General features: G+C 33.1%; 1 protein-coding gene across 3 annotated transcripts; it reads left to right on the top strand.

The window, feature by feature from the left end:
- The first annotated feature begins 14,963 nt into the window (after nucleotides 1–14,963).
- On the top strand, nucleotides 14,964–32,055 carry LOC143244305 (zinc finger matrin-type protein 2). 3 transcript variants are annotated; one of them, XM_076488719.1, is made up of 7 exons: nucleotides 14,964–15,132; nucleotides 17,368–17,553; nucleotides 21,378–21,527; nucleotides 22,630–22,700; nucleotides 24,382–24,455; nucleotides 27,540–27,685; nucleotides 31,722–32,055. In XM_076488719.1, exons 2-7 carry the CDS (start codon nucleotides 17,518–17,520, stop codon nucleotides 31,857–31,859), a joined length of 615 nt encoding a protein of 204 aa, XP_076344834.1. In that variant the 5' UTR covers nucleotides 14,964–15,132; nucleotides 17,368–17,517; the 3' UTR covers nucleotides 31,860–32,055. The 3 variants fall into 3 exon arrangements, with proteins under 3 accessions (XP_076344834.1, XP_076344836.1, XP_076344835.1); XM_076488721.1 differs by having other exon boundaries at nucleotides 27,540–27,701; XM_076488720.1 differs by lacking the exon at nucleotides 17,368–17,553 and having other exon boundaries at nucleotides 14,966–15,132.
- Nucleotides 32,056–61,625: the final 29,570 nt, after the last annotated feature.

Below are 61,625 nucleotides of genomic sequence, written 5' to 3'. Positions count from 1 at the left end.
GCATTCTATATCTATTTGACTAGATATGTTACTAACTAACTAAATTTTGGACTTGTATAATATATACATATATACACAGAGAGAGTCTGCCTGAGGCCGAGAACGTTCTACACACTATGAGATATCAGGATGCAATAATACTCTCAAGAAAAACTTAGGAGGATGTAGTAACATGACACTATAATACAAGTGCCAGTTCACAATAATTGAACCACACAATCTATTGTTCTCAGTTATGTAAACAATCCTGCAATAAACCGTCTCTTGTAAAAATAAGTAAATTTAACACTTTTGCTATACCTAACTTATCTAAATCACAACATTTGCATTAAACTTAAACAGTTATGTGTATCTTTAAAAAAATGCAAGAAGTTAAGAATAACATCTATATACTGATGATTAGGTATTTTTAAGGAGGCTCCAGAAGAGGTCTGTAATCATGAAAAAACAAGTGCAAAAAAAGGGTGATAGTGTAGGGACAATAAACTGTTGGTGAATTGCTTTCATTGTTCAGTTTGGCTTGACAAATAACCATTATTCAAAACTTTTTGATTTTGGAACTGTCTAACTCTTCACACGTACTGTCTTTAACTTTCTCAACTGTATTAAAATGCTTAACAGATCATGCCCTAACCATCCCTGTAACTTACCTACGCTTTTATAGATTTCGTGGGGCCTATGCCACTTATCAAACTACCATCATTTCTATTGTAAATCAGAGATTTTACTAAAAAATAACCATAATTATTTAGTTTATTTGGTAACAGGAGCTTTAATAAATCTTGCTTTAATTTCTTTTGGCTCAAAGTTTTATTGCGTTTTGAAGACAGTGTTGGTTTTGGGGAATGCTTATTGCTAAAGTAAGGCTAGGTTTTGATACTTGAGTAATGAATCTCATTCTAATATAATAACACATATGTAAACTTATTTATAAACATAATCAAAAGTTTTATTGTTGGTGGAACATAACATAGTGTTCAGGTATAACAAGGGAGCTGTTGGTCCATCTTAGCTGTCCCATATTCTAACACAAACTAAAACTATTAAGTAAATTTATTAAAAAAAAAAAATCCAGCCCTTATCATCCATATGTTTATCAAGCTTTCTTTTAATCCTTAAACAGCAGCCATAATCAATTGATGCTGCTAACTACAACATTCTTGTGGCTTGAGGGTTAAACTAACTCAAATTTACTACCTCCACCACATCCAAAGGCCAACCATCCTATTTGAAAAATAAAATTGCCTTAGCTGAAGATGTCTTCTACATTGCCTGAACCTATATTTATGCACCCTAGTTCAATAAATTCTCTGTAAAATATGAAAAATATTGATGCATCAATATTATCAATTCCTTTTGTGATTTTAAACTCTTCAGTCAGATCCCATTTAACTCTTCTTTTATCTAGAGAAAAACGTTTGAGGATCTTAATCTCTCCCACTATGGCAGCTCTTCCATATCAGATACCATTTTAGTAACCTTCCTCTGAATCCTTTTATAATGCTAAAATTTGGGGCTTTATTTCTGTGTTAGGCAGAGCATGCATGGTCTGTCGGGCAACTTTGCACCTAAACAAAGAAAAATTCTTTTTTCCTTGTTTTATATTCTGTCTGAAACTGTTTTGGATGTCATAATTACCCAAAAAATCAAACTTTCATTGTCTGTTTTGTAATTGTGCTCTTAACATCTCTAATTTATATATACATTTTATATTTCATACAGTCTGTTTTATATTTATTTCTTTTGGTATTTTTAATCAGGAAAACATATTGTATAACGTGTAGTCAAGCAGATAATTCAGAGCCTTGCATAGTTTAGAACTATTTTCTTTTTTGCTAGAACAAAGTCATATTGATCTATCTGCTGTGTCTGTTGTGGGGAATCGAATCTGATTCTAGTATTGTAAGTCTAAACTTGCGACTGACCTACTAAGGGATAGTTTAGAATTACTGACCCGAAAGAGGGAAACCCATCAGAAGCACTTACTGTCTATAGAGATATTCTTAATTGAAGAATGTAATTGACTATCATAGTTATAATGTTTTCATGTCTGAAATTGTATAGCATATTGTAGCTAAACCTTGAGCCTTCCAATCTACAGCTTACTAACCACTTGGTCATACTCAGTCCTCTAGCTGACTGTATCTAAAGTGTTCCACCAGTTGGAAATCGTAAAACTGTCTCTTTCTTTGCGAGGGGAGTTAAGTCTTATTTTAAGTCTTCTCTCTTTTTTTTTCCTGCCTTTTTAAACTTTGTTGCCTCACTTCATTGTTAGTAAACATTTGTTTTGTTTTTTTGTTCTTTCACAATTATTACCATTTTCTCTCTTAATGTGTAGTTTACCTCAAACTGAGAAAAAAAATGAATTTTCATAAGTTATTTTCAAGTGGAGTGTTTTTCCTTCTTTTATGACAAATTGTTGTGACAGTCATCTATGGGTTTGTATGTTGAAGATTGTCAGATTTCATCTCTGTTTCATTTTCTTGGCACATCTGTTTTTAATTCTAGCCTGAAAGCTACTAGTTTCTTTTAGTACTCCTTCTATAACCAAAATAATTCTAAAAAACTAAACAAGCAGGAATATAGTTTGAAGGAAGAGAAAACATGATTGCTATCTGCTCTTCCCAACATGGGTGCTTGACAGCAGTTGTTCCTCCTCAACCCTGTGGATGATAATAGTTTGCTACAGTAGTTATAATCACAATTAGAAGCATTGATGGGGAGTTTTTTAGAGTTAAAGCTGTGAAGAAGGTTGACAGAGGCAAGATGGAAATGCAGACAAAAATTTGGAGTATTAAGTTCACTTCATAAGAATTAAATTTAAGTAGACTTTACTGAAATGAATGTTATAGAAATAATTTGGAATGAATTAAAATTGGATGTGAAACCCTTTTTAAGTTTTAGCATGTTAAAAAACTATTTATTCTCTATATTAATGTATATATTTGTGTATTAAATTGTATCGTAGGTCATTAACACCTTATAGCTGTTCTCATTCAACTAACTACATAATTTTTATTTTTATTTTAAATTTCCTTTTTCCCTGTCCATAATGCATTGATCTAGGTTATAAAATATGCCTTTACTCTTCTCTGATTTTCTGTTTCTCATACTCATCGCGACATTCCTACTCATAACCCAGTTTAGAAAGTTGATTTAAATCACTCCGACATTAACAACAGGCACAAATATAAAGATTGAAGTATTTGGCAACAAAATCTATATTATACTGTGTAGATGATATTTCAGATTACAGCTCTTATTCAAACCAAACAGAGTTAAATGTTTGAGAGATACAAAAATAAGAAATATCAATTGCATACACAATATCATGACAGTTAATGTCTTCAACAATGTTAAATAGGTTGGTGAACCCAATATAGCAGCGCATGTATCAGTAGTAGTTTCAACTGACAGAGGAAAGTAAGTCTGCTTTTGTTACTGCTTCAGTTTAATCTGAAGATGACCTAAGAAGGTCAAAGTGTTGTTCTGGGCTTTATTTTAATTAAAGTTTTGATACCCATACCAGCCATCTTGAGAATACATTTTTACTTCAAGCGGGTTTCTCATCATCTTGTATCAGTAGTAGAATGTTAAAATAAAATGCTATTACATAAATTAGAATGAGATTAATGAAAGGACTTACGTTTTTTATAGTGCCATTAACCATGATTTCTCAAGTAAGAGTGTCACATCAGAAGACTAGTTCCATTATTAAAAAATGGGAACCAAAGTTTTCACCATTTTTATGTATATTTCAAGAATGCAAAATGAAAAATAAAGGCCTACTTAATGTGTTCATCACATAAATACACACACCTACACTAATCCTTAAGTGCAGCAGTTAACATAATTTTGAGTAGAGAATATTCTGTTCTCATAGAAAAGTTAAAGCACAGAAAACTTGAACTAAATAAACTTTTGTGAAATTACTTGAATATGCCTGTGTAAAATAATATTGTTTTATTACATTCCTAAAGAGCTACAACAACAATGATTAGATAACACAATTAAAACCTTTCACATATTAAGAACTTCTTGTATCAATCCTTATGTTTAACACTAAATGAAATTTAAAAATTTCATTTTTACCTACCTTTAACAAGAGAGTATGATGCTTTTAATTCTGGTGAATACCAAATACCTTGATGTGGCAACAAAAGAATGTATTTAATGTTACAACACACAACAAGCATTTTAACATAAATAAAAGACATATAAACATACAAAAAACTTTAATAATAACATGTATATATATACATACACACACACACACATATACATATTGTATACATTCAGGCCATTTTTATTTTCTAGCATTTCACTGCAATATGGAAAAGTTTCAGCCTTCTTTGTATACTCTTAAAAAATTTAAATTGACTTTAAACTACTTCTGTTGTTTCCTGATGACATTGTCTGCTTTTCCCACAGGGATATTGCTGCTACTCTAAATGTTGAACAAGAATGCCAATGACAACAGTGTTCTTTGCTGGCAGAACAGGTGATAGCTAGAGGTTATTACTTTCCCTGTGTTGAAAGAGTATAACTAGTTATGTTAGTAGTGGTACTTGTTATGTGAGTTAGTCAGAATAAAGATATTCAGATGAAGAACAACTGTTTGCCAATTCGCCATTGAGTTATTTATTTTCTAGTTTCTTTATTACTTTGTTTCTACTTTGCTCATGGCAATATTGCTGCAACTTCTTCTGGCCAATTAGATGATATTTAGAGGTCACAGCTTTAACAATGTTGCAAGAGAATGAAAAGTAGCTTGATAAATCTCGTGCCCAGTGTAAATCTGTCGTTTCCTATCAGTACTAAACATTTAATTAATATCAGTTCCACATGGTTAACATAGTTAATAAATCAAGCTCAAGAGAAAAACTGATTTATCAAGCTTGTGGATGGTGTCTTTCGAGTTTATATACAGATACAAACACCTCATGTTTGCTTTGAATTGAACACAATAATTTTGTTTTACTTATCATTACGTGGCTAGTATATTTATTATCTTAGTAGAAAGTTAGTCATCTTGTCAAACTCGAATGGTTCACACTATTCCTGATTAAGTCTCCTGTTATAAGTTGGATATATTTAATACTCTTACAAAATCTGCTCCACCTGATAATACCATAGTTGTAGCCAAGATGTTGGGAACTTCCTAAAATTCATTTTTGTTTTACGTTCTTTCTGGAGAGTTAACAGTAGATATAAATGGTTTATTTATTAAGGGAAATTATCATCATAATCTCAGTCCTAGTTGCATTGTAAAAGCATTTAATAAGGAAAGAGGAGTGAAGTATATTAGTTTAAATAGAAATTATATTATCTTAATCTCATATTCCCACGAATAAAATCAAAGTGTGTATTGATCAAAGATGTATTTTTAGCACATCTTTTCAAACTACCCATATTTTAATAGTTCTGTTCAAGGTTACTAATGCCACATATTGCTACAAAGATAAAAATGGGGTTCAGTACTTTCAATGGACATTGTGCAGAAAGCCTAACTCACACCTTTGTGCTCATCAGCAGACAATATTCATAAAGCATTGTGACTTTTTTTTGTTCACAAAAGCATCTACTTTACGAGCATATCATACAAACTAATTAAGCAAAAAATGTTTGTATGTGTTTGTTATAATGGTGAAGTTTCCTTCGTTATAACGTGCTGTCATAAACAGCCTCGTCAGATACACAAAATTCAAGTAAAACAAAGTCTAATTTGGAAAAACTGAAAAGAGGGAAGGCAGCCAGTAAGCAGTTATTTAATTGAGCTGCTTAATAATGTTGACTAATTTTTAACGTACCCAAAGCTGAAAGTGTAGATTACACTGGGGAACACTTTTTCAGTAACTCTGAGTTGCATTGGATATTTTAACTGATTCTGAAGGAGTTTTAGGCGCTGATTTCAAATCTGAAATTAGTTTTTCTCTACAAGCTCTAGTTTGTATGCATTTTGAGGTTAATGAAATTGTACAAATGTGAACTTGCGTAAACCATGTATAAGCATTTTCACGTCCATATATATAGATAGCTTCTAATATTTTGAACAATCTTCTTTTGTTTCAGATCAAACATGGCTTCCAAAAATAGATATCATTGCAGAAACAAGCCTGATGCCTTCTGCTACATATGTGGATGCTACACACTCAATCGTCAGAGACGTAACATATCCTCGTTCGTCAAGCGTGCCTACAAGGCATATTTTGAAGTTCATCTTGGTGATCAAGACAAGCAATGGGCTCCTCATGTTGTGTGCCACAATTGTGAGGAAATGCTTCGAGACTGGACCAAAGGAAAACGCAATGGTCTGCCTTTTGGTGTTCCAATAATTTGGCGCGAACCCACCAACCATGTAACTGACTGTTATTTCTGCATGGTAAACACAACTGGTGTTGGGAAGAAACACCGACATAAGATTACGTATCCGAACATTCCCTCAGCTATTCGGCCTGCTCCGCACTCTGAAGAAGTTCCTGTTCCAGTTTTCAAAGGCTTGCCTTCATTGGACGATAAAGACATTGGACATGATACAAGCGAACAAGACAGTTGTGACAGTGAATTGTCAGAAAAGTGTACACAATCGGAGAACTGTTCTTCAGACACTGAACCTTTCCCCGTCCCCAAATTGATAAGCTATTCCTATAATTTCCTATAATAACGAAAAATTAAAAAATAAATAGAAATGTCAAATTGCATAAAATCTGTAGCTTGCAGACAAAAACCGACTTCAGATTTGAAATCAACATACTCAAATTGACTATAGAAAGGTCTTTTTTTAAATGCAACAAAATGAGTGTTCCACAGTGTTATCAATCATGGTATGAGATGTAAACTTTCTAAACTACAGCCTATCGTACCATAATATCCAGTGTTTCTCAAGTGGATGAATGATTCACCCAAAAAGTTTTGTTTGTTTTATCTTGTATTGATTCTAGTTGTACTTTGATGTTTATTTAAGTCATAATAAAGAATTTTGCATTTTAATTTAGTACCTTCTGTCTTTTGAGCAGGAATGAGCAAGCTGTTTTGAAAAACGTATAGAGGTGAATAACACTGAAAAGGGTTGAGAAGCACTGTGCTATATCACGCTTGTCTCAAATAAACTACTCAGAGCAATATCATTTCTGTGAAACGATTCTGGAAGAACCCTGGAAAGGTTCTTTTGCTTTAGAACTAATGATTGTAGCTGATATCACGAAGACTATCACATTATTTATTAAATTTAGAAGAAAATTTATATATACGTTTAACATGATATAAAAACCAAAAACAATCATGATAAATACTACACACACTACTTATCAACTATGTTCTCGTATTCGGTTAACTCTGGCTATTAAAAAAAACAACAACTTGCAATTGTGCTGCAAGTCAGAATTTGGTATTAAATAGGAAAGCTATTTATAAAAGTCACATAACCTTTTTTGGTATACATTTTGTATCATTAATAATGAACTTCTTTAAAACTAATCTTTAATTTTATGACTGTCAAGACACTTCATTTCATATGAATATTAACAAATCAAAGGGGAAAGAAATTATTTTAAGGTAGGTGTCTTTTACCTTTCTATAAGTTAATGTTCCAATTATAGTGCGTGAAAACAAACTACTGTTCAGGTATGAAAGTATAAACAAAACTTTTAATAATCTAAATAGAACGCTTCTACAACTAGGGAAATATTATTGAAACATAACAACAGAAATCCTAAATAAAACTTTAAAACAACTAGAATACAAATTTTATCACTTACAACAAATACAAAACTAAGTTAATAAACTCGTACCTGTTCGGAATTAGGTATACATTTTAATAAACAATAAAGCACAAATTTAATGTTATTAGTTTTAAAAGATATCAAAAGAGTTAACCAGAAATGAGCCAGAAGCAGAAAAACCTAATTCAAAGGAGAATAACACGATGTTCCAAAATTAAATTAATTCTCAATAACAATAATATTTTGCAAAAACTGGTATAAACCATTTCTAACTGTTGTAAACTAATCCCTTGTTAAGATCGATTAATGCTTTTTATTGAGTGGTTAACCACGAGATCACATCTAATATGACTAATTGTTGCCGTAAATCTACATGATCTTTTAGATTAATATATGTACATCACAGTTAGGGAAATCTTGCGTAAGTTTCTTAATGTATACATACTCAAAATCAATGTGCTGTAGATAGAAATTTAGTTAGCACTTTAATATAACTAAAAATTTATAATTCAACTAAATAATAGAAGGAATGATAAAGAAATAATAAATAAAACATAACAAACTATAAGTAAAATTTACTATCTCACAAAAATGAAAAACATGGACACTATATCTCATCCAATTGACCAGTCTTTCGTGCAGTTAATATTAAGAGTGTGTGCTATGAATAAAGATAGTTCCGTGGAGTTCATGATATTTTTCAAAATTTCTTACAATGGAAAAGAATCACCAGAGCTTCTGGAAGCCATTTTGAGTACATGTATGTGTGGCCTGAAGTTAATGTAATGGATGAGCAACTCTGACTTGTGGTTAATTCACTCAAATCACAATGCGACTCACTACCTTTACAAAAGAGATAATTTGTTTGTTTGTTTTCTAAATTTTGTACAATGCTATACTAGGGCTCTCTGCACTAGCCGTCCCTAATTTAGCAGTGTAAGACTAAAGGGAATGTAGTTAGTCATCATCAACCACAACCAACTTTTGGGCTACTCTTTTACCAATGAATAGCAGGATTGACCGACATTATAACACCCTCACAGCTGAAAATCGAGCATGTTTGGTGTGACCTGGATTAGAACCCACGACCCTCAGATCGCAAGTCAAGAGCCCTAACCACCTGGCCATGCTGGACTGAAAGTAGCTAAAGATAGTTCAGGAGGATTGGCTGGACCACTGCACTGAAGGGAGGGGCCTGTTGTAAACAGTAATTAGTTCCAACAAACTATCTCTGAGATGGAGATTCATTTGATAAGGCTTTGACCTGCAGTTGAAGTTATTAGAAGAAGAATAAGCAGTAAGAAGGGTCATATGAAGATTAAATCAATTTGTAATGTGTAATTATGAAAGACTCAAAAGAGGTTTCCATAACGAATGACTTATGAAATTGGATCTATGAAAGTATTTCAGGTACCTGAATTGATTCTGGAAATGAAATGAAGCCTAGCTTGTATAATCATTACTCAAAGTGATAAAACTGGACTCCATCTGAAACTGATATATCATCCAATTTTCAAAAGTCTGTCTGTTCAAACTTCTTTTTAAGAATGTGAGAAAAGTTTGTCAAGCTTTGGTTTGTAAATTGTTAGACTGAAACACATACTATCAATTGATTACTGTCGAGGTTGTTTTGCTATCGACCATGTTATTTGATAGAAAACCTAAAAGTAGTGGTTTAATACGCGCATAAGACATTCAGGTGTTAGTGACAGTCCGTTAAAATGTCCATATTGGATAAACAAGACTGTTTTATGGAAGCTTTAATATTTAACTTATTTTGTGATTTAATATTCAATTATTATTTAGTTTTCATAACAGGGTTGTGAAGACTGATTGTTTATAAGGTATTAGTTATAAATTTCTTCATGTAACTCTGTATGAGTTATATTAGGTTTTAGTAGTAATATGGTTGACGTTACGTTACTGCTTTTCTCATGAGTGTTGTTACATTATATCCTCACGTAGCTTATGAAACGTTCGAGTCCTCAGTGTTTGTTTGGGAATTTCGCACAAAGCTACTCGAGGGCTATCTGTGCTAGCCGTCCCTAATTTAGCAGTGTAAGACTAGAGGGAAGGCAGCTAGTCATCACCACCCACCGCCAACTCTTGGGCTACTCTTTTACCAACGAATAGTGGGATTGACCGTCACATTATACACCCCCACGGCTGGGAGGGCGAGCATGTTTAGCGCGACGCGGGCGCGAACCCGCGACCCTCGGATTACGAGTCGCACGCCTTACGCGCTTGGCCATGCCAGGCCCAAGTGAGAAAGAAAAGAGAGAGAGAATGCAAATAAAAAATTAGAGAATGAATTGAGAAAGAAGAAACGGAGATATAGGACAGACTAGAAATAGAAAGAATAAGAGCTTAAACTGAGATTGCAAAGCTCACACAATAAAAAGAAGGACTAAAAATGACAATTAAGTTAAGACCAGCTAACTCAAGCTGCCCAAATATGATGAACGTAAAGATGACATAAATGCTTTTTTTCTTTTTTGAGAAATAAATAAGTTTTTCCCAAAGTCAGAACTAGGCAGTTTGTCTCAGTTTACTTCTCAGAACAAAAGGCTTACAAATTTATATGCAAAAACGGCTCGTTTGGGTTGAGAAAATATTTTATATAGAAGAGCGAACAACGTTTCGACCTTCTTCGGTCATCGTCAGGTTCACAAAGAAAGAGGTAACTGACCGGAAGCTGACCACATGTTTGAAAGGGGTTGTGTAACTGTGTGTCGAAATGTAGAGGGCGGTATTAGATGTTTGAATATATAATTTTATTTATTTTATTATATTAATATAGGTATAAAGGCGTTCCTTTATATTGGTTTATTTTGGGTTTAAGTTGTTGTATAAGTAAGGCTTCTTTAATTTTGCGTTTGTTTATGTTTGTTTCTTTATTTAGTATTTGAGTGTTTTCCATGGTTATGTTGTGTTTATTTGACCTGCAGTGTTCGAAAACGTGTAAAGGTGACTTTTTATGTTCTTTGAATCTGGTTTCCATTTTTCTACTTGTTTCTCCAATATAGAAGTCGTGGCAGTTATCACATTGTATTTTATAAATAATGTTGGTGTGGTGTTTGTCAGTGTAGTTTTTACATAGTATAGACCTCAGTTTTGTGCCGGGTTTTTGAATAAATTTGGTATTAACTGGAATGTCATATTTTGTTACTAATTTTTGCCAAATGTTGGTTATTTGTTTGCTGATGTCAGGAATATATGGTATACAGCAGTATATGGCTTCACTTGCAGGCTTCAGTGGTTGATAGCAAGATAGCCTTAGAACTCTATATCCGAGACCCTAACCCAACTATAGAAATTCCCAGTAACCAGTTAGCAACCCTCATAGAATTCACCCCAATAAAGACAAACTTCATGTTCAACAACCAAAACTATATACAAACAAATGGCCTAAGCATGGGCAACCCAGTATCACCAGTTCTAGCCAATATATTTATTACACAAGTTGAAACACAAGCAATTAACACAGCATTACATCCACCACTATACTGGTACAGATATGTAGATGACATGGTTGCGGGATTCAAATCTACAGAACACATACTTATTTTTTTTCAATCACATTAACTCTATACATCCCAACATTAACTTTACATGTGAACAGGAAGAAAGCAATCAAATATCATTTCTTAACCTCAAAATTACAAGAACTGACACACAATTCAAAACAGAAATCCACCGAAAAATCACCCATACTGGACTATACATTCCTTGGGACTCAGCACATGAAACAAAACAAAAACTCAACATACTAAGAAACCAAATAAACACAGCCATAAAACTATGCTCATCAGATAAAATTAACGATGAATTAGACAAAATAAAACAATACTTCATCAACATCAATAAGTTTCCTCCACAAACCGTAGAAAACATTATACGCACACACCTAGACAGAAAGCAAAATCAACCAACTAAAGTAAATACAGCTCACGAATCAAAAAACCACGAAACCATATACTGCTGTATACCATATATTCCTGACATCAGCAAACAAATAACCAACATTTGGCAAAAACTAGTAACAAAATATGACATTCCAGTTAATACCAAATTTATTCAAAAACCCGGCACAAAACTGAGGTCTATACTATGTAAAACTACACTGACAAACACCACACCAACATTATTTATAAAATACAATGTGATAACTGCCACGACTTCTATATTGGAGAAACAAGTAGAAAAATGGAAACCAGATTCAAAGAACATAAAAAGTCACCTTCACACGTTTTCGAACACTGCAAGTCAAATAAACACAACATAACCATAGAAAACACTCAAATACTAAATAAAGAAACAAACATAAACAAACGCAAAATTAAAGAAGCCTTATTTATACAACAACTTAAACCCAAAATAAACCAATATAAAGGAACGCCTTTATACCTATATTAATATAATAAAATAAATAAAATTATATATTCAAACATCTAATACCGCCCTCTACATTTCTACACACAGTTACACAACCCCTTTCAAACTTGTGGTCAGCTTCCGGTCAGTTACCTCTTTCTTTGTGAACCTGACGATGACCGAAGAAGGTCGGAACGTTGTTCGCTCTTCTATGTAAAATATTTTCTCAACCCAAACTTGATTACATTGTGAATTATCCAACCCCTGCAAAGAAGAAAAGTTTGATAAGATTTTTTGGGAATAGCTGGTTATTCCTGGAAATTTTGCCAAAGTTTTGCTGACATCACTGTACTATTAACAAACCTATTGAAGAAAAATAAAACGTTCAAATGGTCTGAAACATGCCAATTTTCTTTTAAAGATGTCAAGTATTTATTGATAGCACCTGACTTTGATTAGCCTTTCACATTAACTGTTGATGTCAGCGATTGTAGTGCTGGTGCCATTATATTACAAACAGACGAAAGAGGTACTAAACACACTGTTTGTTATTTTTCATAAACGTTTAACTGCTACCAAAAGAATTATTCATCGATGGAAAAAGAAACATTGGCTTTAGTGTTAGCTTTAGAATATTTCAATGTGTATGTGTATGTATCTGCATATCAACAACCTATTGTCATAAACTCTGATCACAACCCATTGGCGTATTGAATTAAATAAAGGTAAAAAACAAAAGGCTGTTAAATTGAAAGTTAACAATACAAGAGTATGATTTCAAAAGATGTAGATGTCAGAGGTGTAGATAACATCTGTGCTGATGCACTTTCACGTGTTATGTAATTTTATGATCATTAGGTTATTTATTTTGATTGTATGATGTACTGTCATGATTTTTGAAATTGTTTAATTCTTTAACAATGTATTGTATTTAATGTAGTGTTATCTATGTCTATATATATAACTGATTCACTGTTATACATGCAGTCTAATATCCACGTTTGTTTCAGTAGAAGATGCTAAAGCGTGAGGATCAACAACGTACGATGTATGTAAAATACTAGTGACTGCCAGTATTGTTACCTGATGAACTTTCTGGAACCTCGCCTAAAAGACTATAAATCGACGCGTAAAGAGATAGATATAGAATATTGTTTGGCCGCTACAGTCAAAATACTATAAGCTTTGAAACTATAATAGTGATAAAATCTTATTAGTAAAAAACTATAAATATTTGACCAGAAACATTTATTGATTTCGAGCTTTACGAACTGTTAAACATCAAAGAATTAATTTCAGACGTTATTACTTTTACAAGGTCATTAGATATACTGCTGGCTAAAATCTTAAGGCCAATGAACATAAAGAAAAAATATGCATTTTGCGTTGTTAAACTTATTTCAGTAGAACTTCGAAAGATGAAAATAAGAAAATGGAAAATAAAAATAAAAAACTTTTTAGCATTTAATAGGGAAAATGTGAACACTATGAAATTAGTCTAAATACTAGCTGGTCAAAAGTTTAAGGCCATACTGAAACGAAGCGTTAATCGGTAAACACGTAACGAAATTTAGTCATTTGTGTTCAGGCATTAGTGTTGTCAACATCTCCCACTGACATCTCCTGTGTTACATTGGGTAAAAACATGGCAAAGGCTAAAAAGTTGACAGAGTTTGAACGTGGCAGAATCGTCGAGCTGCAAAAGCACGGTGTCACTCAACGTGCCATCGCTGGTGATATTGGGCGTAGTAAAACTGCTGTTGCAAATTTCTTAAAAGACCTCGAGGGATACGGAACGAGAATTTCAAGTAGTCAGCCCAAGAAAATTTCTCCGGCGTTGAGCAGGAGGATTCGACGGGTTGTCCGGCAAAACACCAGCCGATCGTCGAACCAGATTAAGGCCCTTACGAACAAAGAATGAAGCTCAAGAATAATAAGACGGCATCTACAAGAGAAAGGCTTTAAAAACCGTAAACATCTTCAAAGGCCACGCCTCCTTTCACACCACGAAACAGCTCGGTTAAACTTTGCTGAGAAGCAGTGAACATGGGACATAGAAAAGTGGGAAAAGGTTTTGTTTTCTGATGAGAAAACATTTAATCTGGATGATCCAGATGGCTTCCAACGTTACTGGCACGATAAGGATATACCACTGGAGACATTTTCTATAGAACATAGTGGAGGAGGTTCCATCATTATCTGGGGTGCTTTTTCCTTCCATGGAACAATGGAGTTTCAGGTTATACAGGGGCGTCAAACAGCAGCTGGCTACATTGGCATGTTGGAGAGAGCATCCTTACTGACTGAAGGCTCTCGCTTGTGTGGAAATGACTGGATCTTTCAGCAAGACAACGCTGCAACCCATAATGCCCGCAGGACAAAGGACTTTTTCATGGCAAATAACGTAATTCTTTTGGGCCATCAAGCGTGTTCGCCCGAACTGAACCCCATTGAAAATGTTTTGGGGGTGGATAGCAAGGGAAGTTTATAGAAATGGACGTTTATTCCAAACAGTGCATGATCTTCGTAAAGTCATCTTCACCACTTGGAATACCATTCCAGCCGGCCTTCTGCAAATGCTTGTATCGACCATGTCAAAGCGAATGTTTGAAGTTATTCGCAATGACGGCCGTGCAACTCACTTATGAGACCTCCTGTTAAGCATTTCCTACCCTGTTTATGACTTCTTTTTGGTACGATCTTTAACTTTTGGCCAGCTAGTATCTAGGCTAATTTCATATTGTTCACATTTGCTCTGTTAAATGCTAAAAAAGTTTTTTTTATTTTCCCTTTTTTTATTTTCATATTTCGAAGATGTACTCAAATAAATGGTTGAGTATAACAATGCAAAATGCATATTTTTTCTTCATATTCATTGGCCTTAAAATTTTGGCCAGCAGTGCATATATCTTTGGTCAGTTGGTGCTTCTTGTTTACTACTGGTAGTTAAATGTTTTTTCTTACCATACCTGTCGTAAGGAACTTGTACTTTGTAAATGTGGTACTATACAGGTAGAAGAAGATGGCTTCTTTTAGTGTAAGTGTATTAGGGAATGAATGTTTAATTTTAAAAAAAATCTTATTTTGTATATGAAATAATAACATGGAAAGCTTGTTTCGAAGGAGACAAGGGCGAATCAGAAAAAAAAGTAATATATTTTGATTATCGAAAAGTTAAGCATAATGAGTAAAAGTTTGTTACAGCTTGCACTTTTACGTTAGTTTCATTATTAGGCCTAGTACCTTTTAATACACAAGTTTTATTAGTTATTTAAATATTATTGGTTTTACCTCTAAAAAAATTGTATAATATTGATCTCTAATACCTTGTATTATTATTCATTTAACTTGAGTCAGCCTTTGCTAAATGTAAAATAGCAGCTAAAGCATATGTTGTAAATTATGAAAACAAAAAAATGTAACGACTAATGTTAATAAATTATGTCTCAGAATTTAACCTAACGTAATAAAGTAACAGTAACAAGGTGAAATAATAGTACTAATTTAATACTTATAGACTTATTGTCTACAACTGGTAGAAGAAGACTACATTGTGTGTTTGTAATTAGGTTTATCATTTATGAGTCCCTCGCTGGTACAGCAGTAAGTCTATTGATATATAATGCTAAAATAAAGGGTTTGATTCCCCTTGGTAAACTAGACAGATAGCCTGGCTTTGCTATAATTAAACACCCACAGAGTATAATTTATGTTGTTATGTGACTAGATCAGTGGATGTAGGTACATACAAGATGGTCCAATGTTATCTTTCAAATTTTAAAATTTGATAATTAAATAACTAAGGAAGTAGAACCATGCAATATTCAACATTTTTAGCCCAAATTGGTTTTTATATATTTCTCAGTAGAATTCTTCATGTGTATCATTAGTGGCTTTTAGCACATGTATACAATGTTCAGTTTCATCCACATTTGCTGCAACAAGTTCACAGTTTTAGGGGATGTGTCAAGAGTTATTCTGATCATTAGTTCTATGAGGTTTGTTATAGCTGTGCAATACATGATATTCTTAACCTACCTCCAATGAAAGAATTCCAGTGAAATGATGTCTGGCGAATGCAGAGGCCACAGAACTGGCCCACCTTGCCTCAGTGTATCATCTTGGGAAGCATCTGACTACAAACTTCAGTGAGGTGGAGCACCATCTTGTTAAAAAATTATTTGTGGTTCCATTTCCTCCAGTTGTGTGAGCACAGACTATCCTATTATGTCAATGTACATAATAGTTGTAATAGTGCTCTCAGCAAAAAGAAAAATAAGGACCAAATCCTGTATATATGAGACTACATCACACATTTACCTTTGGGATGTCATGCACAATTTCATGGATGTCATGGAGATTTCCTGAACCCCAAGTGCAGATATTATGATAATTCTCTTTACCTGAGGTATGAAATATAGCCTCGTTACCAAACAGTACACCAGCTAGAGAGGTGTTGTCTTCATCTATGCAATCAAGAAGATTCATTGCAAATGTTTTTCATTTAGGTTTATTATTTAGTTGTAGTGCTGATGGCATACATATAAAGCTGTTTAGGAATGACATGGAGTAGAGATGTTTTTTGCATGTTAAGTTCTCCTGAAGCAGTTTCATTGGCTGTTATGTTTGTTTCTGCTGTGGTGGGTCTTGGGTTATTCTGTCCACTACATTCCACTTTCCCCAATTCCATATTGTTTTTCTTCACTCCCTTGTCCTTATCACTCTCTTACTGTACATGCCATCTATTTCCAATTAATTATTTAATAAGGTATTGAATGTTATTATTCATGCCTTCACTCTTGATTTTTTATCAAACCTCTTTCTGGTCTTCATCTATTATTTATCTCATAGTTTTCTTTTCATCTTATCTTTACAAGTGTTTATTATTGTTTTGATGTCTACTTTACCAACTCTGCTTGAATCCCTTTCCAACACATTTGTTTCTACCCTGATTATTTCTTTTCTAAGACTCAGGATACTCGGGAAGGCTGTCTCTCATTCTCACTTTTTTTTCCCCCTCCATATATCTTGTGTATGGATATTCCACTCTTTACATACTTCTGTAGTCTGTCTAGGCTATTCATTTTTATCTTTTCTATATATCCTGCTTTAGGGGTTTCTAACATCATATTTTCTTTCATTGAGACCCCTCATTTACTAGTGCCATTTGTTTCTCTTCATACTTACCAATTGTATCCTCCAACTCATTTGAATCTTTTATTAAGTATTGCATGTAGTTAATAGTCAACCATTTCTTCTCTTTTCTCACTAGCTTCATCTTCTGACACACTCTCTGGCATCTCTCCATTGACACCTTGAGGATCTCCTCCATGCTGGCATGTGGACTACTCTTCACTCATTCATCTTACATTATTTACAACTTGTGGTTGTTATGTCTCTAGTAGTATACATGTTGTCATGAATGGCTATTCTTCAGTTGACCCTGTGCCTGAAACAGGTGAGAGTATTCTTTTACTTATTTTCTCCTCACTTTCATTGTTTTGTTTTATCATATAAGGTAGACAGTGTTGCCTCCTAGGGTATACTTACTCAAACTCCACAGTGGTAAGTCTGAGAGGACTTGTATGCTAGAAACTGGATTTCACTACCTTTGATGGGCAGAGCCCAAATAACCCATTGTGTTTAACTTTGTACAAGCAAACATACCCAAGGTCTGCTTTGAGTCAAGTTACCCAAAAGCTCTCATATCATCTATCCATCTTGGCTCAGCGAGAACCAACTGTGAGTTGGGGATCTTCCCTAAGATCACTAGTGTTGCAGTAATACTATAAAATGTTAAATAGCCCAATCCAGTGTGTACCCATTTTATGGACTGCCATGGAGAGAGCCAGTAAAAGAGTCAGTAATCTATCTGCTGTTTTAGTTAGCACTTGCTGGTTTTCAAAATATGATTCTGCTTTTACCCATTGCACTGTCTCCTGTAAAGACCTTCATGATGGGTCTACCTTTCAAAAGTGTTCAGGTTATAGGGTTTCTATTTCACTTTGATAGGTGCCTGATGGGGATCTGGCAACATTTTCCTGATCTTTTCTACACAACACCCCCATCTTGAATGAAGCATGTTAAGACCCTTGCTGCTTAACCACTTCTAGCTATTGGGATGGTAGACCATGGAGAATCCTTTATGATTAAGATCTAAGTAGTGGGTGCTAGAACATAAGCCTAGGGGTGTTTTGAGAATGTGATGCAAATAAACCCATTGTATATAGATACTTCACAATCTTAAAGTGGTATTTGGACATGTGTATCAAGCTCATATATCTTTCTACATTTATCATAATTCCTACTCTTGCAGTAGACTGAACCCTCTGTATCTGATGGAGTAGATAATATTTAGTATTTGCCTGTGATGTTTCACCCACACACTTTACTCTCAATGTAAGTATAAACAAAAATTACACAGCTGGCAAAGGACCAGAAGTGTGTCATGGTAGAAGAGCTGGGCACAGTTACTTACCACAAATGCACTTCCGTCACAACTGGTTTTGACCTGTAAAAATCGTAGATCAAGGAGGTATGCACAAAAGGTACAGTTTGAACAAGGTAGTGGCTCAGATGAGAAGAACATAAAGGTACCATTACTGAAAACAAAAAATATACTGTTTTCAAGAGTTCTAACAATTAGTGGTTGCATAATTCATTCTAATGTTGAGGGATATACAACAATGGTATTTTTCATAAGTTGAATACGGCTGTCCTCATGCCATACTGTATCACTGTGTCAAGTTTCAAGCTGATTGATTAGGAAAAACAGATACATGTACATTTTGACATTTATTTATAAAGATACATCTTCTATTACAAATTGATAATTTTTAATGGTTTTATTTTATTATATAAAATCTGAAGACAGTTATTGTTAGTGAAGAAGTAGTTTATTGTGTTTTAGAAATCTTGTGAAAATTTATAGGGAAAACTAATAGTATGGTATTATTTATACTTTTATTTTTTAATTTTTCACTGACATTGTGCATATGATGCATTTTCATATACAAGATTCTAAGATTAGAACTGTATCTTAATCCTAAATTGTTGCACCTAGAAATGTTTATTGTGTGAGTGGAAATGGTTATCTTGGATATGAAGGTAACTGATTAATTGAATGTACCATTCTTTGTTGATAGTGTTTTCAAGATTAATTCAAAGAAATTTCTCTCCAGTGACACTTATACAATCACCATTTGATATAATGAACTTTATTCTAAACTTGTGTACCTAGTGATGAATTGAGGTTGAAGAAAGAGCTTTTGTTACAGTATATTCTTTGGAATTTTTAAAAGCCCAGTTCCATGTTAGAGAAGATGTGTTTTACCATTTGGAATTATACTAGGTGCACCATGGCACTTTTGTAGCTGTTAACCCTTTCATGATGAGTGTGCTATAATATACACAAATGTTTCTACACAGTTTCACGTGTTAAGTGTTTGCACGATAACTTTTGATACAGCATGTGTACCTTCACAAAATTGATAGCCTTTTAGTACAGTTTACAAGTTTTTGTACACAAAAATCAGATTTTTTTAATGAAATATTTTTACTAAAAATTTGTGAAAGTGTTTCAGTACTAATCTCAGTGCAAGTGGTTTCTTGCTATGATTAAGAAAACTGTTCTTTATCCCTAGAATGTCAAATATTATTCATGTAATTTCTAAAACCTTCAAAATACATTTCAGATATTTTTTTTCAGTAAGACATTATATTTTATGTTATATTCTATACTCTAATATGTGAGGTTTGTCACTTGACCAACCGTCATAAAGGAAATAAATATAAATTATGCTTTTTTTCATGCTAGAATGACTGCATATTATAACATGAAAATATAAATGTTTAATCCAAGTAGCTTAAGTCTCAGAACTCTATTTATTTATTATATTAACTTTCCAGTGATGCCGAGCTAACATTATATAACTTGCACTTTTTATATGTATTCAATAATATAAAACTGACCTTTAATCTTCCTTGTTTTGACTGTGTTTTAGTGGACTAGTATTTTGTAATATACAGTCACATTTCAGTTATTATACATTATTTTTGCATATGGGTTATTACTATTTAGAAATAAATTATTAAACATATTTCTTGAAATATAGAACAGTAAATCTTGAAGTAAAGTAAACAATTTTCTTCTTGCTACAACCTTTGAACTCAGTTGCTGCTAGACATAGGTTGCTAGTCCTTTCTAAATTTCACACGTGGAGGATACAATTTATTTTTTTTAGTGTGTGTGTGTATTATGTTTAGAGAATATTAATACTGATAGTGTTAGGTAAATTAAAAGAAAAGCAAAAGGAAGAACTTCGTTAAAAATGGCAAATCCAAACCTCCTGACTAATTATATTAGTTTGTTATAACCAAAAACTAGCTAAAACAAAACTAAAATGTAAAATAAGAAATTCTGTTCTAACTTCAAGAATCCCAGGATACAAGCTGCAATGTGGGGTGTAAAATGAACCCTAGGTTTTGGAGGTGACTGTGTATTGCTGTATATCAGTATATTTGTTTAGATATGAGCCCATGATTAATCTTGTGTTGCTCCTAACCTTTGATGATTTGGATCTTTATGTGGATGTTGTTCCTTCATAAAGATTTTTATTTTTGTGAAATTTAAGTCTAGTGTGGTTGGTTATTATACACCAAAAAAAATTGCATTAGGAAAAACATTGAATTATTGAATGGATTATTGTTTAAACATGTTAAATGAATATAATTTAGAAAAAAAAATTCCTTCAATTTTGCTTTTTTTTCAACATTCTTAAACATTTTAAAGTTTTAATTATGTACTGTGACCAAATTGCATCTCTGTTTGTGACTCTTTTAACATGCCACAGTAAATAGTTTATTCTGGAAACTTAGTAATTTATCATGTAATTTTATTAGGAGTTTTTACTTGATCTTTTTTTAAAAACTATAATTGAAAAAATGCAGTAGGTTAATTTGTTTTCTGCGATAGCTTGTTTTAATTTTGTTTGTTACAAGTGCATAATTCAAACCATGATTTAAAATCTCTGTTATATGTATTATTTACAATGCTGATGTTCAACTTATATTTTCCTTAAATGTTTCTGTAAAAAACAAAATTCAGAATTTTTTTGAACTTTTATTTTTTATATACACACTACTGTCGTAACATGTCTTTTTAATTATATTTGTTGGTATTATGGCTGATACACTTTTGTCCTATTATTTTGTCAAAAGATCTTGTGAATAATTTTAAACTAATGTTTCTGAAATATTTGTATATTTAAATGTATGTTGCAGAGACCAGATGACCATCGTCGCAAGTGGGACCTGAAAGAATTTGAAGATTTGGCACAGAAAAGAATTCAGGAAGAACTAGATGATGATATTGTTGGTTTGGAAAAAACTCCCCCAGTTAAAAGAGAGCTTCTAAAACCAAGAGATTATAAGGTTAGTGAGAAAAAGACATAAAAGTAATAGCATGCTGATTTAAATTAAAGAAAAGAGTTTAATGGAAAAGTTGGAGAATTTTGTATTTTCTGCAGCTCTGTCATCAAGCATGATGGTAAGGAACTAAAGGTTCTTGAATGTGTAGAAGTATACTTTGCATTAAATGCTTTAAAATGGTAAATCCATTTGGTATCTCATTTTCTGCATCTATCAAGTAAATTTATAATCCAGCATATTCATTGTTCTGAGAAATATCCACTAAATCTACATGGACAAGCAAGTAAACAACTTAAAATTGCCTCAATTGCCACAGACGTTTATAATTATTTTATCAAATTAATTGGATTATTTTATAAACAAATTATTTTGCAAATTATTTGAATATCTTTACATGATGTTTACTGTTCTCCATTTTCATTTATAGCAGGTGACTGCCTTGAGCCTTATACTTTAGAATTGAAAAAAACATACAAATTTAAATTGCATACAGTGTTTTTAATCTACTTCTCAAAGGAAGTGGTCCTTCCTTTGTTTGAAATAATATTTGGAGACCTAATTTGAGCCTTAATTAACAAAAAAATGAACTTACTTATATTAGAGGACTGTTTGATTGACATTCTTTTTGCTTGGAGCCAATTCTGGTATTAGATGAAGAAATTATCTGTTTGACATGTGGTAAAAGAAAGTAACAAAATCAAAGTGAAAGTAACTTGTACCATTATGAGGTATATATTTCTTGAATGTGATTGTCTTTACAGAATTTTGGAGTTCAGCATAATTCCAGTGTTTATGTTAAAATAGTTTAAACATATTTGTTGCTTTAAAGTTGATTAATCAATTTAAAATAATTAAAATGCTTGAAATTTGGTTGCCTGTAATTAATTTGATTTGTAATTAAATAGTTATTTGGGGTAATTCTTTGGTAATTATAACACTAATATTCACAATCACTCATCACTTGTTGACAGAAATAAAAAAGTACATTGAAACAATTTACTCATACTATCAGATAAGGAAAATGTTACAATTCTTTATCCATGATGCAACTTTGTTTTATAAAATGTTTAAGTAAAGTAAATAGAATGTTTTATGTATTTAATAGGTTGATCTTGATTCTAAACTTGGAAAGACCACAGTAATCACTAAAACTACTCCACCTTCTCAGTCAGGAGGGTAAGGCCACAATATTTTCTAAGCAGATTTTCACATGTAATTTTTACAATTATACTAGACTAATGATATCTACAATACTTATAGAGCTAGTGTGAGTCATAAAAAAAAACTGTAAAAGTTATAGAAATCCTCAAAATGTGTTCCAAGTATTAGACAGTGAGGTAAATCTTCCTTTTAAAAGAATCAGCAAAGTTAGATACATGTACACAGAGAAGTGCCAATGCAAGTAATATAATATCACAATATTTTGTTAGATATGTATAACTAGTTATTTTGAAATGTACAGTTTTTAATGTTATAAAGTCCTTGTTAAAAGTATGATGTTTAATATTCACATAAATACAAATGTGATGGCAGAGCTTAGAAATTGCAGCATGTTAACTTGTGCCAAACTCAACATTGCAATGGTGATAATAGATTTATTATAAAATACCTGACAAAATAATTTTTTTTAATTCTTTATTCAGTTGAGAAGTAATAGTCATTAATTTATTGTCAGTTGCTTTATATTATGTTGGTATAAAATTAACATATTTTTGTTCTCAGTGCATAAAACTTGAAATTCTCTTTGTTTACTGTGACATCTGCTTCACATTGTTCAGGAACTATACAAGTACCATAAATGTATGTGATTATAATTGTATCACAAGAAAAGAAGTTAACTTTAGAAAATGCCAGTGACAGTTTTATTACTCTTTGGTTAAAGGCTGTTTACCCAATGTAATGGAAGATTCTAAAATCCTCAGAGGTGCTGACCAGTTATGGTGAATGTAATGGCAATACAGAATCCCATCATTGCCATGTGAACTTGAAAATTGGTTGATTATATCTTGCCTTTTAATACTATAGTTGAAACAGTTGTGTGAGGTTAAGGCAAATAAATACTTCCTAGAAGTACTGAGTAAAATGTGAGTATTATAGTATAAAATCTTAAGTTTTCATTATTATTATGTGTTTTTAAATCTTTTTTCAGTTGGGGGTTCCACATAAATCTCATAAACCTCAAAACTTGTGAAACAAACATGTCCACAATACATAATATCATGCAGAATTAGACTGAATTAAAGCTGCATTGGCTGTAATTTGACATTGGGATAATAATTTTGTAAAATTTCATGCTTGGTTGCAATGTTGTTTGGGTGACAGAACTTAAATTAATTTGTGATGATGGGGAACCCACTTGAATTAAAAATATATTCTTAAGAAGGTTGGTATGGGTATTAGCACTTTAATTAAAATAAAGCACAGAACAAGGTTTCAACCTTCTTAGGTCTTGGGAATCAAAACTGGTTGTTAGCATTATAAGTTGTATTTCTTTACTTCATGTTTGTTCGGCTTTGAACCAACCATGGCCTGGCAATTCAGTGGGAGTTGGGGATACGTCATAATTTCAAGATTTTAGGTTTGATTCCCATTGCTACCAAACTTGTTTGCCCTGTCTCTGTTTTGACAAAGCTACTAAGGCTACCTTGCAGTAGTGCTAATTTTGATTCTTGACTAGAGGATAAATAACTGGCTTTGGTTACTTTATTGTATTATCATTATTTATTTTTTCAATGTGAGGGGATTTGCATTGTACTAATCAGAGAGCAAATGTTGCTAATTGTCTGCTATGATATAAGTGTGACTCATGCTGTTTTGTTTTTTGTTTGCTTTGTTAATTTTATTTTTAATTTTTCAGGTATTATTGCAATGTTTGTGATTGTGTTGTGAAAGATTCTATAAACTTCCTAGACCACATCAATGGAAAAAAACGTAAGTATGGTATTTTATTTCTAAACCTTTTTACTTTCATTTGTTTCATTTCAGATGGCTTGATATAGAATTTTTAAAATTAGGTGAAAATATTATAGTATGAGAGACAAGCCAAGAGAACATGTGGAGATAGTTGTTTAAAAAACATAAGTAGTACATTTAAAATGTACTTTAAGAAAGTTTGCAGTGGAAAATAATAATTTAAGTGATTTTAAGTATTGGTATTTTTTGAACTGAGACTGTATGAAGAACATTTTGACAGAATTAGAATAAATTAAAAATTCTTTTGATGTTGAATGTTTCCATCACTCTTTTTTGCTCTTGCTTTCATGGTAGTGTTTACACTACAGTTTTGTCAAGGTAGGCATAACTAACTCCTCTGTGATTTGCCAAAGTTAATTTGGATAAACCATTTCTTGCTGTATTTTTAGTTACTTGCCCAAATAGTTTTGTTTGTTATTATGCATTACAATAATTTCTCTCCAGATGGCATTTAAAAGCTGTTTGTGCTGATTTCTATGGGATTTATTTTAAATTATGTATCATAAACTCTGGAGAAAAGCACACCTGTTGCTAATGTCTTATCAGGTTGTCTAAAATGCATTATGAAAAGATATCTCCTAGATATACCTAGAATAAGACACAAGCCTCACTAACTATGTATAAAATTTACCAGTTAAAAAAGAAGCCTTTTTATATAAAACAAATAATGTCTAAAAGACACTAAGTAAAGCTTTGTCTTTTAAACTAAATGTATACTGAGCCAGGTACTTTGTGTCTAAGATTTTGTGTAAATGCATTTAACATTCATTGAATACAGAAGTAACTGCTGTTTATTGTGTATTTATGATCACTGTGGAAAACAAATAGGTGAAGTACATTTACAGAGTTTCATATTGTATACCTGTTTAGGTTTTGTTTTTGCAAATTGCCCAGTTACTTTTGCCTTAGGCTTGTGAAGCGGTAATAATAATATGAACAAATGGGCAAATTTTGATTTTATCTACAATTATTAAATCACCTACTTTGTTTATTATCAGTATTTGGGTGGTCTTAACTATTGAAGAGGAAGGTCTTGAGTGTTGTTTCAAGAATAAGTCTGCTTTTTAAGGTAGTTTTTGCCAGAATATTTTATTACAGATTTAAGCAAATTTCTCTGTGAGGCCTATGATGAATCACTATCATGGTGGTTTGTAATTAGCTATAGTTCAAAAATGTACAAACTTATGTGACAACAGTGTGACTGAATGAAATTCATCATGTTAGATCTACATGACATGGGAAGTACATGTAGCTGGTACTTAAGACATAATCATATTGTCTTTTGTCATTTGTTTACTGGAATGAATTTTTGGTAAGGTATTTGATGCCTTTCTGTGAAAGGAATGCATTCCATTAGGTGTATAGCATAGAAAATAGCCTTGTGAAGTTTAACATCTGTATGCTAAAATGTTATGGGTGCTAATTTGTCTTATCTAAGTCTGAGCACCTGCATTATTAGTTAGAAAACCATTCCACATTGTGGCAGTTTACAACAGTCTACAGTGATTGACCTGATATTTCAACAGCTTTTCATGTGAATGAACTTCCAGGTGCTTTGAGCTCTGTGGTTCACTCTAAAGGAGTAACTAATTCTAAGAAGAGTTTGTGTGAGCTTACTATGAATACATATATAGCACTGTGTAAAAGTTTAGAACACTGTCAAAAATCATATTTCAGGTTTCTTTCAAAGAACAGTGGAAGGTAATTCACAGATGAAACATCAATATTATATCAATCTTCATATTTAATACAACATAAACAGCAAACAGTTAATATTTTGTATGCGTCACTTTTGCTTTAATAATTGCAGACAGTCTTTCAGGCATTGTTGCAACATATTTAATTAAAGTATTCTTTGGGATTTTACTACAGATGTATCTAATACATTCCCATAAACTTTCTTTGGAAGTAACTTTTGATTTGTCAAGTTTTTAATTTGTTAAATTCCAGATTTGCTCAACTGGGTTGAGATTGGAGAAAGGTTTTTAATTGCTTCATGATCAGATGTTTCATTTTTGTTGTGTCTTCTTGACACTGGATCTGATCACTTTCTGTTATTTGATACATAGTTATTTATCACATGCTTGAGATCGGTGATAGTCTTCTTTTGTCCAGAAGGCTATCTGAAAGTAAATACTTAACATCAGTATCATGTGTTTAGGTGTTCTGCTTCTTTTCTTACTCTTAAGTTTACTTGTCTCAGTCTCGTGATCTAGAATGTACTTCACAGTGTTTGGGAAGCATTTCAAGTCTATAGCAATTTCTCAAAATGTCCAACCATCATAGTGTAAAGCTTTAATGTGAACTCTGCTGTACTGACAGTTATCTATGCTTTTTGGACCATGGCATGACATAAAACTTAATATGTAGTGATAAACATTGTTTTTATCAAGGTTTATTTGTGGAGTGCTTTTAAATTGATCTAGCATATATCAGTATCATATGCTAGTCTTTTTCTGTATTGTTAAGACTAAATTTGATCAGTATGCTCATTCAAGCAAAACCCTTATAACATGCCATTGGTACAAGTATTTGGGAATTTTAAAGAATAAGTATTCTCACTGTGGCTCATTCAGTTATTAATAGGGATCAGTGAAGCATTACCATAGTGTTTAAATTTACATTCTCTAATGACATGGAAAAATAGCTCCATAAAATGGAATGAGTGACAAAAATATTCTCGTCCTTAAACCTTTATGTAGTACTATATGTATATAGCTTGTACTGAATGACCAGCATTTGCATTTGAATTCCATGATTGGTAACTTATTTGTATAACAGTGAAATGAATAAGGACTAACATCATTCTGTCACATGATTTTATTGTTGCCATAGCTATAATGTTATAAACTTTAATTATTCTTAATTGTATTGTGAAATGTAACATTTGTATATATTATTATATGATTAGAGAGTTAATTACTTTTCACATAGTAATTTCAGGATTAATAGTATAGAAACAATATTTTAAGTATATTTTCCTTTAGGAAAAATCATACAATCTTGTCATAAATAGTAATGTTTTTTCTTTATCTTCTCTAGACCAGAGGAACTTGGGAATGTCCATGCGTGTTGAAAGATCTTCGTTAGATCAAGTAAAAAAGAGATTTGAATTGAACAAAAAGAAAATGGAAGAAAAGTCAAAAGATTATGACTTGGAACAAAGGATTCAAGAACTTAGGGAAGAGGTAAAAAAACATGTTTGTAAGAAAACTTTTCATAATAGTATACATTTATTTACTATATTGTACAACTGTACACTCACCTCTGTTGCTTTGCATTTGATTTTAGTTGTAATTTCTTCAAAGGGATGAACAGGTGGCATTTTGGGAAAATATCAAGTCCTTAAACCCTTATAGTTTTGGCTCCACTTTTATTATGATAATCAATGAAACTGTATATCTGGCCTGCTTTTCTTATTTAGTTACATTTGACAAAAGGATCCTTACTTCATTTTAATACTCTTGTTTGTTTACTTTTTAATGTTATACCTGTATAAAGTATGTACTTTACCTTTAGAAACAGTCCCATCAATGTGTAGTGCCATTCATTGGGTTGAAAAGATATTTAAGTATGTGCATGTTTACCATTTATATTATACCTGTATATTATATATATGGATTTTTTTTGTAACACTAAAAGTCAATACCCATAGACTTGTCAAACCACTGATGTGATCAGGTTGGTAGGTAGTAGATGAAAAAGTTGCTGTTTTTGAAATTTTTCAGTTATCATACTGGATATATTAGTGGCATTTTTAGTGTATTATTAGTATATTTCATATAATATATTGTAACCGATACTTTGAATGGTGAGTTTTTTGCTTTAGAATTTGATAGGGTGGTGTGTTTGCATCTGAATTATTTGGAATTCTTATCATCCCTACTATTAAGTACTACTGTACACAGAATGAGCAAACTAATTGACTTGTTTTAAGATCTAGAGCAGCACATTCTTTGTCCAGTTTTTTGTGTTTTTTCTCTGTTTTCATGAAACTTAGTGATTGGAAGATTAAGCTGTAAACCATGGTACTATCACAGATATGTTAGTGGTTTTGAGCATTTATCCCAGTTTTACCTCAACTATATAATTATAAGCTTATTAAAATAATAATGAATTTGCCTCTGAAATTTTCTACAAAAAACAAACTAGAAAACATAAAATTTACAGTAAGAAATGGTATAAGTAATATTATACAACTTTATAAGCAAAACAATGCTGCATAATTCAGACATAGCAGGTTAAACCACTTTCCTTCAGTAGTACAACTATATCCTGATGCACAAACTCTTTTATATGAAAAAAATCAGTTGTGAATCTTATTTACAAAGCTTATCTATATATTTAATTAACATTATAATAAAGAAGTTAATTTCATGAGCACTATGCATACTATAATTGAACTTACTACACATATTTTAGCAAAAATCTGCAAGCTTTTAGTAAATACTTCAGTCCTGTTGTACATACACACAAAATAAATCATTTCTTTTTAACAGTGAGAAATATTTTTGTTGAAAAAAAAACAACAACAAAAAACTGCCCAATATGGTTTTTCTGAATTTGAACTGAAATTTTGTTAATTTTTATTGGTTAAAAAGAAGACATTTCTCACACTTGTTTAGTGTTGAGAATCCACAAAATGCTTTGAAATGATAAGGTGACTGAAATCTGTCAGCACATCAGGAGCTTAACAATCAACCACAAGAAGTATGGAAGTCTCCAGATGACACATAGTATTCAAAAACCATTTAGAATCACCTTGATAGATTATTGTGCAACAAGCAGTACAATATTATGCCTGTAGTTTCTTTCAAAGTATACCTCTCTGCTGCTCCTACTGCTGACTATTGTGATGATTCAGCCTTTCCTACTGAATTGCAGGTGAAATTCTTTGTATCTCAGTTGAAAGCTGAGCATAAAGTTACAACATAAGCATTAAAAAGTTAGCAGTTGCTTGAGCATTAAAAGGTTAGCAGTTGCTTAATTAATGATGCTGAAAATGTGGTTTTATTTATATATATTCCAAATTTATTTCCAGCAGGTAGACCTTAATACTGACTAGTTTGAAGATTTGAGGATGTAGTATTTCATTGACGAAATTATAAATTAATAAACAAAAACTTGTGTTAAAGTTGTCTTAAAAAGATATGTCCAAAATGACCTTCTTTGGGAACTCCTATATTTAACTGACTTTTAATATTCAACAGATTGTAGTGTAAAGATGCCTCTTGGGTCCTGAGGAGCATATTAATAAAGTATTTCTCCTAAAGCTATTTCTGTGAGTTTCTGAAGTCCTATTAAATCAGCCTGACTGGAAGATTATGTTTATGCTAAGAATAAAAAAAATTTTAAAAATACTTATTTTCATTGTAAAGTTTGAAATGTCATTTGCTTTGCATAACCTATAGAATCCCTTAAATGAATATTGCATCTCTATCTTCTATATCTCGACACTAACTCCAGAGAAATCATTGAAATGAAATGAAAAATTGAAAATTTTGAAATAAAATAATAACATTTTACCTCTTCATTTTTTCCAAGTACTTAACAGTTTGTTTTATTATTGCTGTATTTTGTACATTGAAGCAGTAATCATTGTTTTTAAAATAACATATTACAATGGGAACCCAGTAACTGTTTCCCGTAGAGCTAATATAAACAAGCATGTGTTGTTGTGTCATATTTCACACCAGTACTGAGCTAGTTTAATTTTTTGTCATTTTTTAACTAAATTTTAGTTAAGCTAAGCTGAAAAGTTTATTTATTTTAGTTACTTTTATCAAAAAAATGTAATAATAAAGATATGCATTAAGAAAAACAACAAGGATTTCTCATACTCACTGGGTGTTTGAATTGTGTGCACCCAAGTACAAGTATTTGATATTCTCTATTTTGGGTGTCAAAAAAGAAAATTTATGTAGCTTTCAAATATGCATCTAATAACAACAAAAATCAAACACTATAATAGAAAGTCCTAAAACTTCTTGAATTTATTTGGCCCTCTGAATAAGGTATAAGTAATTTTAAATTATGTGAACCTTGTCAAATCAACAATAATCAAGCAGTTGTCTTTCAACAGAAGGATAATAGGTGGCAAACTGAATGTAGAATTACAAGACTTACTTGGAGTTAAATATTCTTTTCATTGGTAATTAATGTCCCTACCTGTGTTAACTAGATTAGTGAACAAACTCTGGTGGATTTGGTAAATTTATTAATATCTTAAATCAGGAGATAGATTGTTCGAGTGTTATAGTTTTGCTCATAATTATTTTTGAAGTTAGAAAATACTGAAGTGGGAAACAGGGAATCGGAAGCATTCTCTCACACAAACAATTTTTCAAGCCATGTTTATTGACATATATTAATGATAAACTTGTTTACCTACAATCCTAATTTAACAGTTAACTGTTCGTATGGAGAGGGTTAATAATTAACTTAGCTTGCAGCTTAATTGAACTAAATCATATGTGAACTCATTATTTAAAGTTTAAAACAAAATAAAATTATCAGTTCTGACATCATAAATTTAACATGATTACCCTCACCTGAGAATGGTTTCACTAACCCTGCTTTGTTTGAAAACCTGTGTAGTTTGGAAGTTTTAGTGTTTATGGATATTTGAATGTGGATGGAATAACATAACCATTAACTTTCAGTATTTTTTCTTTGAACAAGTAACGTAGTTTGATTCGAGTTCTCAGTAATTTTTTTTCTTGCTCAGGAAGAATGCTATTTCTTACTTTCTGAAATGTTGGTATTCTAGGCAAAGTTTCATATTTGAATTCTATATTTTAGTGATAAAGTATGTATTTACCTTTTAATAAACTCTTTGTTACACTTCTCCTATGGTTCTCTGTATAAAGAGACTTCTGCACCTACCTCTATGGAGGAGACATATTGACTTGAAATTACACAAAGTAGAATGATATCTTATAAATTGTGAACTAGTTTATTAATAAATGATGGAATAACTATAACATTTATCCTTGAAAGAGGTTCAACTAAGTTTTCATTTATTCTAAATCAATTCTAACATGAAAGAGAGGAGACAACTAGTAAGAACAACATTCTAAGGAAGTTATATTGATTCATGGATATCTTAAAAGTATTAAATCTTGAATAATAATTTATGCAGTGATAGCATAATCCTGTGCACCTAAATAAATAAATGGAAATATAAAACTTGTGTATTGCTATTAGTCTTGAATTGCATTTCAGGAAGAGAGACTGAAAGAATATAGGAAAGAAAAGAGAAGAGACAGAAAACGTAAAATTCAGGAATCAGGTGAACAAGATGTTGATCCTGATGTAGCAGCCATGATGGGTTTCTCTGGATTTGGATCATTAAAAAAATAACTTTTTTCTTGTAATCAAATAACTTTTAAAATTATTAAACTATTTGTAATATGTGTTAAGTTCTTGAACAATAAAGATGCTGATGTCATAACAAATATTCACAAAACATAAGTTGAATTTTAAGAGGTTCATAATGAGTAGTTATGTAAAGTTAATGTCAATAAATTTTCTAAAGTAAAAGAAGAAATTATAAAAATTGCCTGCATGTGACTTTGTGTTGTTAAACAAGCTGAAATATGGCTTTACTCTGTATGTTGTCATGAGTTTTTAGTAACAAATTACGGATCAAGTGAAGTTTCTATATGTAAATACACACAAATTAAATACGCACATTTTCCAAATATAGTAGGTACAAAAGTACTGAGAAATCCTCACTTAAATAAACTTTTTTTTTAATATCCAAGTGTTTTAAAAGGAATTGGTATTTTTATCTTGGATTTTCAGTGCTTATTTTATGATCCTGAATGCTTTTGATCTCGAAAAACAGACACTGTTGAAACATGGGAAGTCTGTGTGTGTGTGTGTGTGTGTGTGCGATCCTAATAGGTTCCACAGTTTTAAATTAAGGAAGGGTGATAGAGAGATTGTAACCTTATTATTTTAGTTCTTGAAGAAATGGGTATTTTCATGTTATATTGTGCTAATAACCATAATCTTTAAATTAATTTTGTACTACCGTAGGTATTTCATCCTGTATTTGATTGACACACAACTATGTACATGTAAGAAGTTTTCTACAATAATCTTGCAGTTAACAAATCCCAACAATTTATTGAGAAATGTAGATTTGACAGTTTTTTAAAGGTACAAAGATAATTAAAAGAAGCCAGTGTTTTCACAACTGAACAGAACCAGTTGCTAAAAGGGGCTTGGCATGCTCTAGTGATTAGCATACCCATACTGTGAGTCAGAGAATTTACAGTTCGCAACATACTGCTGCAAAAAATATGCTTGCACTTTGGGGCTGTTGGTGCATTATAAGAGTGACAGTTAAATCTTATGTTAAACCAAACAAAGGTAGTTTAAGAGTTGGCATTAGGTGCTTTGGACTAGCAGCATGTTCTCTGGTCTAATAGTTCAAAGCTATAAAAATTATACATATATCCCTTATGTAACTTTGTACAATGTTCTGAAACAAATCATGAATTTAAAAGTTTATCTTAGAATGTGTATAATTTCAGTTATGCTTATTCTTACTATGTTGTATGATATAATGGGTGAAAATTTTGCTTGTTGGATAAAAATGAATTTCAAAGAGGTACTTGCTTGTAAACTACTGAAAGCCTTCCCTTGTTGATTTTCTCTAATATTGTTAAGAATCATGTAACATAAATTATATACATAAAAATGGCTGGTATGGGTAGAGAAAGCAATATGTAGAGGAGTGAATGTTTCGATCTTGTTTGAAGAGAAGCAAACAAGGTTGAAACATTCGCTTCTCTACATAGTGCTTTCTCTATTCATACCAGCCATTTTTACATATATAATTTTCTCTACAAGTGGGTTTTCTCATCATCACACATGTAACATAAAGTTCTGAATAAATTTGATGCAAAACAGCATTTTTCCACATACACAGTTTTCCATTCTCACACCTTTCATATGAATCATTGTGCATGCTTCAAGAGTAATTACATAAGCTGTGCTTTCCTGCCATAAGTAGGACTTTTAATTTGAAGTTACCAGGGTGCACATGTATCCTTGAAATTGAAAATGGAATTTAAAGGGCTTGAAAGTGTTTGAAAATGGACTTTTTCAAGTACTTTTGAAAAAAGTTATTTGTGGGAAATATATGTATGTATCTAACTTTAATGCACATTGCAGAGTGGAGTACAATAAATAGTCTTTTCTCTCTTGGTCCACATTTATATGTTAAACATTATACATATAGGAATTTATAAAATTTCAGTGTAATCCTATTGATTTTGATGTAGATTTTAGCTTCCAAAAGTGTTTGGTAAACATTCTAAGAGTGAATAAAAGGTCCGTGAAAAGTACTTTAAGCAATTCACTATGAACCATGCGTGACTTATGATGGAAGACAATTTATCTAGTTCTGAGGAGCTGGGTGGGTATGTTTTTGAGGTGTAAGTACCTCTGACAAATTTATTTTAGTCTTAAAAATGTATATCATATGTACTTACTTCTGAAATACTGAAATCCAGAAAATAACCACACTGAAGAAACTTTTGGAACTTCAGAGAGTTACGTTTAGGCCAAAGATGAAGGTTGTAAGACAGGAAAAAAACAACATACATGACACCAGTGATGTGGTCAAGCAGTGTCAGAGTAGTATTGAGAACCAAAAATATTTGAAGAACTGGATTTATAGGAGGATGAATGGTGTAGACTAAATATATTTAAAGACTGGACCTAACAATAAACAGAAGGTAAAATTATTCTCAGCAAGGTACCCCTTTGCTCTGGACACATTTTAATTCATACAAAGATTCTGACTTTCACTGTTCTTTCAATTAGGAAGATCATGATCCATCTTATGATAGGAACTGGAATATTATATTTGGAAAGTTTATATCTGAGGCCATTGTGCAAAATACTGTTAAATACTTTGTAATATCAAGAAAACGGGCTATTGTTGCATGATTTTTGTTGATTAATCTGTCAAGGTGGTTGGTAGTGTGATGCATTTTATATATGAGATAGTAAACGATTTCATCAGACATAAAACAATAACTTGGATGTATTTTTTTTCTAATAACTTTCCTATACAATATATTAGACTCACTGGACTGTAATTTACTGGATTATTAGGATCCCTGTATTTTAGGGGGATTTTACTAATAATAACTGATTACCAAGAGGGCCTGTATTTAAGGAATAGATTAAACAAGGCACAAAGATGCTTAAGAAGTTGTTCTGATGAGTTTTTAATATTAATTTTTATACTGTCTACCTGTGGATGAGTTTTAACTTTTTTAATATTAACTTTAATTTTAGCTGGAAGTATGGGTTTGCTTCTACTCACGTCAGTGGGTGTCTTGGTAAGGTTATAACTTGATGGAAAATTAGGTTTATAAAAGATGATTGTTCTTGTCAGTATAAGTGTGTATTCTATGGTAATGGCCTTGAGAGAAGTTTGTTGAATCGGGCAATGTGAAAACAGTTTTATAATATTCGCTAAACAAAGTGACTGTTTCTTGATCTGTTAGAGGCAGATGTTATTGTATGTAATAAGTATTGTGGATTTTTGACGTAAAATTGTTGAAAATTGTATTAAATTTGGCTCATAACAGGGAAGGGTTTTGTCTATTACACTATGTAACACAATTTTTACTTTTTCTTGTTCCTAGGCAAAAAATGTTTTTTCACAATTGCTTATGCCTAAAGTAAATGGAGAAAACCTATTTTTCTCTTTGAACTTTGCTTTTGTGATCTGGGAGTGTATAACAAAAACATGATGGGAGACTATATTTGGGGGCTGATATTTGAAAGTGATTGACATTATGGTCGCAAATCTCGAAAAACTACTCGCTTCTAAACATTTTTGTTCACTTCTGTATAACTTTAGTATAAATACATGTAAATCTTGATTCATATGTGTTTTATTCAGACCTTATATAAATGAAAATGTGCAAATTTACCCGTTTTTACATAGAAAATAGGTTAATTTCTAAATTTCGTTATCCAGGTTACAGAAGCAAAGTTAGAAGGGAATAATGGCCATTTTCTGTACTTTTACAACAGAAGCAATTAAGAAATAATGCATACTATCCAGGAACAAAATTTGTGTTACATCGTGTTATTGTCAGTTAACTGACGGAATTGTTGCCACTTCTTATTTTGTTGTTTCTTTATTTCAGTGATTGTCTTAATATCTGCAGATGCGTCTTTTTAGAATTAGTGTTGTAGTATGAGCTTCCAATGACTAATGTCTAGCTTTTATTGTGTGTAGACAGTGTTTTGTAATGCAAGTTATAACATTTGAAATATCTGCTGCATATTTATCTCATTATGCACTGTTTTGAGCTGAATATTTAGGTGTAGGAAGTATCATGTATATATTCTGTTTTAAAGTATTCTCAAAGTTTTTGAGCAGTTATATATTTTTGGAAGTGGGGTCAAGTTGCTGTTGTGTGGATTACTATATAAATCAAAAGATGTGTAGTCTTGATCGCTGCCTATGATTTCGTGGAAAAGAAAGTTGTGTGTAACGGATTTACTGTTATACATTTTATTTTAATACCTACGTTTGTTTCAATTCAGTGCGTGTAACGTATATTGTTAAATGTGTATTGTGCAAGTCTCGCCTGTTCTCTAAATTTGTAAAAGATTATTGAGAGTAAGAATCAACCATCTATGGTTTATGAAAGCACTCGCATATTTTCAAATATTGTTGAACTTTCTAGAACCTCGTCTTAAAAGTTTGTAAGTAGATGCATCAAGAGACGAAATATTGTTTGGTCGCGACAATCAGTATATTATAAGCCTTGGAAGCTATAATTGTGAACCGGAAAACTATCAAATTTGACCAGGAATGATCATAGATTTTGAACATTACAAACCGTTCAACTTCGGTGAATTAACTTTGGAATTTAGCATTTCTACGAAGCTATAGCGTAACTTAAACAGAAAGAACTAGAGTGTGAAGAATAGATCTAGCTTGCATTCTTGTCACATGAAATTATCAGTATTTAATTAATTTGCACCTCATTGACCTAGACCCTCCATAAAATATTCAGTTGCAGACCAGACAGAAGACTGAATATTGTTTGTAAACTTTTTCTGTATGAATAATTATTTTTAATAACTGTATGCCCCCCCCCAGTACAGCTGTAGGCCAGGGGGTTAAGGCACCCGACTCGTAATATGAGAATTGCGGGTTGTATTCTCCGTCACATGAAGCATGCGCGCCCTTTCAGCCGTGGGGGCGTTATAATGTCACGGTCAATCCACTATTCGTTGGTAAAAAAAGTATCCCAAGAGTTGGCGATGGGTGGTGGTAACTAGTTGCCTTCCCTCTAGCCTTACATTGCTAAGTTAGGGACGGCTAGGGCAGATAACTCTCAAGTAGCTTTGCTTGAAACTCAAAACAAACCAAACTTGTTCTTGTCTTTACTGTTTGCACTCCTGCCATTGAGGTAGAGACTCCCTCATTGACTTGAAACGACTGATATAGCGGTGGTGAGAAGAAAACCAATGAAATGGTTATCTCATCTGTACCACAGCAAGCAGTGTGGTAACCATGATTAAAATACTAGAATGGGTGCTCATTATGTATGTGGCAGTAGGCACTGTCTGGGAATTTGTCCTACCTTCCCAAGACTTTGTCAATCCTTAAGAATCAAAGCTTCAGAAAGATTTTCTTAGGCTTAAGAAAGTAGAGCACCCATTGGAGGTATAACACTGTCTGCCATCATGCCTGGGTGTTGAAAATACTGCCTATGATGACACTTTTGACCAAAAGACTTCATTTTTGTCTGTTGCTGTTACTTCCGTTAAAAATGCCGAGCAATCTGTAGCCTTGACTCCTCCAGCACTGATGTAGTCGGTATCCAGCAATGGAGGTATTTTGTACATGGATATAGCGATGTTGGGACCCTCAATACACAAAGTGAATATATGGGCACGAGTAATTTCAAAGCCAATTCAATAAAAAATGCAGCATCTTCCCTCATGGCAGATGCATCGGCAAAAACTTATCTTCAACCGTGGGGTCAGCAATAGTAAATATTAAGCTAGCTTTCAAAGTCCTAGGTATGGCAATATATATCAGTTCCCTTAGAAAGATGATCTGTTCATGATACTGAAATGCAAAATTAGGTAAATTTGAATCGATCAAAGTTCTGGTATATTTTTAGATTAAGGGAAGAGAGGTGGTCATAATGCACAGATATGGCCATGAATTTTGATTTCAGGCATTGGTCAAAGAACATTTCAATGGGCCTCAGTCACATGTACTTGTACACTACAACACTCATGGAACACTGATCCTTAAAGTTCTCCGATTCTCTAGGCTTTTGTAGATCTCTGACTAGCTAGATGTAGCAGTGCTGAATTCTGTTGTCCACACTTAATTTGTAAATCAACCGACTAATCTTCCAGAGTATGAGATACAGACCAGTCCAGCCACGTAAGTTGCATCTGCATTATCGGTATATAGTATAAACATACCCAGTCTTCATATTGGAATATCCTATCTTATGGCATCTTCTCACAGCACTTCTGCTTTTGAGTGGCTTTTTCCAGTTGTTGTAAGACAACAACTCATGACCATCAACAATTATAGATTTTAAACACCTCAAGTATTCCTTTAAATATTCTGGTATTTCTTCACATGGAGGAAGACCGTACATAACTTCAATGCACAACATTGGTGTGAATACTGTGCTGTGTGAAATGTACAGAGCATGTTCAAAAAATACTGTATACCTTTGATCAGTAGTTCTGTACACCATAATTTTGTAATGACAGGTACTAACAAACTTTCTAAATATCTGTCAACTCATAAGGCTGGGAGTGATAAGGTGAAATGGATGTTTTCACAACACTTAACAATTCACACAATTAACAGAAAACTAACTTTTAAAATTGCCTCCCTGATACACGTGGATTTATGCCAGTGCTCTGGACCATGTTACCTATTACTCTATTAATACATCAGCAGTGACTATGCCTATGTATTAACCAATAGACTATCCATCAAAGTCACTTTGTGAAGCAGTCGATAATGGCAACTATGAACCTATGACTTCTTTCAGCCTCCAGACTATCACCTGCAGATAAAATCAAAATACTCTATTGATATAACACAAAGTACCATAACTTAGTGGTTCATAGTGGAAGTACAACCTTCCTGCAGTTGTATGCTCATATGTGTTACACTTCATGCATATTGGTTTGGGTTTAAATGGCAAGGTGCACCCATACCAGGTCTTGGTTTTTCAGTTGATAGTCTGAAAACTTCAGATGCATTAATTATGGTATCTATTTATTAATGAAATCTCCTACTTGTCTCTACATTTCTATGTCTAAAATGAGATTGGTCTTAAATTCCACTCATGTCTATGTAAAAATGGCTGGTGTAGGTTGAGAAAATTTTTTATGTAGAGGAGCGATCAATGTTTCGACATTCTGAAATTTTCAGGTAATTACGTCATCATCATCACCTCCCTCTAGCAAACATCTAAGTTAAATATTAAAAATACAGCTTACAACATTATATTATATCAAGATGACCAAATTTTGAAAAGCAAAACATAAATAGAGAAAAAAAATGTAGCCCTACTATTATAATTCTAGATGCAGGCAGTGCTATAAAAGGTTGTTGCATTAGAAACAGTTGTGATTTTCTGACAAATGTTTTTTTTTTTTTTTTTTTGTTCTATGAAGAACATAAAAATGTTCCATAACATATTCAAAATAGTAGGTTTGACGGTTCCACCTGTGTCATTACATAATGTTGCTATATTTATGCTAGTTATAACAATAATGAAACGGGCTGAATGTTTGTTTCTGATCTATTCCTTCCGCAAACTTTATAATAAATAAAGTATATATAAGGAAAAGACATTTCGGGTCGATTTTTGAATCAAGCACACTTCAGGAAACATTTTTCTCCTGAAAACAGCATTTGATGTGATTTTTTTCTCTATGGCAACAACTGCCTTTTAACAGTTAAAGTTAATGTGCCAGTGAGGTCAAACTCGATACAAATAAACAAACAACAAAATATCAACAGGAAAGAAATGAAAATTAATTATTTAAGTCTTTTAACATAACATTTTGTAACTGATGAAATCCAATTTAAGTATTTAATTGTCCTTTAATTCAAAGACAATTTAACACAATATTTTTATTTGCTATAATCTTTTGGAATTACATTTGAATTAAAACTACCTTTAAATATCAGTAATCACTGAAATAAAGTTAATTAGAATAAACTGCTTGAAACTCGTAAACTATGCTGATCTGTGTCTTATGTCGAATAACTACGTTTAAAAAAAGTTCAATTTCTGGCTGCAAAAGTTTGAAATATTTCCTTTAGACAGGGGTTTCTTCTCCAGAGACATCTCTTGTCATTAGGCTACCAATTAACTATCTCACCCTTATAAAACCATAGAAGTAAAATAAGTTAACCACTGTGCTTTCCATCCCACAGTTACTTCCTCTTCTTACTATAAATATACATAAGAAGTGTCAATACGGTTATTTATAGGATGTCATGATTTGTTAAAAGCTGGTGTTTATTTAGGTGTTGCAGCTCCCTCGTTTCTGAGTTGTGAATCCTTGCCTAAAAATCGAATATATTGTGTTAACTAGATAATTATAATAAATTATACTTATCATAAGACATTATGTTAGGCTTATTATATTTTTAACAGTACTTTCTTAATCTAGTCCTTTAGGAATTTTGAAGAATTAAAAGAGTCCATAATAATAGTATTTAAAACCACTACTACATTTGTTTTGGATTAAGCGAAACAAATCGTCGGCAGTGAATACAAAGAATATTGTGTGGTTGAAATACCATTATCCTTATAGACTTTTCTAATTCTTGAAAACCCCTAATGAACAGATTAAGAATGTGGTGTTAAAAATGCAATAAGTATACCATAATATCTTATAAGTGTAATTGATTATAATAACACTTCACCAGCTTGCAAAAGATGTTCACACTAAAAATGTTGTTGAACATTACATTTTATTATCTTACACTGTTTGTCTGCATTATGTGTCAAGAGAGCATGGATCGTGATTCTATTGAAAATGAACATAAATATGAATATTTTCATTGGTTTTGCTGTCTTAAGATTAGAAGTGGGCACCTGCCTTAGATAACTTTTAAAGCCGAGTTTCTCCTCCCAAAGATAGCACTTTTATAGTTCATCACTATAAGCATCAAAATGATAAAATACTGTAAATATTGTTTTCTCGTTATTCAGTCCAAAAAGTCGCACAGCTCCACTGTGGTTGTAAATGTTGTTGTCCAGTTGTCCTTCCTTAGGTCAGAAGTTCAAAATTAAAAATGACTACACTTGAACCCTCGAGGTCTGTGACCTAACCAACCATTTAGCCTATATCTGGCATGTTTGAACATTTTAATTTCATTGTCTTTTTTGGGAAGAAAAGAAACCCAGTCACATTTCTGTGACTGGAATCTAATTAGTACTCCGATTTAAAAAAAAAAAGATTATCATTTAAATACTTACATATCAAAGTCCACTTTTAGTAACTTTCTAAAATATAAATTGGTTTGATCATATACACATAACAAGTTTCATGATTTTTAATAACAAAGTTTTTAAAACCAGCATCTGATCCACCACAAGTTGTTTTTGGATTGTGTTCTAAGAAATACATTGCTGTAAGAATTTAAGTTTCACCTTGATTTTGCCTGGGAAATTTTACTTCTATATTTATCTTTTTATTGGCTGCGTGAAGAAAATAATTTACTTGAGATTTTGTATGCCTAAACTAGTTTTGCCACATGTTCAGATGTTGGCCTCAACAAAGGATCATTTTGATCAACTTTCTCTATCCACTTTAGTTGGTTATTCTAGTTTGTGAGGTTTTAGGGATCCCTCCAATTGTATTTAACTCTACTCCTGTCTGGTTGGTGAAAAGGACAACAAGTGACAACTTGGTTTTTCTTCTTTGTAATATTGCTATTCATTCTAAAAGATTTGCAGTTAAGATACAGAGGACGAGTTGATGATTTTTGTTGATATCTGCCTCAGTCAGATTGTCTTTTTCAGTTCTTTGTTTGGTTTCCTGGCTTGTTTGCTCTGGTGATTTATTGAGTAGAGATGCTTACTTATACAGGGTTCATTTACCGTTTTCTGCCCTCAGGGAGTTATGTGAAGCTCCTTTTCTCCATTACATGTTGTTTACTGGAGTTCCAGAGATGTTAAAATCATGAATTGATACAGCCCGTACACATTTTTCTTTATTGTCTTTGGCTTCTTGTCTTTCATCAGCATCTGGCACTAATTTGGGAGTATTGGCCCTTATTGTTTCTCAATCCCACCTGTTTCCCAGGTCTATTGGTTCCCACAATAGATTTCTTTCTCTTGAGGTTCTTCAGCTTGGGCAGACTGACAACAACAGTGTTAGTGACTATTCCATGGACATCTAAACTTCTTTTACCAGGGATCCACCATTATCTGCCCAACCTGTTGCTTTTAACCTCCAAGAGAATCACAGTAAATGGAGCTTTATTCCCAGGCTATAAGAGTTATTAGTCAAAAGGGCAGTAGAGAAAGTGAGTCCTGTTCTTTCAAGATTTTATTTCTATTTATTCAGTATAACCAAGAAGACAGGAGATTAGCATCCAGTTATTGTTCTGTCTCAGCTCAACCAGTTTTTAGATCCTCCTCACTTTACAATGGATTCCTTTTTCAACCTACTATGACACTTTGCACCAGGGCTCTGGATAATCAAATTTGATGTTACTGACACTTATTCCAACAGCAGAATCTTCCTGTAAGTTTCTCATATTTGTGCACAAGGGTCAGGTGCTGCAATTCAGGGCTTTACCTTTTGGTCTTGCAGCAGCACTTTATATCTTCTGCAGAGTTGTTCAAGTTTTTCTTATTGCCTACATTCCTTGGGCCTGTGCACATATCATTATATAGATGACTGGCTCCATTTAGTCAACCAATAGAACAACACACTCAGATTCTCTTTTCAGAAGCCATAAATGGGCTTAGTTATCAGTTGGAAGAAATCCATTCTGTTATCAGTGCAATATCTCGTTCATCTGGGTATGTTTTTTAATACTCACATAAGTCACACTCAACCAACCCCTTTCAGGCTTTTACTTCTGTCTCCATCTCCTCCTGTGTGGATGGTTTTATCTTTTTTTGGGGATTTGAGAATCCTTCAAGCCTCTCATTCCTTTGAGATAAGCACATATTAGGTCCCTTCGGTGGTCACTGTACAGTTAATGGATCATGCATTCTGGTCCTTTGGATCATCCTGCCTCATTACCCAAAAGCGAAATTGTCAATTGCAAAGGTGGTTAGATTGGAACAATTCACTACTGAGGTACCCATTCCACCATCTTGTCCTGAGATCCATCTATTCACAGATGCATCTCTTCAGGGATTGGGAACTTATATTCAAGATCAGGAGTTCCAGGGTATTTGGACAGGAGACAAGTCTTCCCACCACGTCAGTATTCTCGAAATTTTGCAGTACACTGGGCAATGGTTCAAGGTCTGTCTTGGTGGGAAACTTTTTCATGATACATTTTGACAATTCCACAGTAGTAACTCCGATTTCTTGCCAAGGAGGCATGTATTCTCAAAACCTTTGTTTGTGTAGCTTTGATCTTCTCTACTGGGCTTATTCCCATTGTATTAGCATTTTAGCATGTTGTGTTCTAGGATTGATGCATTTAATTACAGATTACTTGTTTTGACCCAATTGGGTCTTCAACAGTCGATGCCTTTGGAACTCATTGGAATTCTCAGCTGCAGTTGTTTTGGTCTCATATACCTCAAGCATAGGCAGTAGATGTGTTCAGTTAAGACTGGACAGGTTTATATCTCTATGCCTTTCCTCCAAATTGGCTATTATCCTGGGTTCTTAATATGGTTTGTTCTACTCCTTATTAAGTTCTCTTTGTTGCACCTTAATGGCCGCCTCAAGTGTGGTTTCCATTTTTTCAGTAACTACAAGAATGTTCACCTCTATCTTTTCAACATTGGCCTTCTCTGTTGAGACAATCTCAAACAGACATTCTTCACCTAGATGTTCTGAAACTCAATCTTCATGCTTGGAAGTTATGAAGTACTTTGCCCAACATAAGGGTTTGACTTCTAAGATTTCTCTCTTTTTTTAACTAAATCTCTATGCATGCCAACCATGGCAGTTTATCCACAGAAATGGAATACTTATTGTCAGTGGCATGTTAAAAAGAATTTAAACCCTCTACTTTCTAAAGTATCAACCATATCCTGTTTTATGACTTGAGTGTTTGAGAGGGGTCTTGCTTCATCTATGGTGACTTTGTATAAGACATCCTTGTCCACTATTTTTTTGGTATTCCAAATATCAGAAGGTTTTTTTTATACCCCAGTACTATCAGGTCTACTCAAATCCTTTCCTATTCTATGTGCCCAAATGACCTTTTAAATTAGTGATTTGTGGTTTTACAGTTGTTTTAGATGCTTTGTCTTATCCTTCTTTTGAGCTTTTAGATATGGGTTCTTTATTTAATCTTTCTCTTAAATTGTATTTTCTATTGTTATTGGTTTGTGGACATCATTGATTGGAGTTGTTTGCAATCCACGTGCATCAGACTTTTTGTCATTCTACATTTGCCCATGTTTACCCCAGTAGGTCTTTTATTTCCAAGATTCTGACAGTCATGGAAGGGGATAGATCCTTCTCACCAGTTCATTTCTCATTTTTATGTCTGCTTCAATCCTAATCATTTGTTATGTTCTGTCAGGGGTCTTAAGTGTTATGTGGTTTGTACTAACTCAGTTTGAGGTATTAGAAACTGATTATTAATTCATTTGTTTCATCTGTTTCTTGTGACTTATCTTTCATTACACTAATGAGGTGACTTCACAGATTAATTTACATGGAGAGGAATCTTTTGCATGTCACATCTCACCAGATTCATTGTGTCTCTATGTCATTAGCTGCCTGGTTTAATTGCCTTCTGGAAGACATTATGCAGACTGGTATTTGGACCATTCCTAATATTTTTGTCTCATTATTTAATTGGTCTGTCAGCAGTTTCCTCTTCTGAGGGTTTTTGGTTACTTTCTATCACTATTTTGACCACATCTGTTAGACTTTAACGAGAGGTGAGTATTTTTCTGAATCATATACTCTCTTATTTCCAAGATCACTTTATTTTTCACTGGATCCCACTCTGTGATGAGTGTTACCCAGGCAGAGATATGCTTTCTTTTTTTAAATTCTGCACTAGCAACCAATTTCACTATAATTACTACAGGTTGCAACAGGCTCTGTCCAAAGAGGTGTTCTGTAAGACCATCTATAAGCTAACAAGATGGTATTACCTTATTATTATGGAACACCACTCCTAGACTATCGTGAGTAAATCTAATGGGAATCTCGCCCACCCCTACTGATCTTCAGTTGGTTTGCTTTTAAAAATGTAGGTAACTTGATTCACCTGATGCACAGTTTTCAGAGCACTGTTTCTCAGGACTCCCCAATGTATATTAACCCCCTAGTTCTTACCATTCCCACTTTATAGTCCCTGGGTTGGTGGACAGAGGCTTTTCTTCCAGTGTTAGAGAGTGTGTTCCTCCACTCTTGGAAAAGAGGACAGTGTTGGGGGCCTTCCTACTCATGTCTCTAGAGGTTTTATCCAGATGTTAGTAGAAGTGGAACCAGCCACTGATGGATCCTTCTCATAATTCCTGCTAAGATTTGAAACTTTGCTATCTGATTGGTGCATGAATGGCCCTTCTCTTTCACCAGTGTTGGTTTCATATGTTGTTTATGGAAGGAAGTCCACTATTTCCTCATAATTCTGAACACAAAGTGGTCCTATCCTAGGTTTTTGGTTGAGCTCAGGTTCTATGTCCCCTCCATAATTCCAGGGGCAAGCAGAATACTCCTTGTTCATTTGGTTTGGTAGTGAGAAAGAATGTTTGTAATTCCAGACCAGATGAGTGCTTTTCTTTGGTTGAGTACAGTATATATCCCATCATTACAAGATTGGGGTGTTGCATTTGTACTTTATCAGGTGGAGGATAAAGTATGTCCACCTTTCTGTTGATCACATTCTTGTCATGCTTCTGGTGGTGTGAAAGAAATTGCTCTATAACTACAGGTTCAGATCTAATCAAAAGTGCATGTATATATAAATATACATAATGCTGCAGTCCAATAGCCTTAGTCACTAACATGGGATATAGTACCATGACCTCTGAATTCCAACCTCAAGTTGTAGAACTTCAGCTATCCAGTTTGGACAAGCTGATACTTGTATTCCTGTTCTAGATGTAGTATGGTTCCCCCACTCTTATATCATATTTATCTTGGTACAATCCTGTTCTATATAGATGCTTTCTTTATATATCATATCTGCACTGGCCCCTTCACCTTCTCAACGTGGGATTTTTGCTATATTTTGGAAATTAACATTTTTCTATTCATAAAATGTATTTCCAGTAATACCTACCTCCACTCACACTTTCTGCCCTACCTGCAAGTTAGGAGTTGGTTTATGTCTTAAAAAAGTGATTATATTATCTGAATGAGGTGCTTTTATAGATAGAGGGTGCATTGAAGTTGGTAGAGAATTTTGCAAATTAAAATTTGTGAAGGTCGTTGGAGTGTGGTATAAGATATTGGAGCATGCATGTTCAATGCTTAGATGGGCAGTGTAGAAACCCTGGAGATCAATAAGTAGTTATATTGTCAGTAGTTATAAGTATTGTTGGAAATACTTTTCAGATTATGAATATATTAACTTTGTCAGTCTTTCCATGTTAGGGCTAATGTTTCCATGTCATTATAGTATGTAAATTTCAACACTATGGTAATGTTTCATTGATCCCTGTTGACAACTGAATGACCCAGGTCTACAGTATCAAGAAGGCTCAATGAAAATAGAATATTTGGTCCTGTAGCATTTAAAATACCTTTACTTTTATTTCCCAATTATTATAAAGAGACTAAAATTTGCTAACAAGTGCAAAAACTGGACTTTTGATGATTGGAAAAGGGTGTTATGGATGGATGAGTCCCAGTTTGAAATATTTAGTTTAAAGCCTAGGTTGTACTTCCAGCAGAAGAAGGATACTTGCCTCGATACATAGCACCTACAATGAAGCATAAGGGGAGGCAGTGTAATGGTTTATGGGTGTTTTTCTGCTGAGGTGATAGGAGATATTATAAAATAAATGTAATAATGGACAAGCACGAGTACAACCAGATATTCACACATCATGATATACCCAGTGATTTGGTAAAAGATTTTACTACCAAGACGATGATCCCAAATTTGGCACAAACCTATGTAGAAATTACTTAGCTAAGAAAGAAACTGCTGAAGTCATTTAAATGATGCAATGGTCCCACAGAGCCTTGATCTCAACCTAGTTAAGATAGTAAAGTAGCCTCAAATCTAATTTTTTTACATTGCCTTAAATGTTTTGCATGGGACTGTATTTTCCTGGATATTGAACTACTTTTAGAAGAGATTTAGTGTTAATAAGTTGACTGTTAATGTCATTAATATTCCAATGATAGAATTAAAAAATAATTATGGTACTATCCAGTCATGTTTTTAGTACAATATTAATTGCTACTGTCACAACTAAGTAAAAGTTGTTGATAGTACAGAACATATTAACATTTGTAGAAACAACAAAAAAATCATTTTAACCTTTGTAATTCCTTTACAGAGCAATGTAGTCCTATTACATTTTAGAATTAAATAGTTTAATAATACTAGAAAACAAACTTACATTAATTAATTTAAAAAGCTGATGTAATAGACATTGAACACACTGAATTTTATTATTATCTACAATGTCAAATTTAGTTAACTGTGTACTATGACATTTACATATGTGAATATTTTTTTCTACATTGTCAAACCTACTTAATGATGTGAAACACTTAATAAGGTTTGTTCCTACACTATCAAACTAAATAAATGTTACAGTATGGTATTTTCTGAACTATCAATTCCATATTCTTACTTTTCAGGCATTGATCATCACCTTTACTTCTAGTTTTATTAATCAAGTATTCTATTTGGTTTTCATTTCACCAGATGGATTTCTGAACTTTGTCAGATTTCAAAGTCAGTGACTTTTCTGTTGATATGAATATAATTCCTGAAACCAACACCAGTGTTGAACACTGTAAGTAAGTGTTAATTTTGTTTTATAGTTTTAAAGTAACAGAGCATAGAAAACAATGTATATGTGATTAAGAACCAGTGTCGTGTCTCTTTAACCCAACTGACATGGGATATGAAAGTGAACAAGTTACAACCATTTTACATAGATTCAAACATTAACCCTACTGACATGGGATATCAAAGTGAACAAGTCACAACTATTTTACATTGATTCAAACATTAATTAAATTACTTTTTATGATCTATGCATGTTGAAACAGACTAAAACAAAATCGTAGTACAACCATGGTTAAAAAATATATTAAAACATAACACAAATCCAGAATAAAACTTTTGAATAACTGCAGATTTTACCCCTCATATAAGTACTGTTAGTAAGCCTAGTCCTCAGTATTATTAATTTTAATAAATAAAGGAATTAGGAAAAAGAAACAGAAGAATTTAAAAACTAATTTAAAAAAAGATATTTAAAATTTAAACTACTTCTTAAGATCAACTGTAATATTGGGCAATAATTCGAACTGTATCATCAACTAATTCATTTAAGTCAAGGAAGGATTTTTATGACATGGCCAGACCATGAGGTTACATCTCATGTTACTGGCTACTACCATAAATCTATCTGATCTTTCACAACGTTAACATACGTAACTCACCACTTGGGGAAGCTTGTGTCAGTTTAATAATAGATACATACTTAACATCAACATGCTCTAGCTAGAAGGTAAGTTGACACTTTAACTAAAAGTTCATAGTTGAACTACACAATAGAAGGAATAATAAAAAACACTAAATAAAACTATAACAAAATAAAAGTAGAGTTTGCTCTCTCACAGTGTTAATAAGCTTGGTATCAAAACACAAGTTATAATTTATTACATGTATTTTATTTTCTTGATTTCAATAATAAATGTTTAAATAAATTCTCAATCTGTACCTCACTTATATATATAAACCTAATTGCATGTTAGTTACAAATTAAAGTAGTTTTACAATTCTATTCAAGTGCATTTTTAATATTTTTTAATGTAATATAATTATATAATTATTTATAGTACTAAACAGAAATGTTATTATCCTTCTATAAAAATATAATTATGTGAGATTTCATAACATTCACCACTGGTTCCATTTTTTATTCTAAAAGAAGTAACATTTGTACAAAATGTTTAATGTATTTTTCATCAAGGAAAATAGAAGGATTGCTTCTAGATTCTGTTTTGTGTGCAGTACAAAAGTTATACATCTTCAAGAGATGAAACATTACTAACTTTATCTTCAGCAACATTTGAAACAACTACAACTACTCTTTTAATGACTGTATTTCAGGATTGATATGCAAATACTGTTTATTTAAAACACAATAGAACTTGAACACAGAACACTTTAATGTTGTTATTACTTTTCTGCTGGTAGAAATTTCTTAAAAATTCCCAGACATTGGAGTCACAAATTTTCAGCAAAATCTCCTCACCCAATATGATTTCAAAGGAACATCTTTTGGAAGGAAACTATAGGATTATTTTCTGACATTTATCTAGCTAACAAACTTATATTTATATTTGTGTTGACATTTAGAATACTCTTCCTTGCTTATGTAGAACTAACCTTAGACTTTCAAAGATTTTGTAAAAAATTATTTGTGTGTGTGTGTATATATCATCCCAAAAGACGTTATTTAACCAAAGTTTTCAAAACAAATATAGAGTGTGAATAGCTTTTATTAAATCACCTTTTATTTGTAATTTAAATTTTTTTGAGAAAGCTAAAAACATATGTTTTGGTGTACATAAACCTACAGAACCAGTTGAGAAATACTGTATTAAATTTAGTTCAGGGGAGTTGAAAACTTTTTAACATTCACTGCTACTGAAAATATATAAACATTACAACTATGTTCAGTTGTTTTTTATGAAACAACATAAATAGGCTATAATTGGTAGTACATTTGTATACAGCCAGGACAATCCTAGAATGTTTTTAAAATATTCAGTAGCATTTGAAAAGTTATCCTTCACAAAATGGATGAATTCATAATTTTTGTTATAAAATTATCATTTTTATTACACAATTCTATAAGTGTTAGATTTCTTGTGGCTTTTGTTCATCCAGTACAGTGTTTTTCTAACTGTGTAACACTGATACTGTTCTGAATGGCTATACGTGCTCATTAGTAATTTAAGAAAAATTCATGATTTAATCATTGTTCATACAGTTTTATAATCTGTACAGGTTAAACAGTGTTATGTAAAAGGATCATGTTTTAAAAACTGCTCCAGTGAAACTTATTCTATAAAATAATTGTGTTACTTTTTTTGTTGTTTTTATCATCACTTAATTTGTTGGCTGATCCCTGACATTTTAAAGTCTCTGAAACATTAAATCAGACTTGAAAATAACATCATCAGTAATATTATTGAAGAACTAAGAAGAGGGAAGGATGGTGATGTTTGAAGTAGAGATACAGCATGACTTCATAACATTGATTCACAGATTAATAGTATTTCACAGAATGCACTCAACAGAATAACAGCACATTCGGTTAATTGGTATAAAAGCTAGTTTGTTGTGGTTTACTTTCAAACTTTCACCCTAACAACTTGAAATTGTATTTTCAAATCTATGTATGTATTGATATTAACCTATAAGTTTTTCAAATTTAAACAGATTATTTGAAAGTTACATAGTTTTATAAAAAAAAAGTAAATGTGCTTTACCTACACTTAAATATAGTCCTTTAAAATGGTTGTAGTCTATATAAATTTGAAAACCTTTGAATATTTCCCAGCTAGTTGTTTATTGATACTTAAAGATTTATTATGTGATATCTCTGACCACAAGTACTAAATGCCCCAAATATAATAAATTATTCATCATATTACCTTTAGTTCCAAAACACACTTACTCTCTCCAATCCTAGCAGACATTTTCATGGAAGACTTTGAAGAAACATCCTTTTCATCCACACCGATAAAACCAAGTTTCTCCAGACGTTATGTTGACGATACCTTCGTTATTTGGCACCACGGCCATGAAAATTTACCAGCCTTCATTGAACATTTCAATTCCATAGACAAAAGAATCCACTTTACTATAGAAATAGAGGAACAAAACAGTCTATCGTTTCTTGACATACTCATCAGCAAACAAACAAGACAAATAACCACAACTGCATTCAGAAAACCCACCCACAGAGACAGATACCTACACTTCCAGTCCTATCACCCAGGCCCGGCATGGCCAAGCGCGTTAAGGCGTGCGACTCGTAATCTGAGGGTCGCAGGTTCGCATCCCCGTCGCACCAAACATGCTCGCCCTTTCAGCCGTGGGGGCGTTATAATGTTACGGTCAATCCCACTATTCGTTGGTAAAAGAGTAGCCCAAGAGTTGGCGGTGGGTGGTGATGACTAGCTGCCTTCCCTCTAGTCTTACACTGCTGAATTAGGGACGACTAGCGCAGATAGCCCTCGAGTAGCTTTGTGCGAATTTCAAAAACAAAAACAAACCTATCATCCAACCTTGATAAAGCGTGGTATAATCAATGCCTAAACAAGAGAGCAAAAACATTTGAGATAAGACATCCATCAAAGGTTAAACCATCTCCTTCATCAAAAACTTCTTGAAGAAGACCATAACAGAAATAAAAAATCAGAAATTTACAACTATCACCATTTACCTACCACACCTACAACATTTCAGTGAAAAACTCGAACGTATAACCAAATAATTCAACATAGAAGTCCAGTGGAAATTCTAGAATACCTTAAGGTCCATTCTGATAAAAAACAAAGAGCGACCTTCCAAAAATAATCTCAAAAACGTCATCTATGAAATTCCGTGTTTTTGCAACACATTGGAAAAACAGAAAGAAAACTGCGAGAATAATAAAAGAACATAAAGATAGTACAAGACTCATAAAAACACAAAATTCAGCCATTGCAAAGCACACCACGTCAACTGGACACAAAATTAGAATCATCAACACAGACAAATTCTGGAAGACAAGAAAAATCAAAGAATTGTTTTATATTAACACTATTAAATCTTCACTTAACAGAGATTCCAGATCTCTAGATCACAGCCAAGGCAGCATTCTCGCCTGGTCCTGAAAAGAGCCGTTCAAGTCAATTTTAAGTCAATGATTAGTAATCGCCAGCTGTCAGGTTATTCTGACCACGGGCCTGCCTTACTTCCCTTATGTCACCCTTGTTCAGGTCTCCCTTCTCACGCGTCACTTTTATACCCCCCACCTCACTACTTCACCTTAAATAAGTTAAAACAAAATAAAGGCAAACTTCCACGTAAAGTTCAATAATCTTTCACGAGAGGGGACGAAGAGGAACCACAACGTTGTTGACCACCCCTGTTGGGAAGAAAATTCTCCAGACTTTTTCTCTCTCTCTCTAAACTAAACCCCTGCCAAGTTAGTTTGCATTTGCACACACACTGACTTGAAGACAAAAGGCGAAAGACTTTCGAAACGTCGTACTCTACACTGGTGTCTCCACAACAGGCAGTTGCTGTCCATTCTACAAAGTTTCATCATGAATACTCTGCCTAAACAATCTATCAAAGAATACACTTACTTCTGCTCCCACTTATAGCTATTACTCAACCATCAGGGCTTCAATCTTTACCAATCTAAGCATCAGTATGGTTTTTTCTCGCTTGCTTTAGTCTTTTATACCACACTTGGCAATATACCATCCTCCTACATCAATGCTCTCTCTATACTGGTACTGTGTATAAGCACCTCATTTAGATAATGTTATCAGTTTTTCTTCACAGAATGTTTAGACACAGTTTTCTCTACACAAGTGTTTCCCCTCGGTGGCACAGTGCTAGAATATGGGTTTCAATACTCATGATGGACAGAGCAAGGAATACTCATTGTATTGCTTTGTGTTTAATTTCAAACAAAGAAAACATAAGTGTTGCAATAATTAACGTACTTGGTTGTGAATTTTGTGTCGCCATAAAACAAAATTGCGACATACCATTTTGGAGCATGAATTCACAGGTTACTATTTTTATCATGGAGGCTAATCAGCCCTCCTTTGTTCCACTTCTGTTATCTAGTATCTATCAAAGATCAAAGGGATCATTCACAGTTGAGGCTGTCTATGATCTCATTCATTGTGAAATGAAAATGGATATTTGGTTGAGGGGGTTCTGAAGCTAAAAAAAATTTGGATTTTCTTTTTTCCAGTGCCTGTGTTTACTAGGTCAGCTTCTCATGAGACCATCTAAGACTCTGACAGCCAAGGAATGGGATAAATCTTTCTCACTATTTCTTTGGACAGATGTTTCTGATCTCTATGACCAATCAGACACAGATAATTTATGTTCTGTCAAAGCCCTGAGGCATTATGTGGCTCACATTAATTCTTTTTGGGATGATGGAACTAGAATCTTTATTCATGGATATTCTTCAGTTTCTTGAGATTTGTTCCCAATTATTTTGATAAGTCAGCTTTGCAAATTGTTCTGTATTGCTTATTCTGGACTTTCTTTCAAGGCAAGGAAACTTCTGAGAGTCGCATCTCATCAGATTTGTGAGATTTCTATGTCTTAAGCTGCCCATTTGTATTGCCCACTGGAGGACATAGTATGGACTATTATTTTTTTAATTGTAATGAATTTTTGTAATGTTCTTATTGTTGTAAATAAATTCAAAATTGGTGTCATACTTGATGGCCTAGGATCCGTATGGTGTCCTCCCTATTATGGATAAAGATCGTTAAGGAAACATCAAACTATATAAATGGTAACAAAGATTCAATCATACCATAAAAATCGAATGAGATAATTTTAAAAAATCAATGAAAATGTATTATAATTCACTAAACTAATACAGTGAAACCTCGGTTCCCGAACTTAATCCTTTCCAAAAGGCTGTTTGTTTGTTTTGTTTTTGAAATTCGCACAAAGCTACTCGAGGGCTATCTATGCTAGCCGTCCCTAATTTAGCAGTGTAAGACTAGAGAGAAAGCAGCTAGTCATCACCACCCACCGCCAACTTTTGGGCTACTCTTTTACCAACAAATAGTGGGACTGACCGTCACATTATAACGCCCCCATGGCTGAAAGGGCGAGCATGTTTGGCGCGACGGGGATGCGAACCCGCGACCCTCAGATTGCGAGTCGCACGCCTTAACACGCTTGGCCATGCCGAGCCAAGGCTGTTTGAAAACCGAATCAATTTTTCCCATAAGAAATACTGTAAATTAAATTAATCCGTTACAAACCTCCAAAATTTACGCATTATGAAACATTTTAAGTAAACATATTGCTTATTTATACTTGTATAATAATACTTACATGCGTAAAGTTAACCACAAAAAACTATAAAAACAATAAATGAAAATTTAACTGCACTTTACCTGTGCTGAGAAGAGCTGATGGCGTAAGTGAAAGGTGGTGAGGAACGTGAAGAGTAGGAGGGTTATTATTGTTCGGAAGGGGAGTCACCTTCCATTAAAACGTCAGGTAACTCTCCTTCTGGGGTTCTTTCTCTTTTCTGTCATTTTGCACCGCTACAACATGCTTGAGACTAACTGGACCTATTTCTCACTAAAAACTTTTCTAATGAGGTTTGTTTCTGAAGTAAGACATCGCATTGTCATTGAAAAGGTTTATGCTGCGGTTTGCTACAGCTTTGTCAGGGTAAAAGTTTTCCACAAAACTTTGTAACTCTCCCCATTTTCCACAGTGAACTAGGAACATCCTCCTTTCTCCCCTCCTCATTTGAAGAAACTTCTTTAGTTGCCTTCTGTTGCTGCTCCTTCTGAAGGTCTTGGAGTTCAGTGTTGTGGTCTTCCACCAACTCCTCTACATCATCACCACTCACATTCAAGCCCATACACTTGCCTAGTGAGACAATATCCTCGACAACAGGCTCAGCCTCCAAGCCTTTAAAGTCTCTTTCTGCTACTGAGTCTGGCCACAATTTCTTCCAGGCTGAGTTCATGGCCCTCAAAAAACACTTCCCTCCAAGCTTTGTCTATGATCCTCAAGCAATGGAGGATATTAAAGTGATTTTTCCAGAACTCTCTGAGAATTACCTCTGTGTCAGAGGTCACTTCAAAGCACCTTTGAAACAGTGTTTTGGTGTAGAGTTTCTTAAAGTTCATTATGGCCTGCTGGTTCATGGGCTGAATGAGAGGAGTCGTGTTAGGGGGCAAGAGCATCACCAAAATGAAACTGTACTTCTCCACCAACCCGTCCTCCAAGCCTGGTGGGTGAGCAGGTGCATTGTCCTTCACAAGAAGGGCCTTGAGTGGCAACTGTTTTTCCGTGAGGTAATTCTTTACACTTGAGGCAAACACTTCATGGACTCACTCCATAAAAAACTGTCTGATTACCCATGCTTTACTGTTAGCCCTCCACATGACATTTAGTTTACTTTTCAGGACATTATTTTTCTTAAAACCCTCGGGTTCTCAGAATGGTACGCAAGCAAAGGCTTAAGTTGTAAGCCCCCATTTGCATTACCACATAACAATAGAGTCCGCCTGTCCTTCACTGGCTTGTGTCCTAGCAGTGACTTCTCCTCCTTGGTAATGTAGGTCCTCTTTGGCATCCTCTTTTGGAAGAGGCCTGTCTCATCACAGTTGAACACTTATTGGGGAATAAAACCCTTAGCTTCTACATAGTCCTTAAATTCCCTAACAAATTTATCAGCAGTGTCTTTGTTAGAATTAGCACCCTCCCCATGTCTCACCACAATATGTATGCCACTTCTCTTCCTAAATTTTTCAAACCACCCCTATTAGCATTAACGGCATCACTTGTATCAGCACTCGTTCCAGGGGTGTTTTTGCAGGAGGTCAGCATGCAACTGCTTTGCTTTCTCACAAATGATGGTCTCAAAAATGCTATCACCAGCTAACTGTTTTTCGTTTACCCAAGTCAACAACAGTTTTTCTACCTCTTCCATTGTTTGTGATCTTTGTTTCGTAAGCACTGTCATCCTTTGATGACCTTTTTATTTTTTAGTATGGTGCAGACTGTAGACTTCGCCATTCCAAACCATGTAGCAAGGTCAAACACGCGAACACCACTCTTATACTTCGCTATGAGGTCTTTTTTCACCTCTGTTTTGGCTCTAACAACTTTTCTTCTTGGTTTGCTGCTTTCATTATCTTTCTTTGATCCCATGGTGGCTTATTTAATCAGAATATTTAGAAAAACAAAAAGAAAAACGGGAACGTTCACGGAAGATTTTAGCGGGGTTGTGGACTGAGCGACAGGTGCGGGTAAAATGTTTTGGGCAAGCTTGGCGTGGGCCGAAAATGGTCGAAAGGCTGTTCGGGTCATCAGTCCGGTTATTTCGGGGGTTCAGGCCACGACAGTTTGGTTCGGGAACCGAGTTTATGTTCGACAACCGAAACATTTTTTTTCTCAAACAATATGTTCGAAAACCGAATTGTTCGAAAAGGGAGTTGTTCGAGAACCGAGGTACCACTGTCTGTATATTCAGCTTGAAATACATTAAATAAGACAAATAGATACGAAGGACCTCATTATCAGCAGCAATTTAACTACAGCATTCTCTTTGAAGACAAAGTCTTTCAGGAACAATGAGACTAAATTTCGAATATTTAGAATAATAAACAAAGGCTACATCCTACTGCAACATATATTTGAAAAATGTGTAGTTTAAACAATTTGACAAGACTAGAACTAGTTTCCAGTTATAGTACTGTATATTCTCTACTGCCCTAAACGTCCCTTTGATATTTATATTGTACTGTCTTATTAGTTTAATAATTCTCCCATTACCTATTTGATCACTAAATTATAATACTAGTTTCTAAATATTCAATTTTCTTATCTTGTATCGTACTGTTCTATTTCATTAATGTCATGTAGCTAAATATATTTCTATTCATTCATCAGACTTCTATGATGGTTGTTCTTCAATTATGTTGGCCTACTTAACTCTATTTTCAGTTTCTAATTCAGTGCTGTTTTCTACTATGTTGAGAAAGAAACGTTACCACTACTTATTAATAACCACTAAAAAAATTACTTAAAGAAAATTATTTACATCTAAATCAAAATAAACAGAAAACCTATATTACTAATAAAATGAACAAATGCGACACACCAGAAATAAAATGAAAACTGAATCAAAGATAAAAAAATGTCATTTTTAAAAAGTAAACTTGTTACGTTAAAGTGACATCTATAATCGCTACCGTAACTGTATTTCTAATTTTTATTATTAAAAGTATACTCCTTTATTTCTTTGTAATATTTTCCATGTTCGGTGCGAGGGAAATGCGAACCCGTGACCCTCAGATTAGGAGTCGCACGCCTTAACCCACCTGGCCATGCTCGCCTTTTCAGCCGTGGGGGCATTATAATGTCACATTAATCCCACTATTCGTTGGTAAAAGAGTTGGCGATGGGTGGTGATGACTAGCTGCCTTTTCTCGAGTTTTACACTGCTAAATTAGGGACGGCTAGCACAGATAGCCCTCGAGTAGTTTTGCGCGAAATTCAAAAACAAATAATATTTTCCATTGTTTACATTTATCAGTATAGATTAACTTTTTTTTATCGATAGCTGGCAGAAAATTGTACCGTTTATTAAAATTTTAAAACAAAATTAAGAAAAATAAATAAAATAGCAAATTTACTAAAGATCTTTTAACATTGAAATATAATTGTTAAAGTGCAAAATATGGCTACTTATTTAGTTTTAGGCATATTTTAATTATTAATTGTATATTGCTTTATTTCGATAGAATATTTTAAATTGTCAATAGAATAAAAGGAACATTACACATAGCTTGTAATAGGTTTAAAAAGCTTTCCAGTGGCACAGTAGAATATTTGCGTACTTACAACACAGGAAAACGGCTTTTGATACTCGTGGTGGATAGAACATAGACAGCACAATGTGAAGCTTTGTGCGTAACTACAAACAAACAAACTGAAATTTACAAATGTGTCCACAACACTCTGTTAATAATTTTGTACACTTTATCGGAATTGTAGAATATAGGACATAGTTATTCATTCATCTATGATGTAATCTAATTCAAATTAAACTTACTCCTTTTCAGTTGATAAACGAAGCCCAAGAGCTGTTGCTAAGTGTTGTTCACAAGCTGCAGTATTTCTTGTCAATCGCTTGAAAAAACAACAACAATGGCTCATCCAATTAGCACTATAACAGCTTTGCACGATATTAAAAAAGTATGCAAAAATGTGACATGTTTCTTACTCTTGTTTTGTTCAAAACAAAAAGTGTGCCCTTTCTGAGAAGTGGGAAATATATTTAGAAAGTGTGCCCTTTCTGAGAAGTGGAAAATATATTTAGTGTTTAGTAAATGTATGTCATTATATTATTAACAGTTTAAAGTCTTCTTCATCGTAGTATAGTTATATGTGATAAAAGACGATAAATTACAAAATTTCTGGGGTTCACTTTCTCTATCTAACATTTCACTGTTTTACTTGAGGTTACGTGCACAGCATATTTAAAGTACTTTAAACTATTTCATGTTAACGTGAATGAAACTTATTCAACAACGTTTATACGTGGTCAGAAAACATACAACGCCAAGATTTTAATCAGTTCTCAAAAGAAAATGTAAAAAATTATTTAATAGATTTAACAATAGCCCGTCTATTTATTACGCACATTTCAAATGAAAAACCATTCTCTACTAGATTACTCATGTGTCAAACGAGGGATTAAACACATACCTTTAATTTTATAATTCTACAAAGTTAAAGGTGACATACTAAGGTGTTAAAGCTTCATTTTAACTAATTTCCTGAAATAAGAATGGTTGTATTTAAGAACAAATAATAATGTAGAAAAAGAAACCGAGATTGATTAAATCAAATATTACAGTTGTTTCTCCTTCTTGAAAAGAAGTTTCTTAATAATGAGAGGATGATTCTGTAATTTTGTATTCCAAACAAATGATAATCTGTGTTTAAGATAACATTTTATAAACAAACGAAGTATAGCAGTACTTAAAGTATAGGAAACAGAAATATTCCTAATCAAAACAAATCAATAGTTATACTTACACAGATAAGAATCACTTTTTATCAGAAAACTGCGATTCTTATTAAACACTGGTTGCGAATGAAGTATTATAAGACAGGAGCAATTTTGTCTAACCACGAGAGGGTGTAGAAAACCAAAACACTGGCTTAAGGGAATCTTTCATAAAACAAGAAAATACAGATTTCGACGCCAAACTATTAAAAAGGTGAAATATTCTAAATCTCAATAATCATCCTTCTCATACTACCATTATTAACTTTGTATAGATAGTACTTTAAGGTATTTATATAAAACAACAGTCGGAAATAATAGTGATAGTTTGTTTGTTTTGGAATTTCGCACAAAGCTACTCGAGGGCTATCTGTGCTAGCCGTCCCTAATTTAGCAGTGTAAGACTAGAGGGAAGGCAGCTAGTCATCACCACCCACCGCCAACTCTTGGGCTACTCTTTTACCAACGAATAGTGGGATTGACCGTCACATTATAACGACCCCACGGCTGGGAGGGCGAGCATGTTTGGCGCGACTCGGGCGCGAACCCGCGACCCTCAGATTACGAGTCGCACGCCTTAACGCGCTAGGCCCTAGGCCATGCCAAGCCCAATAGTGATAGTGAGCTTAGTCTAGACAATAGAATTTTTTTATTTGATAAGAGGAGATTAAATATTTAAAGATAATTTCAGAGAACTTACTCAGAGTTACAAATTGTTTCATCAGTAGTAGTGTATTGTTTTATGACATTTTATCACATTGTCACCCTATACTTGTAGGAATTTCTTGGTTTTATATACTTTATACTACCAACTTATTTTTATGCATTACTCCATTCTACAGTATGTTTAAAATATTAATTATGACCCAATAAGTGTTTTGATTCACTACATGTTATTGAAATATACTGTTTTTATTTAATTCCAAATATCATCAGAAAATTATCACAAGCATTGTAAAAGGTTAGGAGTGGTCCACATATAGCGTCGTAGTATCTATTATATGCGTTGTGTGTTTAAACATTTCTCTTCTACACTAACCCATTATTTGAGTGAAAATTTACGTATATGCATATATCATCATGGAAGTTAATTATTGTGTATTGATAAGAAAGATAAGCTGTCCAACATTATTAGAAATAAACTTGTAGTCCAGTCTATTATCTAGCTTAACTCTTTCCACGGGGTTCTGATTCTTTCAGAGTATTTCAGCTTTCGTTATTGATTTCAGATAATATGTAAATGTTTTACTGTTTTTTAGAAGAGAAAAATAACGTCTTCATTTTTATCTCTTCGTCAGAGTAACACTTTCGATCGAGTTCTCCATGTAAATCGCTGGGTAGGGAACCACTCGGCAACAATAACGCCAGCTCCTATACAAGAGAGTATTATAAAGAATCCACTACCTTGGCTGATAGGTTGCGAATGTCTAAATCGGCGATTTTAAATATAACAACTAGACCATGCCATGACTTTTTTAATTCGCACAGAGCTTATTTGTGTACTTTTTGAAAATGACATTGATTTTTTAAACTTTTGTTTTATTTAGATTATCTATTTTATTGGCAAATTGGATAATAACTTTTTGTCTTTTTTTTTAATTAATTACTGTAGTATCTCACATTAATTCCCGTTTGGTGTTAGTAAGGTTTCGTGAGATCTACAAGGCCTAAACTTGGAGGTGTCCTTGCAGGTATACTTATATATATTGTTTGTCCTCCTACCTATTTCTGTTTTTCGCAGTATAAGAAAATAGATGCTTCTTGGTTATTGTGTAACCAGCTATTCTTAATGCATATGTAATTTTAAATCAAAGAGCCCGAAATTCTTTCTTACAGGAATTCTCTAGAAACTAAGACTTCGCAATTTTTTTCTCAACAAACAGTATTTTACTTGATGACAGGATGATGAATCGAAACGTTGGTTGCTATGATCTATATTGAACAGATTCAGTTCACAATAGAGACTGAACCAAAATACTGATTACCATTAGCGATATCGGACAGGTTAACTTCATAACTGAAGATCAAACCAAAATATTGATCACATAGTAATGCTAAATTTTTTAATGACCTAGTTTATATAAACTATTGGGTTGAGGAATAATTCGTGAGCGTTTTTTCAAGTTAAAAATATATTCATAAATGAAACGCTTTCGCAAAATATTTCATGTCATTTGGTAGATAATTTTTTGCTCTAATAGATGGTGTGTTTGATTTCATATGTCTTTAATTTTTGTTTTCATTTTTAGCTCATTAAATGGAATGTCAAGTGGATAAAATCGAGCATTTTCGACACCATCTGCTTTTCGCATTTAATTTCTTGCAATTTCGTTTAAAACAATGCATACTATATACCTAGGTATTACATGAAATAAAGTATCATAATAAATGTTTTGGGTTTTGGGTGTAATGTGTTCATGCATTGAAGTATTGTATAGTCTTGCATGTAATGCTTGAATGAAATTATTTAAAAACGCTCACGAATTATTCCTCAACCTAATACAATAATGAACTAGACCCAAACTGAAATACACATTTTTAAAAAAAATATACAGAATATAACTTTGAAAGAATGTTTTATTTGATATATGTTACTACAAAATATTTTTACAAACCTTTTCAGTTGCCAATACCCGTCACACCAAACATGCTCTCCCTTTCAGCCGTGGGGGCGTTATATTGTGACGGTCAATCCTAATATTTGTTAGTAAAAGAGTAGCCTAAGAGTTGGCGTTGTGTGGTGATGACTAGTTGCCTTCTCTCTAGTCTTACACTAAATTAGGAATGGCTAGCGCATATAGCCCTCGTGTAGCTTTGCGCGAAATTCCAAAAAAAAAAAAAAAACAGCTGTCAATAAACTTCGCAGATACCCAGGGTTACTAGTGCTCAACAATTTCTCGTAAACTACAGGTAT

This window comes from Tachypleus tridentatus, chromosome 2 (genome assembly GCF_004210375.1).
Source record: "Tachypleus tridentatus isolate NWPU-2018 chromosome 2, ASM421037v1, whole genome shotgun sequence".
NCBI classification, from domain to species: Eukaryota; Metazoa; Arthropoda; class Merostomata; order Xiphosura; family Limulidae; genus Tachypleus; species Tachypleus tridentatus.
This window is presented reverse-complemented; position numbering and strand designations above follow the sequence as displayed.

Bases quoted from the DNA above. Each gene is read 5' to 3' on its own strand.
- LOC143244305 (XM_076488719.1), top strand. From the start codon at position 17,518: ATGGCTATTCTTCAGTTGACCCTGTGCCTGAAACAG. The intron at 21,528-22,629 runs GTTAGTGAGAAA...TGTATTTAATAG, and splicing joins TAAAACCAAGAGATTATAAG to GTTGATCTTGATTCTAAACT. The intron at 24,456-27,539 runs GTAAGTATGGTA...TATCTTCTCTAG, and splicing joins CCACATCAATGGAAAAAAAC to ACCAGAGGAACTTGGGAATG.